This window comes from Gnatocerus cornutus, unplaced genomic scaffold (assembly GCF_029298725.1).
Source record: "Gnatocerus cornutus isolate USDA-ARS CGAHR unplaced genomic scaffold, icGnaCorn1.1 Chromosome12, whole genome shotgun sequence".
NCBI lineage: Eukaryota > Metazoa > Arthropoda > Insecta > Coleoptera > Tenebrionidae > Gnatocerus > Gnatocerus cornutus.
The window spans coordinates 1491380-1563468 of NW_028275360.1; the positions used below are offsets into that span (position 1 = coordinate 1491380).

The following is a 72089-nucleotide window of genomic DNA, read 5'->3' on the forward strand; positions in this document are numbered from 1 at the left end:
TTTTGAGTTATCTTAAACCGTTTAAGAACTAGAAGCTTTTATTTCTACTATTGACGACAACGAAATGTGTTCGGCAAAATTGTCTAGCGTAACTTTCTCTTTAAATCATAGGCGCACTTCTAATTGTCATTTATTTAACCATTGATGACAGTCGTTAGTTAAAATCGGCTAAACATTGAACTGTAGTCGAAAATCCAAGAGTTATTGCAAAATTTGATGAAAATCGGTCGCTAAGAGTAGTCGCTGCCGATTATTAAAAGTTGTATAGGTAATATAAAATGTTTAGAGAAAAATCAAAAAGAACGCCACTGGTCAAAGTCTGATTTACATTATGGATATTCAGAGAAAAATCCATGACAACGAAAAAGTCGTTTTAGGGTCGCCGATAGTAACCAATCAAAGATCAATTGGCAAAGAATCACCGAATTTTGAATCAAACTTATCCCAGGTAGTTTTTTGATTAATGTAAAACTGACACTTTATTATTTTATACCAGTACCGTAGTTGCTTCGTGAGTGTGAAAATAAACTCATTTGCCCCATCGTTATTACGGCAGTCACGATATGGCCACTTTGAACATTTATTAAAAATTTACATTCTCTTCTTTTTGCAAACATTGCACTACTATTTCTTCCTCTTATTGGCGCTAGTGATTTCAGTGACAAATTATTCATTTGGTCAAAAGACTACATACTTGGATTTTCGCCAATTTCGAAATTGGATTGAATGAATTTGGGCGACTTTAGAACCTTGTAACTTTTAAAATAAAGCGAAAAATATAATTACAGATTCCAAAATCATTTAGCTTCCATGATTAGCCATTAGGTTATGGCAGTAACGTTACCGAACATCTGTATAATCCATAAAAATTCCTAAAGACTGCACAAAAATGAGAGGTCAGCGTCCCTAGTCTGCTGCAGATAATGACTACATTCTACAAGAATTTTATAACTCAATGTTATAATGTTTTAACTTAAAATCAGTACTCTTTAATCAAGTCATAAATAACGTTTTTAATAATTTTGGGAAATCTAGAATAATCTGTTGCGATATTTCCTATCACTAAGTTTATTCACATTATGCAATTGCTATTTATCAATAATCGAAGCATCAAGAGAACTCAATTAGATGATTTTTCATAGCCGCCAGCAACTACTGTATTTCAGTTTCACATTATGCTTTATTAGATTTTTTAAGTCATTGATACATATATCTGTTAGTTGTTTGATTTTTTTTTGTTTAAATTATAAATTATAAAATTTTGTCTACAAAGAATGTGGGCTAATCTTGCCGAATACAACGACTAGGTACATAATTTGGATATTCTGATTTACTTCATATTTAATTATCCAACGCCATGTTGTAGAATAATAATACAGAGTGATTTTTTAAAAACGGCAGGCGTTGTAGAATTTTTATTTACGAACCGATTTCAAAAATTTTAAAAACAATTTAAATGGTTTTTAATTTACTATTATCTGATGGTTTTAGAATTTTTCTAAATCTTTTGAGCGATATTCAACTTTCTTATCTTAAAATGGCACCCATATTTTTTTTCATAATTTGGAAGATATTAATTTTCTTGATTTAGAAATGTGCAATATGTTCTACTTTACAAAAAAATATTTTTAAAAAAATTATCAAAATTGAAAAAAAAAATAGGCAATAAAAGTTAATAAAATCTAGGTACATGGTATCAAATAAAAGAATACCGTTATTGTAATGTCAAAAAGCAGCAAATAACAGAAAGAATTGACAATCTTTTTTGAAATTATTAATCAGCAATTCCATATGTCACGGGTGGGACAAAGTGACAACAATTTTTTAATTTATTTACGACCAAGAGCTTTTTCAAGCAGAAGTACACTGCTATCAGGTAGGTTAAAGTGCTGCAAATTATCTAAATAAAATTTGTTAAGTTACGATTGCAGATCATAGAGCAACAAATTAATTTGTGGTGTCACGGGTGTGACGTGTACAAATTAAATTTATTGTTTGTAATTACATTTTTCTGTATTTCTGCGAATAACAAAAGTCTGATTCCGTCTCCTTTAGTACACAAATATATGAACTATAGGCACACATTTTAAGCCTCTTTGCAATTAGAATAACCAATTCAGCTGTGCACTGTATTTTTTAGAAAACTGTAACGGGCGCGACAAAGCAAAACTTGTTAAATAAACTTTGCTAAAAAATAAAAAAAAAATGTAGCAGAAAGACTAATTTTATAAATGCTTGTAACATTTTGATCAAAGTAAGTTATATTTTACACAGGCGAAAGCGCCCACAGCCCCCAGTTTCGGTTTCACCAATTAGTCGAGTGTACTTACAGGGTGTCCGGAAAGTCGCGCACCACCGTGAAACTGTATCATCGGACAATGCCATAGATCACCGGAAAAATGTTAAAAACAATCCATGTCTTCAATTTTTCGAGATATGATTGATTAAAAAAACAAAGTTTTATGCGAAAATTAACGATTTCTGTGCAATAATTTTACGTTCAAATGAATTTGTAACCTAAAGGACATTTTGCGCAAAGGCATGGTGCAAAGAAAATCGCAAAAATCTTGCAAGAAATGCCTGAAAACTGTTAACAAGGTTTTTGAATCAACAATCTCCATCAGTCTGGCATCGTTCACTTGAAACCAACCATAGTTACATTACTCGTTCATGAGTCGACCTGACTAACGCCAACAATACAACAGCAACGTTACTATGGCTTTGAATACTAGAAATTTAAATTATTCGAGGAAAAGTTCAGCAATGTTGCCATTTTCCTAATTTTCTGGAATTTTTTTTAACATTTTTTTGGTATTCTGGAGGACCACCCAATTACCCCCTTTCAAGATGGTGCGAGACTTTCCGGACACTTTGTATATCTGCTAGACATACGTAGGTACATCCACCCTAAACTAACTTCTTTATTTGGACAAAATATGAGATATTGTTGGATATTTGGTATTGATTGCTTGAATATTTTTTCTTAGTTGATTCAGATATTTTGACTTTGAATTCACCAGTATACAAAATATTTATACTATTAATTGATTTCTTGCTTTCAAGAAGAAATCCTTTGCAGAATTGTTGATTACCTTTCTGTGAACGATACGTTTATTTGTGCCTCCCATACCATCCAGAGTTTCTTTAACGTGTGAGCATTTTAATAGGAGTTGTTAAAACCAACTGTCTGTACATGTTTAAAAGCCTTAAATCATCAAATTTGGAAAGTCCGATCTAACAATTGTCACACCCGTGACATTTATTTTTAATATTTCACTGATATATCTTTTAACTTTAATTAGTGCAAAAACTACATTATCAATTTGTTACTTTGTATACAAATTATCAATTTTAAACTCCACAGATTTCAACCAGTTTTGCCAAGTTTTGTTAAAATGTTGTCACGGGTGTCACAAATTTTCTTAACAAAGTTTTAATCCAAAAACAAATTATGAAATTACTTTTTTATGTATTCAGTATCTAATGTGTTAAGTAAATAGTTCAAACTGATTTGTCCACTAATTTTAAATTCTTGGAATTTATATTTTGAGTGAAGTGAAGTGAAAAATTTAATTAAAGTAGATAAACGAAAGAGTAGTTAAAAGAAGCTGGTTATTTAAAGTATCAAGTAGCAAACAATTCAACCATTCATGGTTTTGGTTAATTTAAGATTTATATATTCGATTTTTAACAAAATTATGTTTCTGCAAGATGTTTTAGTGTTTAATCTACCTAATTTAATTAAAATACTGTTCAAACGCCATCCCGATTTTTAAAAATCACCCTGTATAATAATAATTATTAGTGTTGTTGAAACTTTCGACTCGAGAGCTGAAAGACGACTGGCGGTCCGACATGTGCATTTCCATGTGACCTTCAGAGCGAGAAAGCTGGAATAAGTGGTAATTATGCGAAGGTCAACCTAGTGGATAAGAAAGGCGCGCGCGCTGCACCGACTTAGTTGCGTTGTTGTTATTATTAACCTTCGATAAGATTTAGTGAGTGAAAAGCGAAACATAATTACAATTTGTGCCGTTCAGAAGAAGAGGTTACTATTTGCAAATTTGTGTTTAGCCATGAGTTCGTTCAAAATGAAGTTGGATCTCTCTGAAGGAGTTATTTTGGTATGTACATAAATTTAATTCAAAGTAGTCTTGAATCACTGTAATTATTATTACGTTGTTGAGTTTACAAAATATCAGTGCGTAGGTTGAATTATTAGATTTAACTGGTTTTATTTATTTTAAAATTTGAGGGATTCTGAACAAAATAGATTTATATTTTATCTGAGCCAGCATAATTTTGACCTGCGTTGCAACAACTGGTGACAGGTTAATAACACAATAATAGTGGGAGAGTGAGGCCACATTTGTCTAAAGCGGGCTAGTCGTGTTTGACTCAAAACAAAACAATTTTTACTGTTTTTACAAGTTCCAATCGTTAAAACTCTTAGCAAAGGGCAAAATATGCACTCAAACTTGAATACAATAGTAAAATAATTTGTTTTGTACATGTAGAGGAAACGAAGCGGTTAACGAACGCCAGTGTTAATCAGAATGTGTGGTTAAGTCGCGGGTAAACTTGACAAGTTCATAAAGGCAGGTCATAAAAAACATAAAAACCTGGGTTTCGTTCTTTTATCAGTTTCACTTCATCAGATAGAATTAGCTGAAACATATTAGGAAATTGAATACGACCAATTTTAGTAAACAAAACATCAGTACTATTAGCTATTAAAAATGTTAAATTTGAAAAAAAGGTTGTGTGCCTAGAATTGTCAAAAGCCTAGAATTGGCTTGCAAACGATTACTGTGACATCGACATGTATTAAATCTGGGACTTTTACATCGATTTTTTATTAATATCAATTTTGCCAAAAAAACATCGATTTTTAATACAAATATTTTTATTTTCGATGTATCATTATCATTACAACTCGATTGATTGCGGTTTCGATGTATGTATTTTATTTTACACTCTTGATTTTGGTGAGATTTCGTTTGGTTGCTTGTCAACGTATACTTTAGAATTTTGTTTATTCGTATTAATCTCGAATTTGTTATTTTTTTTATAATTTATTTACTTGTTATTTTGCTTATTATTTAAGGTTTTTATTTATTTTTGTTTTTCACAATAAACTATGCTACATTGAGTTTTTTATTTACTATTTTTCAAAATCGATATATGTATTGAGATCGATGTAATTGTGCTCTTGTTAAAATTGAGTTTAATATCGATTTTTATTACTCGATGTTCCCTGATTTAACTAGTGCTTGAGTTCAGTGGAAATGCTTAGATGGCCAAGAGACTCAAACAGACTTAAAGTCAACTTTTATACATACTAGTCAGTGTTGCCAAATTCAGATCAGGAATACCACTCAATATCTCAAGAAATATGCTATTTTATATGCTTTTTTTTTAAATCAAAAATGAGAAAATAGTGGCAAACTTTACCTATGCTGCTTCTTTTATAACCAAATGCATAATTAATAATTGGAATATTGTACACTGCGCCGCAAAATTTAATTTTTTTTTTAAATGAGCTTTTTTTCCTAAACTGCTCCCTTATACATGTTTACTAAACCATTTTGACAATTTAAAATCAATTTTTTTTTGAATTAACACAAAAGTCAAATTTGCATTTTCGGATTATCCTATAAGTACTCTATCAAATTAAAGTCCCGTTAGGTTGATTTTAATTATTTGAAAGTTTTTTCAACGTTTTGGTTTTGTATCTTTTAAACGATAAGAGAGTTTTTAGAAATTACTTCACTTCTCCACCACAATTTTTTTCCGAAATCATGTTTAGATTTCCCCTGGCTAGTCTATAGTCTATAATTTCTTTTAAAATTTATTTCTTATGCTGAATTTTAGAATTTCCAATTTGTTTAGATGTAGATCTTTTGGATTATCTTAAATTTGGTCTAGTGCTCCTTAGATGATCTAGATTTTTGTTCCAATTCTATAAAAATGTTATCGATTCTTCTTTGGTTTATATCTAAATTTTCTCTAGATTGTGCATATAAATTTTCTTTGAATAATTCTTAAACCTGTTTGAGCCCGTTTAGGTTTTTTCTTTAAAGTTTTCTACAGTTTTTGTAGATTTTTTGAGTTTTTGACACTTTTTTTATTTGTAGATTACGTTTGCTTTTTTTACAGGGCTCGGCAATATTTTTGTGTTCACCCCCAAAATCGTCTTAAATTTCAAAGATAAAATTTTGAAAATTTGTTTACGCTCATACTTGTCAAAACACTAGAAACTGACGCAAAAATTAGTGTTTTTTTTTATCACCGATAGTTTTGACGTCGCGACGATTCAAAAATTTAATTTTTAGTTAATTGTGAGGGTTTGTAAAATCAACTGCTAATTTAATATTTTTTCAATATAAATGTGTTAAAAATATCTCAGTTGTCATTTTAGATTTAATGCAAATGGTATTCAAAATTTGAGGAAAAAATGCTGTTTTATTAAGATAGTCTCCAATTTCAAGAGTAAAATTTCTCTATTTTCTTAGATCATCTTGAGCCTGTTTAGGTTTTTCTTTAAAGTTTTTTAGAGTTTTTGTAGATTCTGTTTAGAGTCTCTAAATTTTGATTTTGATTAATCAATCAAAGTCAAAATTGAAATTTAATCAAATATGTTTGCTTTTTTGCTAAAGATTTTTTTAGAACCTCTTGAATTTTTCCTCAAATTGTATTTAGTTTTTATAAATCCTGAGAAGTCTTTAAATTTTCTTTAACTTTACAGATTCCCGTTACATTGTCCAGAGTTTTATTTCAAGTTTTTGTTACTTACATTTTCTAAATTCTTAAATCCTTTAGCTTTTTTATTTTTGGATTCCTATTCACTGATTACTCTATTTTTTGCCATCTTCTGAATATGAAAGAGAAAACAGTATTACAGAATTAAACAAATTATTCGTTCTTCAATCGTTCTTTAATAAACATTTATCTATTTCGCGTTCATAGTGAAGATATTTCGATACGCGTTCGAGCGTATTTCGGTATCGTAATGGACCAATCCCGTGCCAATATTTCCAGGAACATATATTTTTCTTAGGCTTGCAGCAGACAAACCGTTAACGTTGACAATTTAGATTTTGGTTTTGATAAACCATGATAAATCGATCAATACACTATTATTTCTTGTTGTACTTGGCTTAATAATTCATCAGAGAAAAACTCTTTGGATGCAAGAGAACCATCATGGTCATGATCAACATCTTCGCTCTCTTGGCTCCCTTGCGCTCCGGTAACCTCAAAACGTCACACCTGTCAAACTGACTGAAATTGGGTTTGGCTACTTGGAATTTTTTTCCCGAACATTTTACAAATGCCAACTACCCTAAAATTCCCTAGATTTCGAAATAAAGTTTTTTCGTTTAAAATAAGGCGAAATAGAAAAAATAGCGTATGATACTTGTTCATAATGCATTTTGGCGCACTTAATACTTTTTGACACTCCTCGCTGCGCTCGTCGTGCCTTAAAAACGTACGTGCGGCAAAATGGTCATTATGAAACGCGATTCATAATATACTATTTTAATTTTGGCCGGATCTACTTTGTAAATTTTATAAATTGTTCCAGCCCATCATGAAGAACGAAGAAATCCTCGACCCAATTCTACAAATTATCGGCTTCAAACTTATACAAGAGAATTCCGACAAACATCGCTACAGGCTTGTGCTTTCAGATGGAAAGTTCTCCTCAGGTACAGTGGTCTTTATTGCTGACCCCACTGTACAAATTGAAGAGTTCTCGGTGGTCAAACTAAAAGAGTACAGAATGACCAGTATACCATCAGGCACAAAAATGCTTGTGGTTTTAAACCTCGAAACTTTGCTATCTGGTTCTCTAGTTGGAGGTAGAATTGGGAATCCTGAAGTATTTAACGAAGAAATGTTAAAAGAGAACGCACAGGTGACCCCTTCAGCGGAATCAAAAAGTAAAAAAATAACCCCGATAGAAGGACTTAACCCTTATGGAAAAAAATGGATGATTAAAGCTAGAGTAACGAATAAATCCGAGATGAAGAATTCTCGTCGGCCAGGAAGTAACATAAAAGTTTTTAACTTTGACCTCATTGATAGCAGTGGAGAAATAAGATGTGTGGCATTCAATAACGTGGCGGAAAAGTTTTTCAATGCCGTGGAGGTGGACAAAGTTTACTATTTGAGTAACTGTGACGTGATTTCAGCGAAAAAAAACTTCAATTCTCTAAAACATGAGTATGAAATTAAGATGTGTGAAAGAAGTGTTGTTCAACAAACCAACGACATTGAGGACATCCCTCAAGTGAAATACAACTTCACAAACCTTTCCGATGTCATCAAAATGGATGTAAACACCATCATCGACGTCATAGCCGTTTGTCTAAACTCATCGGAGCTACAAAACGTGACGTCAAGACGAACCAATGAGGATATTCACAAACGTGACGTCGTATTAGTGGACCAATCAGAAACCACCGTACGTAAGACTCGCTATTTTTATAAAGTGACTTGATTTTTCAGATCAATTTAACATTGTGGGGAGCCCAAGCTGAAAACTTCAACGGTTCCGAACATCCGGTTCTTCTTCTCAGAGGAGTAAGAATTGGAGAGTTTGGTGGCGCGAAACAATTGTCCATTGAAATGAACAGTCATCTGAAAGTTGACCCCGACAATGAAGGCAGTAAAGAACTTAAAGAGTGGTTTAGCACTAGAGGACAGTACTGCAGTTTCACACAACAGAAAAGAGTGCCAGCGCGATGGATCAACTTGCAAGAAATCCAGAATTTGGATGGCTTGCAGTATTTTCGAACTTCGGCGACAATCCTTATTGTTATTTCCGAGAACGCGGTTTATAAAGCCTGTCCTTTTAATGACTGCAACAAAAAGGTCATCGAACTGGATAATAGAATGTACAGATGTGACAGATGTGAGAAAGAATATCCAAACTTCAAGTACAGTCTACTTCTCCGAGTGAGACAATTTCTTTTATAATTATTAATCATTTGCAGGACTAACTTAATTAAAATCTGTGTATTAAATTTCGTAACTTTGACAGTTTTAAAGTTCGAACAACCAAATTTGGTACATTTACTACTTTCAGAATGCTTATTTAGTGTATTAAATGATAGAATTTGAGAACAAGAACTAAGAATTTTAGAATTTTTCTTATGGAGGACTAACTCAAAATCAAAATTTGTCTATAAAATGTCGAAACTTCGACAGTTTTAAAGTTTGAACAACCAAATTTGGTACTTTTACTACTTTTAGAATGCTTATTTAGTGTATTAAATTATAGAATTTTAGAAGAAGAAGTAAGAATTTTAGAACTTTTCATAATGGAGGATTAACTCAAAATCAAAATGTGTCTATAAAATTTCGAAACTTCAACAGTTTTAAAGATAGAACAACCAAATGTGGTACTTTTACTACTTTCAGAATGCTTATTTAGTGTATTAAATTATAGAATTTTAGAACAAGAAGTAAGAATTTTAGAATTTTTTTATGTTGAAAAACAAACACAAATTTCCTTAAATTCCGAAACTTTGACAGTTTTAAAGTTAGAATAGTTTAATTTGGTATATTTACTGGTTTGGAGATGCTTATTAAGTATATTAAATTATAGCATTTTAGAACGAGAAGTAAGAATTTTAGAATTTTTTAAATGGAGGACTAACTCAAAGTCAAAATTTGTCTATAAAATTTCGTAACTTCGACAGTTTTAAATTTCGAACAACCAAATTTGGTACATCTCTACTTTAATTACATGCACTACTTATATTCCTTAATTATTGATTTCAGATGCTCATTGCCGATTTTAGTGGATCTCATTGGGTGACGGTGTTTTCTGCAACTGCTGAGAAGATTCTCAACAAAACTGCGCAAGAAGTTGGTCTAGCAATGGAAAATGAACACCACTCGGACGCTACCATTTCCCTATTCCAAGAAGCCGCTTTCAAGACGTTTATTTTCACTTGCAGAGCTAAAATGGATACGTATAATGTAATGATTTGTGTGTTCGACTCTTGATTGAATATATTTATTGCAGGATGAGCAACGTTTGAAGGTCATAGTGTGGGACGTGGAACACATTCGCAACGGAGCTTCTGCTTTGTGCAATAACATAGCAGAACTAATCAGCTAAGCTGGTTTTATAAGTACTGTTGTAATTCTCAATAGCTTTGGTACGTCAAGGCAGAATTATGTTGATCCAACGAATGGAAGAATTACTATTTTTGCTCGTCAAGGATTTCATTCTATTCTGTCTTTTCGTTAGGTTAAATATGGATATTTTTTAGTTTTATTATTAAGAGAAATTTTTTTTGTTGGTAGTAATTTTTGTAATCTTAAACTTATCGTTTTTTTATGTTTTTTTTTTTAAATTGATTACGAAATCGCTTTGAAAGTTTGATGTTCGATAAAGATCGCAAATTCTTTGAGTCAACAAGTTAGCTTTTTGGAAATCAAGAATTAATTCATTTCAGTTAACAAATTCTAATAGCTTAAACTCTAAAAGTTTCATTTAAAAGATAAAAATTTGCAAATTTACATACGTTTACGGTTGATCAAGCTTCAGAATCGAATGCAAAAATGTGTTTTTATTAGTGTTAGTTTGGCCTCGCAACACCTAAGAATTGGAATACATATTTAGCGATTTTTGAGTTTTTGAGAAAGCAGTCGCTAATTCAAATTCTTTATGACATAACTGGACAAAATATCTTTGTTTTCATTTTAAACCTTATGCAAATCATGCAGTCATTTGAGGAAAAAAAAGCTATTTTATCAATTAGTTTTCAAAATCATGTCGGTGCAGTAATTTTTTTGTAGTTTGGGCATATAAGTGGTGCCAAGTGAGATCAGGATTTTGGAATTTTCACTTTTACCTTAAAATAATAAAAACCACTGAAAACGTCTTCTACGTATTTCCGTAAAACCGTGATATTTTTCCCGCTTCTCTTTCAAAATCACACAAATTGACAATTGACATTTATGCAGCGATGTCAACTTGCAAAATAAAACCAACTATTCGAAATGTCACGATTACCTAGACTTTCAAAAGGTGATTTTCTTGATGCAAATCAGTATAAAACCAATTTATACGGTTATGGTTGACCCACTGGTTGATTGGTTTGTTTCGAAACTACACAATTGATGGCATAACTTTGTGTAGTGTGGTAAAACTTTTAATCACTTTTTAACTGCCACTGACTTTATTTTTCTCGAACAGTGCCTTGCAGAATGTCGCTCAAACTGAACCTTTTTCTTTCGTTGTCATGCATTTATAATATTTTGTTTGTTTTGAACACCAAGTCAACAGTTTTGTACTACAAAATAACATACTTGGATTGGCATAAGAAAAAGAGAGAATTGCATGGTTCACAAATTATTTCTCTTCCACTCACTAATCATAGCTACACAACATTCTCAAACAAAATGTTCCCAAACATCTCTGCAGTGTTTTAAATTTTACTCGCGATTTTGAAGTTGTGTTTCTGTCAAACTGTGGAATTTCCATGAAAAAAATCAACATAAGCTAGGCATCAGTTCAAACATAAAAAATTTTTATGGACTGATTTTAAAAATTTTAAATACAAATTAAATCCTTATTTTATTTATAATTTACTATAAACTGATGATTTTAGAATTTTTGTAAATTTGTTAGGCGATATTCAACTTTCTTATTTTAAATTGGCATCCATATTTTTTTTTTTTCATAATTTGAAAGATAATAATTTTCTTGATTCAGAAATGCGTAATATGTTCTACTTTTTCGAAAAATATATTAAAATTGAAGAAAAAATTGGCAATAAAAGTAAGTTAATAAAATCTAGAGGCGTGGTGTCAAATAAGACAATGTCGTTATTGTAATGTCAAAAAGCAGTACAAAAATAACACAAAATATTACATGTAGTGTAATACGACCACAATTAAATATTCTGGGTTAGTCAATAAATCTCTTAACCATAAACAGATGTTTTATTTACGATGGGTAAGAGGGAGAGAGAAAAGAGCCCTGAAGGAAAAGGGACAGTGACAGGCCTCCCGTGGTGCGACGTGGTCGGGGCTCGCTTGGTAATCTCTCGATATAAAGAGATCGGGACGAAGAGAGGCGGAGATGAGCGTGTGTGTGTGTATGTGTGGGGTGTGATGCCTGGATGGCTGATTTCCAGGAAGTGTTCTGGATGGTAGATTTCCAGAATGCGCTGAGTGAGGGACATGTGGTGTCTGGATGGTTGACTTCCAGGCGGCCTGGATGGCTGATTTCCAGGAAGTGTTCTGGATGGTAGATTTCCAGAAGGCGAGGGGCTACATGTCGGGCTGGATGGCTTACTTTCAGAGAGCTGGATGGTTTACTTCCAGAGGGCCTGGATGGTTTACTTCCAGAAGGCCTGGATGGCTGACTTCCAGGTAGCGTGCTGGATGGTTAATTTCCAGTACGCGGGTGGGTACGGTAATGGTTGACTTTGCCGTACTCGAAGAAAGATAAAGATGTCAAGATGTCACCAGGGTCGGAGTGAGAACATGGGTGTCCTTCAGTTGCAGAAAAAGGGGTCAATGCCAGTAATCCGAGCCGCTATCCAGCGATGGGGCAGGGGGCGGAGCTCCCCCGGTAAGTTATTTCATTAATAAATGATTAAGGCCGATAAGGCAGGTGGCAGTATGTTTTGTTGCGAGAATTCCGTGACTTCCCAGTCGAGCTAAGCCCGGACCTATCTAAATAAGGGTGTTCCGGAAGGGGTGAGTCAAGTAGCATTGTGTTGGTAGTTAGAAGTACCCTTTCAAGGAAAGAAAATGAGTACAACCCTGTAATGTGGGTTGGTTTCGTAAATTCATTTTTTAAGTGTAAAAAATCGAATTACAGTAGGTAAAAAATATGTTCTAGAGCTTTTTATAAAATTGAAAAAACACTCGATCACGATTTTTTTTCGATAAATTGCTTATGCCATAGGTGTATTTTTCGATGGCAACATTGAAGGTGGTGTGCGCTTAGGTCTTAATAATCGAAAAATTAGATGTAGAAGTTGTTTTTAATCGCGAAAATTGCCGATTTCGAGAGGTTGCCGCGCGACTTTAGACTTTTTGTCTCTTTCAATTGGCAATGTGAATTTTTGCGCTCTTAATACACAAATAGCTGTTAAAATTTGTGTAGTTGTACTTTTGCCATCAGCTACTTATATTAACGTGAGTTTCAAAATTTTAAAAGATATTCATCAATCTAGAAGGATTCTAAGTGTTACTGGGTATTAAACTTTAACACTAATTTGTTTTTACTTTTTATACGGGACATCAAAAAAAACTATACATTTTATACGCATCACGAAAATTTAAAAAATTACAAATCTTGACATAACTAAATATTTCAAAAATTAAGAACAAATGTCCACCTCAATGAATGTTTTCATCATTTTGGAAAAGTTTTAAAAAATGCTGCAGTAGCGCAATTTGAAATATGTATAAAGGAATCATTAAAAATGTTAAATCATGTTATGGGTAATTATTTTAAAAAAAGTTGGGGAAATTGCCAAAACACAGAAGTAATAATATGGAGCTATACTGGTATCTAAAAATTTCAACCTGACAGTCATGTATGGACCAAATGGTCAAAGATGCAATAAAATGTATAAGAATCAATGTATGAAATGCAATTAATCCGTTGCCCTATATAGAATAGACTGTTTAAATGCAATGTTGTAATGCAAGTTATTAATTGAGGTCTACTTCAAGAGTCAAAAGCGAATTTTTTGTCAACAAAGATGAGTTTGATTGCACTAAATCTAACCTCAAAATACCACACTCAACTGAAAAAAAAAAGATTTTGAACAGTGACTTTTAATTAGATTAACGATTAAGAATTTTTTGCAACGGTTAAATCTATTTTTTGACAAAATGTATTAAAATTTATTTTTAGAAATCTTGCATGAGGGTTAAAATGTTATTATATTCAGATGAGGCAGTCTTCAATTCTTCATAGGAAGTAGGTATAAAGTTGGGTTGCCGACTTTTAGAAAATTGGGAATCATTTTTATATTACATTTTATTTTTTTCTAAAGAAACTATTCATGTGGGGAAAAAACAAGAAGTTTCCCGGATGTAAAATAAAATTCCTCATCTATCGAGTCGTAGTTCAAGCAAAAACTCCTAAAACCGTGTCCGTAAAACGACATGGCGTTTTTTTAGTTTTTATTTTTTTTAAATAAATTAGAAGGACATTGTGAAAATCAAAACTCCAACTCTTAATTCGTGGCCGTAAAAAGTAATGGCGTTTTGCGCTATTTCCTATGCATTTTGACCGGTGTAGGACAGAGCCTTAAATACGTTTGAAACCACATTATTGACTTTGTCAAGTACTACTTGCTACTTCTAATAATATAGAAATTTAAATAGGTTATCCAAAACACCCTTCGTTCCGACCATTTCGAATAATCGAGGGCATTGAGTATAAAAATAACAGAGAAACCACCCAATGCTAATTTTTGTAACCAAACGAACGACTTGAACACCAGTGGGCGCCAGAAAAAACGCTAGCGCCACCTATCGTTCAAGATGGTCGTCACACACCATCTAGTGGTCAAGATTTTATAATGAGAAGCTAAACTTATTTTGTGATAACGTGATTTCTTTGAAGGAGAATTGTTTATTGTTTTATACTTTTTTGTGATTGTGTTCTACCAAAACATAGGATTTAGCGTTATAACAACAAAACAGATTTAACAACACGGTTTTAAATTTTTTCTTAATTTTTGAAACGGACGATTTTTTAAAAAATGATTTGAATTTATATTTTTATTTGGTACAGATTTTTTTAAAATAAGATAAGACATTTTATTTATGAGTCACTTTTAATACTCAAGGTCGAGGGTCCACTGTCTAGCAAAAATGCAACACCTAGAAAGAGCGGATTTTGCTTCAACTTTTTATGCATATATATGTAAATCGATTTTTTACACTTAAATGCTGAATTTACGAAACCAACCCTCATTACAGGGTTGTACTCATTTTCTTTCTTTGAAAGGATACTTCTAACTACCAACACAATGCTACTTGACTCACCCCTTCCGGAACACCCTTATTTAGTCAGGTCCGGGCTGAGCTCGACTGGGAAGTCACGGAATTCTCGCAACAAAACATATTGCCACCTGCCTTATCGGCCTTAATCATTTATTAATGAAATAACTTACCGGGGGAGCTCCGCCCCCTGCCCCATCGCTGGATAGCGGCTCGGATTACTGGCATTGACCCCTTTTCCTGCAACTGAAGGACACCCATGTTTTCACTCCGACCCTGGTGACATCTTGACATCTTTTCTTTCTTCGAGCACGGCAAAGTCAACCATTACCGTACCCACCCGCGTACTGGAAATTGTGCCCATCCAGACGCTACTTGGAAATTGTACCCATCCAAGCAATAATACCCGCGTTCTGGAAATTATCCCCATCCAAAACGCAACTTGGAAATTATCCCCATCCAAGTCACCATACCAGCGTCCTAGAAATTGTACCCATCTAGAACGCTACTTGGAAATTGTGCCCATCCAAGTCAATACACCAACGCTCTGGAAATTGTGCCCATCCAGAGCGCCACTTGGAAATTGTGCCCATTCAAGTTATTACACCAGCGTTCTGAAAATTGTACCCATCCAGAACGCTACCTGGAAATCACGCCCAGGTAAACACACCGGTGTTCTGGAAATTGTTCCCATCCAGAACACCTTCACGCACGACACTCATTCTACCCTTCACGTTCACCGCCCAATTCCTTACTGCCTGAAGCTACACATTCTGGCGTCATTCACCCCAACCAGGAGTGCGCACAAGTTACTGAGCCAGTCCAAGGGCTCTTAATTACGACATTAATGACTCCCAGTTACGTCATCACCATTATTACAATTACCACATTTTTATCGTCTTACATATATATTTATATTTTTGAAAATTTATTGAGAATTTTTAAATTTTAGACAAACAGGTATCTATGGCTTCTGTCAAAAAGTTCATTTTGACTTGATAACGACTTCCTGTGAAACCAGCTTCGGTAAATTCAGAGATTTGGATTTCGTGGCTTCAAATTTATAGATAAAGACTAGGTGGCCCTCGGAATTCTGTAGATCTCACTTTTTCCGTGAACCTCGCTTTTCCATGGCGTTGGATTTTAATTTGAGATTGTTTATTTGTTATACTATGATACAAAGATGGCCTCGGAAAAATTAGGTTCCCAAAAAAACCGATACAGAATTCTGAGGGCCACCTAGTTAATTGCATTTTGTCATTTAACATTTAGCAAAGAAAGTGTTAAGTTAACTTCATATTTTGTGGTTTTCGTTTTTTAGAACTCTGATACAAATGAATTACGCATGGCAAAATGTAATTTTCCTAAAAATTTTAGAATCAAAAAAAGAATAAAAGGTTTTAAGAACCTACGGGCTTCGCTATTAAAAATTTAACAGTACTACGCAGAAAATTCATAAATCAGACAGGCTTCGTCTTTCGTGGTTTCTGAGCCTATTGCAAATTTTAATACTCATACAATATGAGAAGAAAAAATATAAGACACAGGGTGTAGTCTCCCATTTGGGCACCACGTCATAGCAAGAAAAAAAATATACTACACAATCTCGCGAATTTATATAAATTGGTGAGTTTCTATGAATACAGGCGATTTCTGAGTTGGTGTCCTCTAAGCCATAAAATGAGCCTGTTGTAAATCAGTAATAATCATCTCCTAATTACCCAATTTACGATTTTCTTTTGTGAATGTGATGCGGTACGACTCTCGGCTAAGTGTGGTCGATCTTTGTTCACAACATCTGATGACAGGGGTGGAAAAGAAAAACAACAAACCATCGATTATAGAGCAGCAGTTACAAAACTGGTCCAAAAAAAATTATAAAGAATAACAGAGTTCGCTCTCTTACAAAATTTCTATTTAATCAAAGAAATAAAAAAAATTATAAATAAATAGAATATTGACGTAGCCATGATGTTAACCGGGATGATTGAAGTTACAAAATTTGTCCAATCTTTTACGGTCCGTTTTGCGTTTGAGAAGTTTTGGTACCTGTCATAGATCCCAACCATTTTATGACTTAACAGAAATCGCCTGTAAATTCGTTAAATCGCAAATAAACATTGCATTTCAATATTCTCAATAATAAGAATTATTATACACTTTCGAGATTTTCGCTGTCATATTTAAAGTGGATATACAGAAAAATGGTCGAGTCAAAAAACTTTAGAACATTTTGAGATTTCAGCAATAATTATAAATGGGCTACAATAATTTATATTTTGGGACCCATTGTTTGGAAACGACCTGTTTGTTTAAGTTTATTTATTCATAAATTGGTATTGACTCGAGGCTGAGTTCACCTGATTTTGTTGCTGATTTTCTTGTGATTTTGTCTAACTTCCCCTGATTTTCGTGTGATTTCGTCTAACATCCCCTGATTTTTTTTTTGATGTCGCGTCTAACTCCTGATTTTCAAGTCATATATCTGATTTCCTATTGATATCTTAATGTTTTTGATGGTCAAAGAGATCCTGAATTAATTAATTAAGCCGAACTCAATTAATAAATCAATCTCCGCTTTCGTTTATCGGACGGATTTTAATAAGTGCCGAGACAAAAAAAAACCGCTACCGTACATGTTGTGTGTACAAAAAATCAGACCCTTTTGAGATGTTTATGACTGAGTCTCTCGACTTTATGGTCATGGTTTTGTCCCCACACGGCGATGATCCAGAAAACACCGGACTCTTACCCAGAGTTTTAAAAATTTATTTCGCGAAAACCGAAACATTGTTCCTCGCTAATTTTCCCTGATTTCTTTTAGATTTCGTCTAACACTCCCTGATTTTCTTCTGATTTTGTCTGACTTTCCCTGGCTTCCTATTGATTGTCCCTGATATACTAATGATTTTCAAATGATTTCGTCTAATATTTTTTGATTTTTTTTATTTCGTCTAAGTTTCCTTGATTTCGTAACGAATTCCGATTCATAGTAATTTATTAAGACTGATACATTGATTTCCCAGGAACATTAATCTCAGAAGTTAAAATTTTCAAAAATGGCGTACGCCAAACTTTCTTTTATTTCTTTGTATTTTCTTGTAATTTCGTCCAAATTCCCCTGATTTTTTTATGACTTCGTCTAACTTCCCCTGATATCCTTATGATTTCCTCTGATTTCCCTTTGATTGGCCTCTGATGTTCTAATATTTTTCCCTGATTTTTTAGTGATTTCGTCTAACTTCCCCTGATCTAGTGATTTCCTCTGATCTTCTATTGATTGACCCTAATTTTCAAGTGATTTCTCATTAATTTTCCTGATTTTCTCGTGATTTTTCTGGGAGGTTAACCTCTCGGGTATCGTTGTTTGCAAAAAAGGTTTATTTGCGCTCTTTATTAAACTCATGCAATTACACAATAGATTCTTAGTTTTTAAAGAAAGACTGCTGTTGATAATTTTTGTTTATGACGTCAGTTCAATTCATGGAATTCCACGATAATTAAGGCGATTTCTGAGTTAGTGTCCGCTAAGTCATAAAATGGTTGGGACCCATGACAGGTCCCATAGCTTCTCAAACGCAAAACCGACAGCAAAAAATTGAACAAATTTTGTAACTTCTACTTCTACTTCAATATTCTATTTATTTTGTATTATTTTATTTTTATGTTTAAATGAAAATGTACGCAGAAGGCGAATTCTGTTATTCTTGACAACCTTTTTTGGATAAGTTATGTTACTGCTGTTCTATTATCGATGCCGTTTTGGTGGTTTGTTGTTTTCCTTTTCCAACCCCTGTTATCATAAGTTATGAACGAAGATGAAGAACACTTAGTCGAGAGTCGTACCCGTACCATATTCACAAAAGAAAATCGTAAGTCGGGTAAATAGGATGTGATTATTATTGATTTACAGCAGCCCCATTTTATGGCTTAGAAGACACCAACTCAGAAATTGCCTGTACCTTCCAAAATATTCTTTTTTTACCGAAATAAGGACCCAAAGAACTCATTTAGCCCATCCAAAGCAAATACTTGTACCCGAAACATGCGTAAAAAATCTATTTTCTTGTAAATCGAGAGTAAACTTTCGTAATTAATTAATGTCAAATTATGTTTTTTTCAGAGCTCGGACTAATTTTAATAAGTGGAGTTTCTTTCGAAGAAAAGAAGCCGCTACCGTAAACTATATTTTATGTATTTAAACATTTTGTATAAACATCGTATAATTGTAGATGTGCGGTTTGGGGTTTGTTCAAGGGTTCTGTTTTTTTTTGTTGAACTACAATAAAACGACCATCAAGATGGTCAGTTTTTTCTGGTGAGAAAGGGTGTGGAGTGATGTCGATACTTGTCGTAAATAACAAAACTAATCAAGAACTATGTAGTGTGATAGATTACTCTTTTTGTATAATGAGTACCCCAATTAAGCCATACATACCTACTTGCATTTTTACTCTCCCTAATATCTACCGCTTTAGAACGATTAAAAATCGGCCGAATCGTAAATAGTACTTACGTTTTGGGGTATTTTATGTCAACGATTTTTTTTAAACTACAATAAAACGGCTATCAGGACGTCCGGTCGCATTCTTAATTTATTTATGATGAACAATTCGGTTTTTTTTGTTAAACTACAATAAAACGACCATCAAGACATCTTAATCACTTGTTAGTTTATTGTTTTAGTCAAATTCATATTTGTTTATCGCGACTATCGCTGTGTGATGGTCGTTTTTTTAATTGTGTGAAGGGGAATGGGGTGACGTCGATTTAGAATTAAGAATTAAATATATTTTGTGCGCCTCCGTCATTTTTCACAGCATTTGTCATACTCATTTGCGGCAAGAAAATCACCTTTTGAATGTCTAGGCAGTCAAAAGTGACATTTCGAATAGTTGGTTTTATTTTGCAGGTTGGCATCGCTGCATAAATGTCAATTGTGTCAATTTGTGTGCCGATTTGGAGGCCAATGACCTTCGAAAATAATAAAGGTAGACTAATTAAGCAAAGATACCACAAAAATTTGCTGAAACACATTTGAATTTAAATTAATCTGCAATCGTTTGATTTGAGTGGCATGCTACCAACCTATTTCCCAGCTGATAAAATTCCCCTAAATGAGGGAATGACGTTTCAAATTCAAATCAAAAGTCAAAATAAATAACTATTAATAATTGTCGGCGCACAAAATTTCGTGTTTGACACGGCTAGAAAATGTTTTGGAAATGCTCGGAAATTGAAATCCTCGCATTTCCAAAAGACCATTTTCTAGCCTAGTGAAACAAATAACTATTTTTTAGAATATTTTATTTATATCATCATAACAGAATAAGTTAGGATTTATTTGTAGATATGTTTTTTTTTTGTAACTTCTCCCTGTACCAAAATCACACGCTTGCAATAAAAATTTCCATCGGTAACTGTTTCGAGAAATATCCCAATATGCAACAAATTAATGAAAAATCGTATTGTTTCGAAACGCTATTGTTGTAGTAGGTCGGGAATGAATTAAAATTTAGAAAGTCGAAATTGATTACACGTTCGTTTCTTTGATTATGCTTTAAGTAATCACCCGGAAGGGGCAGTTTGTTTAGATACCACTTCAGATCCCAAGAAGAGACGTAAAAAATACTGGTCATAACACTCGGGCAGTATTTGAAGCTCCGTTGTCAAGTTACAGTTGCAGCAGGTACCAAATAGTGATTTTATGGCTTAATTGCAGTACTCACTATACAAAAGCATTAAACGGGTAAATTAGCAGATTCTTAAATTTTCTTATCTTTTACATCTTTTGTGTAATGAGTTACCGCAATTACGCCTAACACACTTGCATTTTTTGTCTCTCTAATATCTACTGCCGCCGAACGATTAAAAATCGACCGAGTCGTAATAAAATTCGATACTCGTCGCGTTCATTTCATTTATCTGTTGTACTTTTGCATAAGTACCCCTAAAAAGGGCCTGTTAGATACTTGGAATTTATGCAAATTTTTTATGCAGAGTGTCAACAAATGTTTGTCCATCAAATGATGATCTGTGATTAAACAATTAATTCGCGCTTGTAAAGAGGAGTTCCGAAACATGCTTCCAGATTTTCAAGTGTAAGTTTCGCGCATACATACCGAAAATATACCTTGATGGTCAAAGAGATCCTGTATTAAAAATAAGCCGAACTCGATTAAAGAAATCAATCTCTGCTAATGTTTTCTTGGTTGCTCGGATCGATTTAAATAAATGCCGAGACAAAAAAAACCGCTACCGTATATGTTGTGTATCCAAAAAATCAGACCCTTTTCTGAAATGTTTACTGCATCTTTATAGCCTCTCTCGACTTAATGGTTATGGTTTTGTCCCCACGAACATTAAAGCATTTTAAAACATCTACAACGTCAGCAAAGCCGGACGAACGAAAACGACTTTTAAAAATTTATTTCTCGAAAACCAAACGGCCGAAAAGGACGAAAACCGGCCACTTTGTTGGTTTGGAAACTCGTCGATTTTTCTAGCGGGGCAAAAAGAGCGAGAATGGTACGGTTCGGGAGGAGATAATTTTGAAAGTACGTACACGCTCGAACTCGAACATCTCAACTTTTAGAGTGAGGGTTACCCTACACGTTTTAGTATAGTTAATAAGTTCCATACCTGAAACAAATAAACTAAGAACAAAAAAACAATTAGGAATGCTCACAACATAATTATTTTCCACTCATTTATAAAGAAAACAAATTAATTTCCGTTTAGCTGCATGATAAACAGGATTAATGAAACTGGTTTACCTGTATTGTTCAAACATGCCCCCACAAACGTACTCTTTTTCCCAGTTCTTTAAAAACGTGTTTCATATTTTCAGTATATTTGGTTTAGCACCATTCACACTTTATCCTTCGTGTGCAAGAAGCGTACCACGTCTAATATGGAGTATCGTTCTCCTAGGAATCTTCACCGCATGGCTTTGCACCCAGAATTGGCACAGTTTCTCAAAAGTCTCGCAAGTTATGAGTGGTCTCTTCAACAGTGCTGTTTTTCTGTTTTTCTTTAAAGTTGTAACAGTGTTGTTTTTCGGAATCTTCAAACGCCGCTCTGTAACAAAGTACGGAATGAGAAAAACAACAATTTTTAATACTGACATTGTAGATGATTGCGCTCATGAAGAACTTTACCAATTTTGACGCTTTTTTGCACAATCAATCTAACGTCTCCGGTCCAGACAAAGTCGATCACAGACACGTAAAAATCCTCCTGTTGTTTTTCTTTGGACATCTTCTTCGGCAATTTGGAGCACAGTTTTATCAATCATGGAAAGAACGTTTTGAAGTTAAGTTTACAGACACTACTATTACAGTCCTCGGTATTATAATTAACGATTTATTTTTTCTCCAGTATTTCATACTTATACTCTTTATTAAAAATCGTTTCTTCGTATTAGAAACCATCATTCATAAAACGCATGACGTTTATTTACGCTGTTTGAAACTCGAGCAGACGACTCCTGACATAATTAAGACCCTAGAAATTATGCGAGTAGCGAGCCACAAGTTGCGACTGCTTTCTGAACAACTAAACTCAATATTTTCGGGACCTCTGCTTATAACAACACTGAATTCTATCATTCGGTTGATTATAGTGGCCTACACTGTCTTAAAGACGCAAGGAATTGGAGACCAAGTAGTTATGATGTCAACATTTGTCAAAGAGTTGTTGGAGATCATCATGCTGGTCTTTGTGTGTTCTTCTGCGAAACAAGGCGCTCACAAAATCTGTCAAGCGCTATTCGAATTCCATATTTCGGCGGAAGCTGTAATGCTAAAAGTATTTCGCAAGATGCTTTCTTAGGTACCTACTAATATTAAGGTTTCAGATTCTCCATGTTTCTTCTCAGTTTACTCATGAACCGATTCAGTTTACGGTTTTTAATTTACTAACAATGGACGGTAAACTGTTACTTTCCGTAATTAATAATAGTTTATTTATGTTTTTTTCTAAATAAGAATTTTTAGATAACTGCAGCAGTCTGCACTTACTTATCAGTAGTTATTCAGTTTGAGTCCATGACTGGAAATAAATAAGCATTTTGACAACTTTTTTTTAAGTATGGAAATAAACTGTCCGGCACGCAATTGGAAATCAACTATGATTTGCGGACAATTCGTCCCCAAACCTTTTAGTCCCCGGTCAATTTGTCTCCCGGTTAATTGCAAATTTGTCCCTAATAATTTGATTACACAATAAGAGCATCAACTACAATAAAAATGTAATCCGTTTTTCATAATATCTGCATAGGGTCTGGCAATAATTGTAGCCACCCCTAAAATTGTCGTTAATAATAATAATTAATTTTTTTCATCGTGAGAGTTTAAACAACCAGTATTTATTTTATTAATATTGAAGGAAACTAATGCGGTCGTTCAAAGTTAGTTTTTAGACGTTCTCTGCATCTGATCAATAAAATGTTCTTCTTAATATATTACAGATGTAATAATTTTATGTAATTTTTTACTTTGGCAGACACGGACAGAGTTAAAAGTTGAAAATTCATTTGCAGATGTTTGCTCTTAAAAAGACATTTTTTTCGATCATAGAAAATTATTTAGAATTTTTTTCAAACAGTAATACTACTTATTTAATTCTTGGTCGGACTCTTATTTTAGTGTATTAAAGAACGTGTTTTATAGTGGCCAATTTGGTAGCCGTAGGCGAGTTTTGTATAGAACGAGTGCACCAATGCCCTTATAAAACAAGTCCTTTATACTATTTTTTCGAATTTGCACCCTTTTTTTAATAAAAAAGTTAAATTTTCCAATTCTAAGAGTTTTCGTGTTACACGATTGGTAATAGTGCATTTCCAATAAATCTGTGACAGTGCTAAAGAATTCGTGAATACTAATTGCACCTAATAGCGAACCATTCTGCAATCATTTTTCTGGTGACGACCAACTTTTAGCAAGTTTTTCGCTCACATTTCCTTGTGCCTATGAAATTTTGCACCAAAACGCTGTCTGATGCATTGTGATTAGTTTTCAATTTCAAAAGATCGGGATAAATCGTTCTGCGCAAGTTTAAATGAATGATATTCATCATCATGCTTAAAAGTAAACATAACCTCAAACGAGAAATATCACAAATGTCGAGAAACGATGCTCGGTTCAATGCATTGTGATTAGTTACTAAAAGATCGAGATAAAAAATCGTGAATGTGCAAGTTTAAATCAATAGTCCTCATCATAATGCTCAAAAATAAACATAACCTCAAATGAATATCACAAATGTCATGAACGTCACGGATTCATCAACAAGTCAGGGTTGTCCAAAATCTAAACTCGCTGTAGAAGTCGATTGTTTCATAGACTATCAGTTTGTATCTTTTGGAAATGTTGAGGTCCTTTTTTGTCTTTTTCTCGGCAACTTGACTTGCTAGACGGTTGATTTTTGGCACACGCGTATAATTATTGCTGTTTTATAAAATGACATAACTTTTAACTAATTAAAATTTAAAATAAGACAAGTAAAATTAACATTTTTGAGACAAGGATGATGCTAGTAATGTCACATCATCCTTACCTATTCAAGAAATTATATTTTAAATTTTGGAAAAATCCGTTCATAAATAACAAAGATATTGAGCTCGAAAGTCTTAGATGGGCCACCCTGTATAGCATTCAACATAGTGCACGTTGAAGAGATTCATATGCAAAAAACAAAAAGCAATTTACTCAAATAGTTTTCGAGTAATCTAAAATACATTGATTTTGCCCTATACTGAAATTTGTTCAATATCCCCTTAATTAGAATCGATAATTTTGGATTTTTTTATTTAATTAATTTCCTTAAATTTCTTATTAGGTAAAATTTCAATTTTGTCAAACAGCTGTTATGCTCAATAGTATAGTTCGGGGTCTAAAATCATCTCTGGCCCAACATGAACTTATTGTTCCAACCGCTGGCGCTGGGTTTCTTGGTAAATGTGCAGGTCAAGCGACCGTGTCTACAAAGTTTATGATCCCCTCATTACCGAGGGATTACCAAGGATTTGGTATTGAGGGGGTCATAAACTTTATGAAAACAGTCGCTTGAACTGCAGATTTATAGTGGGCAGATTTTACCATGGCGTACCTGACTTTCAGAGTTGAATATTATCTTATTGGGCTCATAATGTGGAGGGTGTAAACAGGCTATTGTGTCCGAAAATTAAAATTTACGACATCTCCAAGTAGGTAGAAAAATGTGGACCCGTGCCTCTTCCAGATATTAGCTCAAGATGATTATTATTGCTCCCTTCAATATGTTTTCTTTTAAAAACGTTATTAAATTTTTAATTTTTGTTTATTAATTTGAAAAAACCGAGAGACATCAAGTTTTTACGATAAGAACAAAAAAATTAAAAAAAATAATATTGGAACATGTGTATTTACATAATTATATAAAAAATTATAAAGAACATACTAATCCTATCTATCTAATTAAAAATTAAACAAAAATTATGAAATTTATATAAAGTTATAAAAAAACTACAAACTAATCATTTCTCATCAGAACCATCACTGTCATCATTAGTGTTTATGATGAGTTCTGGAAAGTCATTTCGACTTAGGAAATTGTTTTCCACGTGAACTGTGTGGTCAATACAATTGGACCAAAGAATACCGTCAATTTTTTGAGCCTCTCCGCGAATCAAATTGACGACAAAATTAGTCAAATTTGGCGTTAAATTACCCTTCCTAACTCTGTGTTTGAGTTGGCTCCACACCAACTCGATGGGATTTAGCACACAGTGGTATGGTGAAAGTCGCAAAAACCTGGTGTCCACAGTTTTCAGCAAAGTTGTCAATTGCATATGATTTGGACTTATCCACGTCACTTTGTGTAATTAATGCAAATAAATTCTTTTTTGTCTGCTTTAGACCTTCGGGAATGGGAATGTTCTCTTCCTGGACGAATTTCAATAAGGCATCCTTTTTTGAAGATTTAATTGGGATTTTTCGGTATTGTCTGGAGTGGTACGAAGCGTTATCCAGAACAATTACAGAGTTCAGTGTTAATTCTGGAGGAAGCCGATTCTTGAACCAATCCTCGAAAATTTGATTGTTCATATCATCGTGGTAATCGGCGCTGCTGTCCTTTATGTTATTGGTCGCTAAAATAAATGAATTAGGAATAAATCCATTTTTATTACCTGCTGCCAAGAGGACGATCCTCTTTCCTCTATTTGGTGGCGTTTCAAAATCGTCTTTATACATATTATCACTCCAAATAGATTGTTTACAAAAACCTTTTAGTTTAACAACATTTTAATGTTCCACTTAAAGTCCCCACTTTTTCTAAGAATTAAAGAATTAAGAACAAATAGGTAAACAGAGTTCTTACAAAAGATTCTGGAAAGTACCTATTTGTGGATTAATTAAACAGCAAAATTGGATTGCGATAGAAAACTAATTTTGCGTATGAGAAAACAATGAGAAGGAAACGAATGTTTATAATTCATTTCACAAATTCAGAAGTATTATGTTGATATTACATTTTGAATTACTTACATGTATTTGTGTTAGGATTCGAAAATTCTTTATAATTGTGTGAAATACACGTTCCAACATTAAAATGATGAAATTTTTTCGTTCTCATTGTAAAATTTTAAAAACTTGATAGCAGTCGATTTTTTTAACTTCTTTAAAATTTAAATTAATAAACAAAAATTAAAAGCTTATCAACCTCATTAAAAAAAACACGGTGAAGGGATCAACAATCACCTTGAGCCTCCACGCTAATACCTGGAAGAGGCACGGGTCCACATTTTTCTACCTACTTGGAGATGTCGTAAATTTTAATTTTCGGACACAATAGCCTGTTTACACCCTCCACATTATGAGCGCAATAAGATAATATTCGACTCTAAAAGTCAGGTACGCCATGGTAAAATCTGCCCACTATACATACCAAAAGGACATCCTTACCTAATAACCTTCACGTTCTTTTTGTTACGTCAATTTTTAACATAAGTAGTTAAAAAAAAACATAGAAAAGAGATTGTTTTTCTATTTTACTTATGATTTTAATGTTATGGAATGGTTATCAATATTTAAAACACATATAAAATACTAAAATTTCAAAAAATTATATGCAAATCATAACTTATTTAGCCGCCAACTTTAATACGATTTTTTTACTTTTCATTACAAAATTCGATTTTATTACAGTAATTTGAAATTGATTCTATTTGATAATGTAAACACATTTAAATATTTTGGAAACAAAAATGTTTAAAACTTACAAAGTCATAAAATTTTACTTTTAAAATTAAATATAAAATTTGGTGGTGACTTGCTGTTAACGGCATATGTTTTTTCAAAAGGTGGGTTACCTATAGAACATAACAGTTTTTTTGCTACTAAAATTTTGTCACGCAGTGTTTTAATTGATAATAAATTTAAATAAATTAGATTTAGATATTAGTTCATCTTGTCATTTCTTGTGTTTCAACGCATCCGCGGATATTTAATAAAATCAATTCTATCAAATTTTACAACGGATATTTGGATACTTCCGAATAACACAAAATATTACAGGTAGGTAAAGAATACATATGTTCTAGAGCTACAATTTTTTTTATAAAATTGAAAAAACACTCGATCACAATTTTTTTTTCGATAAATCGCTTTTGCCATAGGTATTTTTATCCATGGCAACATAGAAGGTGGTGTGCGGTTGGGTGTTTATAATCTAAAAATTAGATGTAGAAGTTGTTTTTAATAAAAAAAGATCCAAGATTGTAGAAAAAATATTGTGTGTATTTCGAGCGCAAATTCAAATTGCCGTTTTCGAGAGGTTGCCGCGCAACTTTAGTCTTTTTGTCTCTTTCAATCGGCAATGTAATTTTTACGCTCTTAATACACAAATAGCTAGTAAAATTTGTGTAGTTGTACTTTTGCCATCAGCTACTTGTATTAACGTGTCTTTAACAATAATTTGTTTTTACTTTTTATACGTGGACGTCAAAAAACTATACATTTTATAAGCATCACGAAAAATTAAAAAATAATATATCTTGACATAACTAAATATTTCAAAAACTGAAAACAAATGTCCACCTCAATGAATGTTTTCATCATTTTGGAAAAGTTTAAAAAGTTGCTAAAGTAGCACAATTTGAGATATGTATACAGAAATCATTGAAAATGTAAAATCATGTTTTGGGTAATTATTGTAACAAAGTTGGGAAAATTGCTAAAACACAGAAGTAACAATATAGAGCTATGTTGGTATCTAAAAATCAAATAGTTACGGGAGCGCTAAAAAGCTTTCAATCGTCTAACTTTTTTATTTTAACCTGACGGTCATGTATGGGAGACAACTCGGTGCTGACCTTTTTGGTCTTATGGCTACTTGAGAAAACATTCCACCCTGCTTGCGGCAAAGGACCAAATGGTCAAAGTTGCAATAAAATGCATAACAATCAATGTATGAAATGCAATTAATCCGTTGTCCTGTATACAATAGACTGTTTAAATGCAATGTTGTAATGCAAGTTGTTAATTGAGGTTTGCTTCAAGAGTCAAAAGCGAATTTTTTGTCAATAAAGATGAGTTTGATTGCACTAAATCTAAACTCAAAATTCCACACTCAACTGAGAAAAAAAAAGGTTTTGAACAGTGACTTTTTAGTTAGATTAACGATTAAAAATCTCTTGCAATCGTTAATCTAATTATTAAAATGTCGACAAAATGTATTAAAATTTATTTTTAGAAATCTTGCATGAGGGTTAAAATGTTTTTATATTCAGATGCGGCAGTCTGCAATTCTTGGTAGGAAATAGGTATAAATTCGGGGTCCCAATGGTCAATCGCCGGTCGGTCGAGCTGTAGTCGTCGCACCGTGATTAGGATTAGAGACCCCCTGTTGTGAGGGGCTGTAAATCATGGGAACAGTGAAGTGTTGGTTGTCGACTTTTAGAAAATTGAGAATCATTTTTACATTACATTTTATTTTTTTCGAAACAAACTATTCATGTGGGGAAAATATCAAGGAGTTTCCCGGATGTAGAATCAAATTCCTCATCTATCGAGTCGTAGTTCAAGCAAAAATTCCTAAAACTGCGCCCGTAAAACGACATGGCGTTTTTTCAGTTTTTATTTTTTTTAAATAAATTTATAAGAAATATTTGAAAATCAAAGAGTTTCCCGGGTACATTTCGGTGTTATTTCCACGTACAAAAAAAATCAAAACTCCAACTCTTAATTTGTGGCCGTAAAAAGTAATGGCGTTTTCCGCTATTTCCTATGCACTTCGGCCGGGGTAGGACAGAGCCTTAAGCCAAAAAATTATAATTATGCAAAAACTTTTTTTCTAAATAGGATACCTTTATCCACTTGTGTCTTCAATCCTACGAATTGTACATGAAAATTCCCTCTCAAACAAGCTAATCATTACCTGCAACCGGTGGATTTGACACGATTCCAAAAAAGACTTTTTGCTTTCAAAAATGCCGAAGCGAACAATATATAATTCCAATTTCAAGAAAATATTGTAAATCCCTAAACTTCAAATCATTCAAAAGCAATTAAAAAAGGATTTCGCTTTCTTAGTATACCTACTTTAAAAAAGACTTTTAGATGGTAATAGCTCCACTACTTTATCCCATTACTGGTTATGAAAAATGTTAGGACGACTTCCAAAAGAGTTTTGAGTCAGAGTAATCAGATGAAGTTTTTGAAATAGAAAATTTACCCAAAAATGGTCTAGTGCGGTTACGGCTTTGACTTTTTAAATCGTTTACAGCCACCTTAACGCAAACCCCCATAAACATAATAACCCTGAAGTAGTTGGGTTTTATCTTGAAATGAACAGTAATAAATATTTTTACCTAGCTGGTCAGTCTTACAAATCGAAACAATGAAGTTCCTCAAAATATCTAGCGTTTATCATTCTGATAGAGCAGTTATTAGAAATTCTACAATTACAATTATTATTAGTCGTACGAATACAGCGGGAGAAATTCTTAACATAATTCTTTTTTGAGTAAATCATTATCGACAATGGAATGGATTTTTTATTATCGTTAACTTTTGAAACTACATATCTGATTTTGGACGTCTAGTTTATTACTATACTGAATTTAATTGACCTATAATAATCAAGACACTACATTCAAAACACGTCTAGGATGACGGGGAGTTTCTATGTTTTTTTTGGCATTTTTGATCTTTGGCCCTCATAACCTGCAGGCAAGGGCTAATGAGAGTATAAAATTTTTCTTGGAAGGTGGATGAAAATGGATGGCATAATCTGATTATCCCAGGTATATAAACTCACCAAGGCGCCAAGTTTCTGGAACTTTTCAGTGTCTTTTATCATGTCGGTTTAAAGTTAAAGTAAAAGGGCAAATGGTGGGGGTGAGCATTCACTTTACTGCATCCACTTTTGAAAATAATCAGTCTCTAGTAGAATTCAGCTTCGCCAACGTGTGTCTTTCTGTTTTTTCTGTGTATTCTTTGGTTCCTGAGTTTCGAGTTCGAGTTTCAAACAGTTTTTCTCAAGACTAACAATAGAAGATCCTTATTTTCATAAAGGTATGTTATATATATTTTACGAGGTGGGCCAACGAAAACGAAAGGCCTCTGTTGCGTTTTCGTTACCCCACCCTGGATATATTATATAAAATCTGGGGTGTGATTTTGTTTCTCGATCGAAACAATAAATGTCATTGCGTGGCTTTTAAACTTTTGTTTGCATTTATTCTTTGTTTATAAGCTTATCAAATGCTCAAAAGTTTACAATTACCTTAATTTTAAGAATTTTAACTCAGAATTACGATTTTGAATTTCTATTTTGACATAAATTTCGAGGTTATGTCTCCAAAATTTATCACTTCATTCAGAGCTATCGAGAAAATATCACTTTTTACCACTGGAATTTTACTCTGAATTTGAACAAAATACAGTTCAAACAGTGCACGTTCAGATCAATGCATCTTTTTGGGCAAGATTGCAAAATGGTTGCCTAAAAGTTCAATTCAGAAAAATAGACGATTTGTTTACAAACATGTTTACTAGTCAACAAAACACCCACATGAGGTATAGAAATCTTTTATTATTCACCTTTTATCAAATAAGACTTAAATTTGCGTGCGCAGCCGTTTTTATAATTGACCAAAACTAACAAAATTCTTACAACTGAAAATAATAAAATATTTTGTGCGCCTCCGTCATTTTTCATGCGATTTGTGATACTCATTTGCGGCAAGAAAATCACCTTTTGAATGTCTAGGCAGTCAAACGTGACATTTCGAATAGTTGGTTTTATTTTGCAAGTTGGCATCGCTATATAAATATCAATTGTGTCAATTTGTGTGCCGATTTGGAGGCCAATGACCTTCGAAAATAATAAAGGTAGATAAATTAAGCAAAGATACCACAAAAATTTGCTGAAACATATTTGAATTTAAATCAATCTGCAATCGTTTGATTTAAATGGGGTGCTACCAACCTATTTTCCAACTAATGAAATTCACCTAAATGACGGAATGACGTTAGTGGTCACACTACCATAAGACCATTTTCTAGCGTAATGAAACAAATAACTATTCTCTTCCAGGTTCCAAAAATGCGTATTAGCGACCTGCCCTACGACGAAAGACGCACAATTTGCACCATTTTGGAATCCGAGAACTGTTTTCACGAATTGGGTTCCAAATACATGCAGTTTGAAGTCCCAACACTACAGGTAAAGCCCTCAAAACACTCTCCATCTACAATTGTTTCCCTTAGGCTATTCTTTTAGAATGTAACAAGTCCAGGCGCACCCCCATAGACACCCTTTTGAGCGAATGGAATACTTTCGGACACACAGTCCTAGAGCTGTTTATTCTCCTTTATAAAATAAAACAGTTTGAAGCCATGAAGGTACTAAAACCATTCGTTGATCGAAAGTTTCATCAGTACATTAAGGATGTTACGCAACCCCCTCAATCGGTAAAAATTTTAAATGGGGCTCCACATGACACTATCCAAACTCGTGATGAAAATGTCACCACTGACCAGAACGATTTGGTTAATACGAGGTCGGCTTTCCGGGGACTTGTGGGAGCTTCCGATACTTCCATAATGATGGAGTCTGCAGGGCTGATTCCACAGATCCCTTATGAGGAGTTGCAAAGATCTACGAATAATTGGGACAACGCGAATATCCTGGGGAAAGGAGGATTCGGGATTGTCTTCAGGGGGACGTGGAAGTTCACGCAGGTGGCCATAAAGAGGCTTGAGAAGAAGGAAGACACTCCCAAGTCGACTTGCGAGCAGATTGTGCAGTCCAACACTGAGCTGCACTGTTTGAATGCTTATCGGCATGATAACATTTTACCACTATATGGGTGAGTGGATACTTACAGTTTATCCAACGCTCTAGTGCGGTTATGGCTTTGACTTTTTAAGCCGTTTGTAGCCACCTAACCGCAAACCCCCATAATAATAATAGCCCTCGAGTGGTTGGGTTTTATATCTGGCTTGAAATGAACCGCAATAAATATTCTCAGTCCCTTTTCAAATATGCAATTTAAAAGCGAATTGCGAGTTATTGATGACTATTTATTTCAAATCGTGCGTAATAGTCGTAATTTTTTATCCAAAAATATTTTTTGGGCATATTGTTACGCTTGGTTCCTTATGCTTCTAAGAAAAATTAGATTATCTGAACCTAAGTCCCACTTAGTAAGAGAAATTTTCAAAAAAAAACAACGTTTTTATAAAAAAAAACTTAATACGTTATTAGAAATAATGGCTAATGAAGATATATTAATTAACCCAAATTTAGCAACTTCTAATAATTAATTCAACCTTAAATAAAACTCCCACAAATTTCGTTCTTGTGACACCAAAAATGTCGAAATTAAAGCGCACTCAAGTTTTTTTTGTAATTTTTTTAGCTGCTCGAAATAAAAATTTCTACAAATTCTCTTTTTCGGTCTAAATTTTTCTAAATCGACACTCTTAGTAAGACATCGAAAGTGATAATCTCCACAAATGTCGTTAAAATCGTATAAAAAATAAAGAAATTACAAAATCTTAAAAAAAAAAATGGTGGATTTTTTTTGGTCTTACAACAAAAATTTCTAAAATATCGACTTTTTGATCTAAATTTTTGCAAATTAGTGATATTACTAAAACAAACAAAAGAAACAATATGCATAAATTTCGTCCTTGTCGCAGTAAAAGTAACGAAATTACAGTGTTGAAGAAAATTGACATTTTTACAGTTGTCCAAATAAAAATTTCTAAATATTCTCCGTTTTGCTCCAAATTTTTCTAAATTGGTTCACTTAATAAGACAGTCAAGACCTATAAAGTCCACAAATTTGGTTATAGTAGCATTAAAAATGAAGAACTTACAGATCGTTAAAAATTTTTGGTCAGAAAACAAAAATTTTTCTTGGCTCCTCGAAATCAAAATTTCTAAAAATTCTGTTTTTCGGTCTAAATTTTTCTAATTCGACACTCTTAATAGGACAACCGAGAGTGATAATCTCCACAAATTTCGTTAAAATCACATAAAAAACTAAGAAATTTTAGGATTAAAAAAAATTGGTGCCATCTTTTTTGATCTAAATTTTTGCAAATTAGTGATATTACTAAAACAAACAAAAGAAACAACATGCATAAATTTCGTCCTTGTCGCACTAAAAGTAACGAAATTACAGTGTTGAAAAAAATTGACATTTTCACTGTTTTCGCTCTTAATAAGGCAGTCGAGAGTGATAATCGACACAAATTCCGTTAAAATCGCATAAAAAATAAAGAAATTATAGGATTAAAAAAATTGGTGGCATTTTTTTGAAAATTTGTAAAAATTAGACTTTTTGATCTAAATTTTTGCAAATTAGTGATATTACTAAAACAAACGAAAGAAACGACATGCATAAATTTCGTTCCTCTCGCACTAGAAATAACGAAATTACAGTGTTTAAAATATTGACATTTTCAGTTGTCCAAATAAAAATTTCTAAATATACTCCTTTTTGGTTTACATTTTTCTAAATTGGTATTATTAATAAGACAGTCAAGACTTATAAACTCCACAAATTTCCAAATGTTCCAATACAAGTATTTGTTTCTTTAATATCCCCAATTAATATAATTGCGTTTATCATCAATTTGAGTAAGTTTGGGTCAGTTGAGTAACAAAATCACCTCGAAATGTAGGCCTGTAAGTAATTGGTTTGTAAGACTGACCAGTTGGGAAAAATTATTTATTAGATGAGACCCAACCGTTTGAGCGTTATTTTGTTTATGGGGGTTTGCGGTAAGGTGGCTACAAACGATTTAAAAAGTCACAGCCATTACCGCACTAGAGCGTTTGTTAAACTGTAAAAGCGTTATTTTTGAAGTTTTCCGCTACCTTCGATAAGCCACTTTGTCTTGCGATTCAAAATCTGTCTTAACTTTCGCGATTTAGTATTTGTTCCTACATAAATCTCTCAATTTCTAGAGTTTCCGCCATGTTCAATCCATCATTTTGTCGTGGACTCTCTTCCTGTTTGTTCCGCGTATTAGTCAATTAGTCCTACACGAAGTGTTTCCACCATTTTAAATGAAACAATTTTTTCAGGTTTAGCGTCGGCGGCCCTCAGCCGTGCCTCGTCTACCAATACATGTCAGGGGGCTCCCTGGAGTCCCGCCTCCACATCCGAAACCCCTCCTCCGTCCTGCCATGGCCCACCCGTCTCAAAATCGCCACCGGAACGGCCCGTGGCCTCCAATTCCTCCACACAATTCGCGGAAAGCCTTTGGTCCACGGTGATATCAAATCAGCCAACATTCTTTTGGACTCCAATGACTCTCCTCGGATCGGCGATTTCGGGTTAGCTCGAGAGGGTCCTTCCCAGGACTACGTGAAGATTACGACAGTTCACGGGACTAGACCGTATCTTCCCGATGAATTCATGCGGTACAAAAAATTTTCCGCTAAAGTTGATACTTATAGTTTTGGGGTTGTTCTGCTTGAATTGGCTACGGGGGCGAGTGCTTTTTCAAGGACACGGAAAAGGGAGGATCGGTTTTTAAGAGATTATGTTGTAAATTATGGAGAAGGACAAATTCTGGAGTTGAAGGATCCGAGGGCTCCAGGAGGTGAGGAGTATTTTAACAAAATTATTAATATAGGGAAGGGGTGTGTGCATTCGTTGGCGAAGAACCGGCCGGATATGGTCAATGTGTTAATAATGTTGGAACAAATTTATTAAAAAACAGATTGTGTGATCAAATTTTTCGATGTTTTTGTATTCAGAGTTTATATTTTTATATTTTAAATAAAATATTATTTGAATTTTTGTGTATCTTGTCCCCCTAATTTAACCAATTCAAACCCGAAATTAACAACTTCTAGTCATAACTCTTCGCCGCCTCGTTTTCATTTTTCAAAACTGAAGTAAAATCTAAATTGTCAATCTAGAAGTCCGTGATAAGTAACTAAAAACAAAATCCTGTAATAACCTAAGGCAAAACCGTCATTAGTAGCTCATATAATAAGTCAAATTTGATATGGGATTCCCATGAAACGTCACAGTTTTCAACATCTTTTTTTTCAACTTCAGAATCTGTCAATCATGTATGCCGCGCGTCGGAATACGCGAGTCAGAAATCGTCGCGAGCTTGCCGGGCTCTGCGCGGTAGCGTCTGCGCATCCTCTCTAATATTGGCTACGGGTGGCTACGGCGCATCACATGGTCAACTTATGACATTTCGTGGACAAATTAAAAATGACGCGTGTTTGTTGTATTATAAATTGCAATAGCAAAGCTGCTAATGGAAATTTTCAAAGCTTTTTTGAATTTACTGTGGTACGTATTTTTCTTCACACACACATTGCAATTGCCTTATTAGTAGTTCTATTTTCCCGCACTTCTCGCCATCAACTTAACAAGATTTTCCAATTAAAATTTATTTTATTGAAACTAAAATTTTCGTTTCATGTTATAGGAATGTGAACATTTTCGCCTAATTACAGAAAATGAGGGAAATATGTTTAGAATGAACATGAAAAAACGTTCGATAAAATTTGATGACAAGGAAAAATTTCAAGTTTCTATTTATCAAGACTGCAACTGTGTTGTGCCAAATTTTTGGCTACGCCTATGTGACAAAATAAGTACCTTACGGCTATCGAATTATTAAAAAAAATGTTATCAATGTTTTACCCGTTTTTAGGAGTTAGTTACCTAGAATTTTGAATATTTCTTCAATGACCTATTTGTGATGATAATTCATTTTCAAATAATTTATATTAATGTTGACGCCAGTTTTTTGAACAACATATGGAAGAAGATATTCCTCAACATTCGCGGGTTTCATTTGCGAATTCAACGTTCGAGACCCCCCTGAAACGGTAAATAACATCTTGGGACGCAAATGCTTCTAAGACTTAACTAAGAATCTAAACTTCACTTCCTCGATACCATAAAAGTTTAATAAAACATTAAATTGAAATTCATTAAAATCTTATTATTATGAGCATGTCATACGGCTTTTATGTGTTTTTGGAACAATTCTATGAAATGTTGACCAAAGTCAAGTTCGTAATAAAGGGAAAAAATAGTCCTTTTCCTTAGGAAAAAAAATAAAATTTTAGACAGAGTAAAAGTGGGTGTAGGTTTTCAAAAAATATTATTAAGTATATTTATATAATCAATTACGTTTTTTATCTAATAGAATTTAATTTTTAGTTTACATAGCGTTTTTTTTTAATTTAACCCTAAATCTAATTACACAAGTTAATAATAGTCTAAAAGTTGGAACAGAACCCCCGAAAATGTTGAGGGTTTACTGTATATTTAAAATTTGTGGTTTATACAATTTCATTTCTTGGTCTTTACGGACTTTTCTTTTTTATTATTATGTGTTTTTAAGTTATTTTAAATTGAAAAAAACAGATAGAACATGTTAGGCAAACAAAAATAATAACAGGGTAAAAACTAAAGTTTTTTACGAAATTTAAAAAACTAGAATTAACATTTTTGTTAAATTATAACTAAGAAATGGTTAAAAAATGCATTTCACTGAAGTGAAAGAAATGGCTATGTAATTTTCTAATATGTTAATAAAAGTTTAAACATTATTTTTGCGAATTTTGTTTCAAGTCATGTCTGAGAGTTACTTTACCAAATTGGACATAACCTCAAATTTACAAATCATGGTAAAAATTTTCTGCCGAAACGTTAAGCCTGTACTAAACTGCTGCTCAAAGTGTTTTAATGTCCGACAGGATGTTACAATGGTTATTTCATGACGATTTATTAGAGTACCACCACTTTCAAAGGTAAAAATCTAAAACTGTTAAAATTGTTAGCAGGAGACCTACGTTAATTTGGGTCAAAGTCGCTTGGATCACAAATTAAAATGATCACTCCGTATTGTGGAGTCAAAAACTTGTCAAAAAGCGCTTGATTTGAAAACTGGAGTACGGATTCATTATTCAAAGTAATTTTTATGAATTAGGCAGGGACAAAAAATCTTGGACGTCAATGTCATCTAATTGTCACATGGTGTAAAACCCCACTTAGAATTTGAAACCTTACTTTTTTAAATTGTCAATTTTCCCAGTTTTAATTTTTTAATTTCAAAATGGATAAAATTGTCGGTATTTCCAAGGACCTGACATTATTAAGCAGAGAGATTATACCACTCTGTATTAAAAAGATTGATTTTATCGGCTTTAAATACTTCAGTCATGACAATTCTGAATTGACAACTTCTCAATACTTTGATATTTTAAACGTCAGGTCAGGTCAAGTCAATACGTCAGGAAACTGTCAGAGATAACGTTTAGTATGGTCCAGAAATGAAAACTTACGGAACCACAAAGGGAAGAAATAGAAGCAAAAGCGTGACAGAAACGTGGATATAATAAAAAGCATGAAACAAAAAGTCGCCACGGGAGAAGTCATTGTAGATAGCCTGACAAAGAACGAAAGCGGCGAAGTGCTTCTAAAGATTAAGGCGGACAGCCGGGAAAAAAAAGAAGCATTTAAAGCAACATTAACAGGAGAAATGAAGGAAGTGGCCGAAGTAAAGGTCAAAATGAGGAAAGAAACAGTGTTGCTGCTAGACCTAGACCCGATAGTTGAAGGTAAAGAAATAAAGGAAGTTTTGAAACAAGAACTAAGGAGTGAATATGAAGAGACTGGTATGGAGATAAGGATTATGGACAAATTGAAAAGTTAGGATTGGCTTGGCTTGTCTATGTGTAAAATACAAGAAAAGGTCAACATTCTGAAAGGCTATAAATGCTGGAAATATGGACATAAGGAATACAATGGACAACAACAAAAATTGTGAAAAATGTGGTGAGAAAGGGCACAAAAGAGAAGAATGTACTAAACTAGCATTCTGCCCTATCTGCAATGTAGCTACAAAAGTAGCACGTTAAAAGAAGCAAAGCCGCGCCAAGAAAAGAAAAGGAAAACATAAAACCCCAGGAAAGAAAAAAACAAGTTGGCTGGATCAATTAACGCGACACCCCAAGCATGGGGTGACGTGCAGCTATGACAAATTTGTAACCAAATAGGGAAGAGCCTGCATAACAAAAAAGACAACTGGAATAGTAAAAAAAGGGGGAAAATTATGGCACATGACATTCTAGAATAAGATAAAAAAATAAGCCGTGTTAAAATAGTGCAAACGAATTGGCTGTTATATCAGTCCAAACATCAAACATGAAAAGGTTTCAAAACTAGTAGAGGAACTGGAAAAAAGATAGATAAGAATCGTCATAGAAATCACAGAATTTTTGTTAATTAAGGTCATCCCTATTCCCTATAAAATTCAAAAATCGTTTTATTGGACACTAGATATTGACAAAGATCTGATTGCGATTGATTACAATACGCAGAGTTATTTTGAAGTCAACGAAAATGAGCTAAATTTTGCTACCAAAATTAAAAATGGATCGTTCATCGGTTCTTTATCTAATGTGCTTAACATTGAGAATAGTCCACAGTGCATCATTGATTAGCCATTAGTCGTAAAAAATTGTCGCCGAACATCTGGAAACAACTATACCCGAGCAACTCCTGGTTGTTTATCTTGCCTGGAGTGGCTAGAATTGCAATTACTTGTAATGGCAATCGCAGGGCCGTGTATTTAAACCAAACTGGGTTCCTGACAATCTCACAAAACTGCATCGTGGCCACGAAGAAGATGACATTAACACCTCGATGAATGGAAGGCATATCAGTAGTTGCCGCATTTATTGTTAAATGGCCTTGTGGCCATTCCGGTAGATTGGGCGAATATTGAAAGATCATCAAGGCCAGCGTCGATCACTCCAATCCAAGATAAGGTCATCAGACCGTCCGACGATCTTCAGTCCTTAGAGTCAGCGGACAATTGACGAGGATCTCAGGAACGTTCATTGGACCAAGATTACTCATCACGCCGTTTTGACAAGCCTACTTATAGTAGTAGTCCTTGTCATTTTAATAATTGTTCTGTTCTTTAGTTGTACGATACTGCTTCGTTACAGAGGAGAGCGACTCCGCCGCAACCAGCCAGCGGAGTGTGCTCAGTCATCGACGAAGTCGAAATGCAACCACAAGAGCTCAACAACACTGCGGCAGATCTATTTTTTCTCGTCCCGGAAAGATGTTAAGGCATCATTGCCACCTTAACAATAGTTTCATTTGTCGACTCAGCAAAAGGTAGTTTAATGTGTAGAATTAATTGTAAATAAGTAGGCCAATAGTATGTAAATTATTGTTGAATAGTCAGAGTAGACAGTCTTAAAATAACATTCATCGAGAGTGGTTGATTATCTCATTTCATCTACCCTCTACCCTTATACTTCCTCAAACAACAGTAATATGCGGGGATTTTAATGCCAAGTCAGAAGCATGAGGCAGCAGGAAAGAGGACACAAGAGGAAAATTTCTAACTGACTGGTTTGCAGCTAAAAGACGAGTGATCCAACTTTCATTCGAAACAACTCTTCCTTCGTGATTGATATTACACTAACAACTAAAAAGTTTGCAAAAAACGTTAGTGGATGGACAACACTTTTAGATGAAAACCTGACTGACCATCTACATATTATGTTTGATGTTATACTAGAGGAATAAAAAGTGAATAATAAATGGATTTTTGAAGAAAAGAGAGTTGGTAAATTTGTAGAACAATTTCAATGGCACATAGGGCGGGAAGACAAAAAAGATAAGATGCTTAATTTTAGTAAAGCTCTAAAAAATGCATATTAAGGATAGTTTCCAAAATATAACAGCGGGATGTGGACATAAAAGAAGTGTATACTGGTGAAACAATGATATTAAAGTAGCACGGACGAGCTGCCAAAGAGCACGGCGCAAATGGACCGGGGCTAAATCAAAAAATATCTTAGAACAAGACGTAATTAAGAACAAGGTGTTTGATAAGCAAAGAGAGAGCGCAAAAATTGTTCCTGAAAAGCCAGGTGATACATACAGGTGATACATATAAGGAAAAGATAATAAAAATGAAAACTAATAATATGTTTGACGAAACAGAACTTATGCAGGCAGCTAGGAGTTTGAAATTGAAGAAAGCTGTAGCCACGGACGGTATTCCTGTGGAAATAATAGTTAGTTTGGTAAAGAATTAGACCACGACCGTACTAGATCTTATAAACCACTTGGTTAAAAGAGGCAGTTTTCCGAAAGAGTGGAAAGTTACTTAAAGTTAAATCCTTTAAGTACCCAACAGTATCGGCCCATATGCATCCTAAATGAAGTGGGTAAGCTATTTGAAATTTTAATTAAAACCACACTGGTGAAAGAAATTGAAAACTACGGTGGTCTAGCAACAAATCAATGTGGTTTTACGACAGGAAGATCAACAATAGACGCTCTAAGAGAACTCACCAAAATTGTTGATAAAGTGAAAGAAAAAACATGGAAACATAGAAAACTTTGTATGCTAGTCACTTTAGATGTAAAAAATGCATTCAACTCAGCAGGTTGAGGGCTTATAATCCAGGCCCTTAAAAAAATAATATAAACTCTTACCTGATACAACTGGTTAAAGCACTACATGGAAAATATGGACTGGAAATGAAAAAAAAGGCCAGGTCAGGTCAGAACAGATATAAGATCGTATCCAAACAACTGAGCATTTGATCAGAAAGCCGGCAAAGCACCTGGCCCGGTCGGTCTACCACCAGAGGTAATCAAAATTATAGTTGAAACAAATCCGCAACTCATGCAAGACATGATGAATAAACTACTGGTTTCCCAAACATTTCCGGATGGGTGGAAAACAAGCGATCCCGAAAAGTAGAAAGAGCCCAGGTATTCCCTCATCCTAAACACCAATATGTCTGTTAAACACCGTGAGCAAACTGCTGGAACAACTTTATAGCAGCTATAGTCGTTCAAGAAGTAAAAGAAGAACGGATTCTTTAGGAAAATTAATTTGGACAACTGACGCAGCGAGCCAAAGCCAATTCAAAGAAACGAAATGTAAAATGATGCGCCCTCGTCACACTAGATGTTAAAAATGCTTTTAACACAGCCACGTGGGAAAAAATTATCGCCTGCTTGCAAATGAAAAACATCTCTATGTACTTAATTAACTTTATTCTAAGCTAAACAAGGTGATTCTTGAAAGCACTCAACTCAAAGCACTACTGAGAATAGTTAGCGCATATCGCACTGCGCCGACAGTCGTCCTTCAGGTGCTGGCCGCAGAACTTCCGATTAACCTCCTTGTGGAGGAAAGAACAAGGACTTAATTTACAATTGTCAAAAATTTTGACTTGCAAACATTCACTCATGTAATTTTCTGCAAATGAGTATTGTGAGATGTACCTAGTTCTTGGGGAATGCGGTGGAAATGCTTCGATACCTCTTCTCAGAATATCATGCGAGGAGATGGCAACCTAGCATGAACGCCATAAGAAGCTTAGATCAAAGGCTAAGGGACAATAGAAGCGCAGTTCCAAAAGAGGAAAATCCACATGTGACATTTGAACATGGCCATCAGCATCGAATTAGTATACATATTTGATTGGACCACATGTTTTACCTAATTGTTTGGAAGGTGTAGAATTTTTTCATTTCCTTCAAAATAATTTGGAAAACCACTTATTGGATAATCTTCCTTTAGCTGTGAGACGGGACATATGGTTGCAGATGGATGGCGCTCCACCTCATTTTGAGCTGCTTGTAAGGCAATGACTGAACAAGAATTATGAAAATAGATGGAGAGGACGTGGTTCTCCAAATGCCTGGCCTCCACGTTCGCCGGATCTAAATCCTATGGATTTTTTCTTCTGGAGATACATGAAAGACATGGTTTACGAATTGCAACAAAGAATTTTTGATGCATAACTTGTTTTGCGTTTTTTGTTATTTGAGAAATAAACTAACATGTTATGAAATAACTAAGTTTCAATTAATTAATTATGACCTAGTACATACATTATTAATTCTGAATTCAAAAATGCACGTTACTAAGTAATTTACTTTACGTTACTTTATTAAAATCAATCTTAATAAGTACATATTAGTCAAGTGTTGCTAAATTAGCTCAAGAATACCACTCAACATCTCAAGGAGTGTGCTATTATCAAAAATAATTTTTTCAGCAATAGATTATATTTAACTTTCCAAACATGGTGACTTACGACACATCCTCTGTATAGTTAGTTGAATTCTCAAAATAATTCACAATATAGCAGGAACTAAGACAAGTTGACCCACTGTCAACAGGTCTAACAGTAGTTTTCATTGATTACCAAGATAAATTGTTAAAACATTGAATTATAACAATAACTAAATGATTTTAGCCAATCACAGCCCGCGATGAATTTCACATCTACACGAGTTCTAGTTTTAAATAAACTACGTTATGAGCAAATAACTAAATGGTCATAAATAGGTAAGGTATTTTATTTATTTGCACAATTCTGAGATACACGTGCACCAACACCTAAAAAAATTATAAAAAAATGTTAAAAGAGTTAACAAGTAAAACTAAATGTATAATAAAGCTATGTTCTAATATGGCTCCTTGACCATTTTGTCTCTTTGGACAAATACTTTTACGAGCCCGTTTTACAAAAAAAACATTTTCATTTTGACCAACATTATTTTGCAACATTGCAGTGGTGCAATTGCAATCGTGAACCACACGTTCCACAAAACAGTTGTGATTACAAACAGGAATCCGTTTCAATGGATTGTAAGTTAAAACAACATGGGAAAAATTGTAGTTATCAAAAATTTGCTCTGGTAATTCCTCGATGTTGTTACCTTGTAATTGTAGACGAATGAGACCATTAACTTTAAAATCATCAAAGACATATTCATCAACTTCAGAAATGTTGTTACACATTAATCCAAGTTGCGGAGATCGAAATTGCAGATGACCAAAGAAACCTTTGGATAAAGTAGAGATATAGTTATTTTGCAAAGACAAAACGCTGAGTTGGACAATGTTGATGAAACCTGCCGAATTAAAAGTAGTCAGTCGGTTAAAAGCAAAGTTTATCAAACTTAGATTGGTTAAATTGACAAAAGCAGCATCTTCGATCGTCGAAATGAAATTTCTATCGAGGTCTAGTTCTATTAATTTTAGATTTGTAAATGTTCCCCTTTTAATCACCTTCAATTTATTGGAACTCATGTCAAGTTTTCGGGAAACCTTTCGTAGTTTTTCAGACAAGCAATTTTCTTCTAACATGGAAATTCCACAGTTTGACAGAAACAAAATTTGAAAATCGCGAGTAAAATTTAAAACGTTGCAAAGATGTTTCGGAATATTCCGATTTAAAACTTTTAATGTTGTGTGGCTATGATTAGTAGGTGGAAGAGAAATAATTTGTGAACTATAGAATTCTTTCTTAATCGAATCCGAGTATGTAATTTTGTAGTTTAAAACTGTTGATTTGGTGTTCAAAACACACAAAATTTTACAAATGTACGACAACGAAACAATGAGGTTTAATTTGAGCGACATTCTGCTCTGGAATGGCAATGTTCGAGAAAAATAAAAATTCTGTGGCAGTTAGAAAGTGTTTAAAATTTTTACCCCATTATAGCTTAAAGACTTCTAGTTAAATCATCAGTTGTGTAATTTTGAAACGACTCATTCAATGAGTGACTCAATCGTGTCGTATAAATTGGTTTTAAATTACCCTTCTAAACTCACACGCGAGGTTTAAAAGTCTTTATTTAAAATATACAGGGTGTCCCAGAACTCGCGGCTAGCCGAAAAAGAGCGAATGCCGACAGCAATCAGGACGCCAAAAATGCAATTTGTTTTGTCATTATTTTGGACACACATATGAGGTCTTCTAACCACACATTAACATGCATTTTAAATCACGTCATGCGTGATCTCATCCGCAGCTCCCTGAATGCGTTATCTGAGCTCTGCTTCAGTATTTAGCGGCACAACATAAATAACATTTTGACCCCAGAGGAAGAAGTCTAGCAGCTTGCGCCGATCTGTTAATAACTAACCACTCTGTCTAGCCCGATAAATAACACAAGGAATCGTTTAGTTGTCCGTTTAGTTGCTGCTAACGCTGAATTTCGATCGCACTCTCCAAAAATAAGACACATTTTGAGGCGTATGAGCCGTATTAAGATATTTGTTAACACCAGACACCAATTAGGAAACCAGCAAGCGAGGGAAACCAAAAGAAACGCCGTTGGATTTCCACTGTGTCAGTTGTCCTACCGCTGTGTCACTTGTCATTCAACGCTCGTCAACCAGTAAGTGCAATATGAGTTAGATTTATTGAAGCCTGTCATTCTAACGTCAATCTTTACAGTGGACCAGATTGTTTATACATTTTTTTTATGTAAACTTTTACACAATAGCAGACTTTTATGATAACCATATAACGTTAGCTCCGTTGGAAAAGTATATGACGATTTCACATTTCTCCACCACTATTAATGTTAAACTGACTGGAATTTCGATAAAGACACTTTTGCCACTTGTTTATTAGCGTTTTTATTCCCAACTTATTTTGATGGCCTGGACTGAACTTGACAACGAACTGACCTGAACTAATAGACCTCAGTGGCGCACATCATGATCTTTTTTTTTCTCGAAAACGTTGACGTTTCGGAATCCGAAATTTGGCTATTATGTCAAACTGCGTTGTGTGATATTGGGGTTAAAATCTTTGCACTTTATTCGGGTACACCCTGTATTTCTGATCACAATCTTTACAATTAATTTCATAAACCCCCACTTTTTTGTTGTTTCTACTTGTTCTTTAGGATCGCCTAAAAGACTGGAGGCTAGGACCCGATGTTTGAGATCTAAACCCTGGAAAATTCTTTCCTTTTGTCACTGAAGGTGAGCAAGAAATTGTTACAAAAAAAGTCTTCTCAGGTGTTTTCTGAAAAGTAGAACATTCATTGACCAAATTTTAAAATCTAAATTTTCTAACTATTTTATCAACAATGTTGGAATCGAAACCTTTACACCTGGCAGCATCTTTAATTAATTTTTATTCTTTTTTTAATCTAAATTAGTTTAATGGGACATTCAAAAACCGGTAAACAAGAAAATTCAGACTCACCATCTTATGTTGAGGACAATGATGGGAGCCTGCAAAGAGTACTGGTTTCTTTCCTATAAACATTTAATAAAAAAGCCAAAAGAAAATGTGAAAAAGTGAAAAAAATTTGTTACTAGAAGAACAAAACGCAAGTTTAGAAGAAACTGCTACCTTAATCGGAAATATGAAATGTAGCAATAAAAATGCAATGCAAGTTTTTCAGAAAGAAATTCTAAGAAAACATATAACATCACATATTTAATTACACATTGCTTAAATCAAGATACATTAGAGATTTTTTTTTCACAAAATAGACATAAAGGAGGTCTTCACGATCATCCGTCGCACCTAAATGCAATCCATAGAATCAAATTAATTATGTTAGGGAAAAATCCTGGTTTTATACAAGAGAAAACAAATACTCAACCAGAAGCAAATGGATAAGTATATAGTGGCAAACGTTATTATTCAAGCTGGAGTAACCATTTCTCTTCAGCCTCCAGAAAATAGCAAAGATATTGCTGATCTTAGCTCCTCTTTGTCAACCACGTCCGTTTCAGAGATAGATGAAAAAGCAAATGAAAAAGATGGTTTCGAATACACGAATAAATAAAGATAATTTAATTACAAAACGCATTGTGCATTCAATAAAAAATAGAACTGATTTACCCGAGGAAGTGATTAAGCTTTCGTGCTTCAGAAGACCTACATAAAAATCAAATGGTTGAATGGTAAAAGCCATGAACGTAAAACTCTAAAGCGAAAATCAAATGACACAACAGCAGAAGAAAAAAAACCAGCAAGAAAAATGCGAAAAATTGTGAATTAATTTTATGTATTTCCTGTAACCATAGTTAAAGTCAACTGTATTAAGTTTCATTTTTGTTTCATCAACACACATCCATGCATTCTAATCTTCACTGCTTATACTAATTAATTTAATAGTTAATGTTAATGTTGGTACATACAGGGTGTCCGGAAAGTGGCGCACCACCTTGAAAGGGGGTAATTGGGTGATACCAAAGAGTACCAAAAAATGTTAAAAAAAATTCCAGTCTCTCTGTTTTCGCAGGATGACCAAAAGAAAATTAGGAAAATGGCAACACTGCTCAACTGTTCCCCCAATAATTTAAATTTCTAGTATTCAAAGCCATAGTAACGTTGCTGTTGTATTGTTGGCGTTAGTCAGGTTGGTTCATGAACGAGTCATGTAACTATGGTTTCATGTGAACGATGCCACACTGATCGAGATTGTTGATTCAAAAATCTTGTTAACAGTTTTCAGGCATTTCGTACAAGATTTTTCCGATTTTTTTGCAGCATGCCTTTGCGCAAAATATCCTTTAGGTAACAAATTCATTTGAACCTAAAATTATTGCTCGGAAATCGTTAATTTTGACATTAAACTTTTACTCTTCAATCCATCATATCTCGAAAAATTGAAGACATGGATTTTTTTTTAACATTTTTTTGGTGATCTATGGCATTGTCCGATGATACAGTTTCACCGTGGTGCGCGACTTTCCGGACATCCTGTATGTATGTATATTGAATCTGCCATATTTTTATTATAAAATATTCTTTTAGTGTTAAAAGTTTTGTTATTTCAGTAACTTGCCTAATCTTCCATTTAGGTAGTTACGTTTCTTTATGAAGTAGGTACGTAGTTTAAGAAAAACAGTGACTAATAAGTTAATAATAATAACACTGGTCAACAGTGATTTTGTTGCCCTTGATGTAAGAGTGGTTTAGAATACTTCTATGCCAACAATTCACGAAACTATAAATGGTTTTGGAAAATTGGCCACCTCCCCTAAGAAAACTTGTCAAATCTCCGATCCCAACCGCATCAAGGGGGAAAAATTTGGCCTTATTAAAGAATGACTTTGCTAAATACGAGGAGCCAACGTCTCAGAGCTCCCTAGAAGAAGAAGCTGTGGTGGAAGCAGAAGACTCCACCACGACAACTATGCGAAGCTGCAGGAAGCGCCTGATGGGAGAGAAACGAAAACATCTCTACCATCTGGAGAGCATAGAGAGGGCCCTGCAAGAGCTCAACAAAAAAGAAGAAAAGCTGCTTCAGGTGATTAACATGAAGCGAAAGAAACTAAACACTGAAGCAGCCAATCTTAATGTACAGGTGCAAAAATGCAACATTGTAATTGAGCAAATATCAAAACAATTGTAATAAACTATTTTTTTTTAATATTGCTTTTCATATTTTACTAAAAATCTGTAAAATTGAGAAAGAAATGGCAAGTATATTATTATTACAAATTGTTTCGTTTGAATGGTTAATTAATGTACATAGAAGTTGAAAAAGAAAAAAAATATAAAACTTATGTTAAACTTTAAAAATAGGCATTTTATAAGCACGTCTTTTAAATTTTGTATGCCCCTATTTACTGAAAATCTTGAAGCAATTCAACTTTTGTTGGTCACGTGGCGTGCATAAAAGCGAATTTTATCATAATAATAACACTTTATTATAATTCGTGTTCTGAAGAGCCAACTCAAAGTCAAAATTATTACAAATATAAAATACGCCAAAATCATAAAAACCAGAGCCAATTCAGTACTTTCAAGAATATATTCGAAAACTATGGTCTTAAAAACATAGAAATCCGCAGATATTAAGGGAAACAAAAAAAAATTTTTTTTTTGTTGAGCTGTGTAATAAATCATTATTAATTCTTTAATGGTAACTTTTGTATTCAAGTTTAAGTGCAATAATTTTTAATTTTTCTTCGCTATAAGAATTTTAACAATTAAAACATGTAAAAACAGTACAAATTCTGTTGAGACGTTGAGAGTTAAACACGGCTGGCGCGCTTTGGACTAATGTGACAGAAGAGATAGTGTTTATCGTTCTGAAGATTGTTTTTGCTATTTTCTTCTTAATTTTTTTTCATGTTCTTTCCTTTTTTTGTTTCATCTTACTGTTTGTTCTTGATCTTGAGAATTGATATTCTTCGTAGTTTCCTATATTTGTATTTGAAAGGTATTTCTTTAATATTTGTTTCTTGTCTTTTATTGTTAATTTTGTAATTAACTAATTTTGTGTAATTTATTGAAAATCAATTGAAAATAAATCAAATGGCATATTTTTCTCCCACTACATAAATAAAAATTTTGTGCATCACCGCTACAACCATCATATACAGAATGTTTTTGAAATTCATTGAAATTTTTGTGTAATTTTATCTCGAAAACCAAAAGACTTTTACTAAAACTCTTAATAGGCTCAATTTGTGACAAGGAATTACCACATTCTTCTTATACATGCCTCTAAAAAACACCCTGTATATAAAACGATGTTTAATGTTTAATAAACAAATGAAATAACTTTGACGTACAAAGAATTTTTTATACGATGAAATCAATAAATCATAAATAAAAATTAATTAACTTGTAAATTTAATGATGTCGCCTAAAAAATCTTGTGTGTATCACGGCCAAAAAGTGCCATTTTGCCCTCGCCTTCTTTCTGGCTAGCGCCTCGGCTATTAAAAAAAGGCTCGGCCAAAAAAGAATCAGTTTTTGGCCTCGGTACACAAATGGCTATTATTATTATGTAAAAATAGCTAAAAATATTCACTTCACCTATTGTATATCTTGGAAACTATTACAGATATTGAGCAATACTTTGCGCCATCGCTTTTCTCGGCTCATTTTCCTTTCCAAAAAGGTCTTAAATGCCCAAAATTCGGTGGGCGATTTTCGACTTAATCCATAAAAATTTTTCAATTTTTTGTTTTTGGGCCAAAACTAGTAAAATATTTGTCCGATCGATCTCAAATTTGTCCAGTTCAAAAATCAAAAAACAAAAGTCTCAAAAACCATAAATAAAAAAATTGAGTTAGGATTTTATTCTTGTGTAAAAAAACGCAAGAACGATGGTAAACGGTATTGACTCGGTTAATTGTTTTTTTTATTTTATACGTCGATTTTGAGCCCAGTTTTAGAATCTGCGCGAAATACCAAATAACGCAAGTTTGCTTCAAAAATAAGCGAGATTTCGACCGAACTAGATTTGGAAAATAAGTCCAGAGGGAAAAAAAATGACTTTTTTCAAATTCGAAATAAATAAATTTGGAAGTTCAATCATCCCCCATAACATCAGGAATACTTCAATATCTATTTCCTTATTATTAATTTAATTTATTCAATTAAATGATAATTTGAGTAGAGGGCAAACCCCGTTATTCTTCGCAACCATTTTTACTTATTAACTTTTATTGCAAGTTTTTTTTTATTTTTAATATTTTTTTTTTAATATTTTTTGTAAAAGTAGAACATATTATACACTTCTGTATCAAGAAAATTAATATCTTCCAAATTATGAAAAAAAAAGTATGGGTGCCAATTTAAAATAAGAAAGTTGAAGATATTTAGAAAAATTCTAAAATCATCAATTTATAATAAATTAAAAACTATTTAATTTATTTTTTAAATTTTTGAAATCGGTTCATAAATAAAAATTCTACAGCGCGTGCCGTTTTTTTAAAATCACCCTGTATAAACTATTTTTCAGCTTATTTTAAACAAACTTTCTAAGTTTATTGCGAAACAACAAGCCATTTAAATTACGGTTTTATACAATTTTCAAACGAACAAATTCGTGCGCTGCGCATTCAGATAATATATAATCGTTTATGCAGGACCGGTCTTGCCGAGACACAACATAAAAACTTGCGACCTCGATACAACACAAACCGACAGGAAGTCACTTTAGTAGTCTAGACCGGCTCCCAACCACTGCGTTTCTATCGTGGTAAGTAAAAATGAAAATTACTATTGCTTTATCATTCGAACGAGGTTAAATTCGATCTCAAATATAAGAAGATTTATCGATTTATCGGGTGGAAAACTCAACTTAAATAGAGATGAACGCTCGATCATTCTATTAACCTTCAAGCCGGCGTGCAGCGTCGAATCGACCGCACATGGCAAACATTACTGTCGATAAGATGGCGCTGCTTTTAGCAGTTTGTTTTTAACTTCTGTCTCATTGTAATATTTTGACATGTATATTAGATTTTGTTATACGGCAGAAAAGTGGTACTTTTTGTCCAGCAATTAAACTGCAGTGGCAAGGCGAAGCGTAGCGAAACAAAGCCACTTTTCGGTCAAATAACAAATGCCACTTTTTCTCCAAACCTTAGATTTATTTCCACGACCAACAATGAGTGAACGCAAATTGAATTTTTACAAATAAAAATAAAAATTTGAGATTTTTTTTTTCAAACTGATATTCAAGAATTAACAGACAAATTGTCACAAAATTAATGGAGAAAAATGTTTCCCTGCTAACCTCCAAAATCAGCGGTTTGTTTTTTTTTCTCTTCATTTGGCGCATTGTTACTAGAATAGTGAAATTATTTGTGAATTTTTAAAACATGTTTTAAAAATTTTGCAAAAATATTTTCTCCAATTTCGCTGTTTGCCACCAGAATATTTATAATATATAACAAAACTGCCTACTTTACTGTCTAAAAACGACTGAAAAATAGTGACTTTTGTGACGTTGGGAGAAAAGAAAAACTCAAATGCGGACGAAAAATGACCGAAATTACAAATGTAAATAAAGCAAATATGTATACTTTTCTGAAGGCTCCATTAATAATTGCAATTATTATTATTGTTATAAATGATTAAATAAATCATGAATAAACATTATATAACTTGTAAATCGCCTAAAAAATCTTGTGTTTATTACTCCCAAAAGTGCCATTTTGCTCTCGCCTTGTCTAAAATAAGGCTCAGCCAACAAAGAAACACTTTTAGCTTTGGTACGAAAATAACAATTTTTGGCACCCTTATTTTAGCGTCGTGACTCATAAAAATATAATTATTAGCGATTTTTGAGTTTTTTGTGGAAATTCAAATTGTTTTCAACATAGCTGTAATACGAAAGCAAATTCACTGATGAATATTATTGAAAAATCGATTTCTTGAAATCAGACGTAAATACATACAAACGTTTCTGAAAAACTTTCAGCCGTTGAATCTAGATAAAAATTGGTGGTTTTGTAGATTTCAAGCTCCTCTTTGCGAACTCAAGCCAGAAAACAACGAAAATCAGCGAGAAATCGTCGTTTTGCTTCGAAATATGCGGTTTTCTATAAGAATTTGGATGATCTCGTACAGATTTCAGCTATTTTCTCGCGATTCAGCTGTTGAATCTAAATAAAAACTGGCGGTTTTGTAGATTTCGAGCTCTTAGCGAATTCAAGCCAGAAAACAACGAGAATCAGCGAGAAATCGTCGTTTAGCATCGAAATAAGCGGATTTCTCTAAGAATTTTGATGATTTCGTGCAGATGTCTGCTGTTTTCTCGCTATTCAGCCGTTGAATCTTGATAAAAACTGGTGGTTTTGTAAATTTCGAGCTCTTCTTTGCGAAAACAGCGAGAATCAGCGAGTAACCGTCGTTTAGCATGTTTTAGCAATTTTTATGATTTCGTGTAGATTCGTGCCATAAGTAGTCAGTCTAATGGCCAAACGTCAAACTACCAAGCAATTAAATTCACCAAAGCCATTATAACACAAATACGACGCTCACGAACGGGGAGAAAATGCAGACAGAACCTTAAACCCAATGTAAGACGGGAAGTAAGCAAGACCATTCAGCACTTCCAAATCAACTCTAGCCAAATTATTGGATAAGATAATAGATCTTTGGGTGTTGAACCACGAATTTGCAGAAAAGTTGAAAACTTTCTATGACACAATAAAAGAATGTTTAGAATCGATCAAGTTACTTGGTTATCGACACTGACTCTTAGGATCCAATTATAAAAATTCATGTAACAACCAAAAATGGGATATCAGAACCAACGAATTATATGAAAATTCAATGGAACGTCAAACGTTAACGGACATGCCAACATTTCTACGAATAAGATTTCAGAGTCCAGAAGCCACACAAACATTGGAGAAAAAAAACGCATTTTTTCCCCTATCTGAAAAAAAAAATCTGTTTTTATTTGCTCTATTCTTATGCAAATTGTGTTTGAAACAATGTGAAAAATAGAAAATTATATCATTAAGAGTAGAAGTAAGTCTTTTTGTGGAAAGCCCTGTAAGCCAACGAATCAGAATAAAATAGAAATTTTTACATGAACTCATTTATAAAAACAAAAGTAAAAAAAAACATCTAAACTGTCAATAAATTTACTTTCATTCGTTAGTTTCAAACTTATTAAAGTCGGTGGTTACGAACGCTAGACGTGCGTTTAATAATTTTTGATTTTGACAACTGACATCGCCGACAACGACATTTATCGTGCACATGAGCGACTCTTGTTACACCGCTGTTAAACAGGATAATAAGTTTATCATTCCGGTTTTTTGAGACTTTTCTTTATGGTACACATTCACTTGTAAATAAGTCGTGCTTCTATTGATAATAAAGCGAAATTTCAGCATGAGAATTGCCTCAAGAAACCTCATATTTTAATTCTGTCGCGCCGCCTATGGAACTTTCTACTCTTTCGCTGTCGAAAAAAAGGCGAAAACCGGTCACTTCAACTGTTTCTATAGAGTTACAGAGGGGCGCACTTTTTGACCGTTGAAGATCAAATCTGTTTTATCAAGTTAGTTTTCAAAATCATTACGAATTGTTGTGTTATAAATTTAAACACTAACTTGATAAAACAGCATCTTTTCCTCATATACTGAACAGAATTTTCTTAAAATCTAAAATGACGACTTAGCATAACCGATACCAGATAAGAACTGATAGTTTTTAATCAAATGTGAATGTGAATGTGAAAAACCTTAATTTTTGTGGTTTTTATTCCGTAATTTATCATACAGCGATCATAACGTTGAAACGTAGAGGCGTCTTTAATTTTTTTCATAAATTTTAAACTGAGTTTATTTTGTGAAACTAAATCCATTGTTTTGTGCAGGCGCATGTCAATATTTATCCAACAAACGAGCCTATTTCATTAAATTTTAGAATAACACATTATTTTCAATTCTATGTCCATATATTCGTTGCATAGAGTTTTACCCAACGGGCTCCAATTAAGAGAATGTAATTGGGCTGTAATTGGAGTGGAATCACTGCTCTCGTCCTCAACCTTGTGTGGCCCATTTTTCCAAAAAAAAATTCTATCAATAACATTATTTTTCTAGGTTTTATTTTAAGATTCTAGTTTAAGTTGTAAAACACGAGTGCACTTCTCATGCTGTTAGAACAACACGACAAAAACGGCGTTCAGTTTGGCAATACTGTTGCTGACAGGTGTTATGGTCAGATTAAAAATTCGATCCATTTTATATTTTGTAAATAGATTTACAACAAAGAAAATTGAAAAAAAAGTTAACATTTTTGCACCATGTCATCGTCAACATAAAGGTGATTCAGTCTGTGAAATTATTATTCCCTATTAGTGCTTGCCTCTTTTTCAATGACAAAACCAGAAAAACCAAAAATTTTTATGTTAAATCAAACAAGTTTTATGGATTTTAAGAAGTGCAGGATCTTAGAATTTTCGCAACGAAAACATTAACATGCACACAAAACATATACAGGGTGATTTTTTTAAAACGGCAGGCGTTGTAGAATTTTTATTTATGAACCGATTTCAAAAATTTAAAAAACAAATTAAATGGTTTTTAATTTACTATAAACTGATGATTTTAAAAATTTTCTAAATGTCTTAGTATCTTTTGGGCGATACTCAACTTTCTTATTTTAAATTGGAACCCATATTTTTTTTTCATAATTTGGAAGATATTAATTTTCTTGATTCAGAAATGTGCAATATGTTCTACTTCTACCAAAAATATTTTTTAAAAAATTATCAAAATTGAAAAAAAATAAGCAATAAAAGTTAATAAAATCTATTGCATGGTGTCAAATAAAAGAATGCCGTATTGTAATGTCAAAAAGCAGCAAATAACAGAAAGGATCGGCATTTTTTTTTTGAAACTATTAATAACAAAAGACAATAATAATTAAAAATCAGAAAAAACAACTACCTAATTTAATTAAAATACTGTTGAAACGCCATCCCGTTTTTTTCATTGCACAATTGACACCTACGAGAAATGCATTGTGCATTGTAAGGTGTAGCCCCATCTTGTTGAAAGAAAACTTGTTCTTTTTGTTATTTGGATATTGTGTTATTTGACACCACGCACCTAGATTTTATTAACTTTTATTGCCTAAATTTTTTCATTTTTGATTTTTTTTTTTAAATATTTTTTGTAAAAGTAGAACATATTACACATTTCTGAATCAAGAAAATTAATATCTTCTAAATTATGAAAAAAAAAATATGGGTGTCAATTTAAAATAAGAAAGTTGAGTATCGCCCAAAAGATACTAAGACATTTAAAAAAATTTTAAAATCATCAGTTTATAGTAAATTAAAAACCATTTAATTTGTTTTTTAAATTTTTGAAATCGGTTCATAAATAAAAATTCTACAACGCCTGTCGTTTTAAAAAAATCACCCTGTATTTGAAAATGGTGCTAAAAGACCGCGAAATTTAAAATCCAAAGTTTGGCTGTGATTGTCAAAAATGGTTAGGACCTACGTTGTGTTTGAGAAAAACAAAATTACTAAAGAAAATTTAGAAAACGGACCTCGGTTCTTTAGTGCAACGGGCAAAAGCGACACAAACGGAAGAGAGAAATAAAACAACAAATGGGTTGGAGAGCTGTATTAGTGAACTTTGATTATTGACGTTATTTGCTTTGGGAAATTAGTGTAGTTAGTGACTTAGAACATGGAAAATGAAAAACTAGCAATGCAACGGACCGTTAGACCTGTAGTGAGTGTGTTTAGTCTAGTTTAGCCTAGTTTAGTTTAGTTTTGATATTACAATAACGGCATTCTCTTATTTGACACCACGCACCAAGATTTTATTAACTTTTACTGCCTATTTTTTTTTCAATTTTGATATTTTTTTGTAAAAGTAAAACATTTTACACATTTCTGAATCAAGAAAATTAATATCTTCCAAATTATGAAAAAAAAATATGGGTCCCAATTTAAAATAAGAAAGTTGAATATTGCCCAAAATATACTAAGACATTTAGAAACATTCTAAAATCATCAGCTTATAGTAAATTAAAAGCCATTTAATTTGTTTTTTAAATTTTTAAAATCGGTTCATAAATAAATAAATAATAAATAAATGAAAATATAGTTGTACTCTTTTTTAAAATTAATTTTTTTTTTAGCATTTAGAAGTTGAGCATCCGTACAGAAAAGTAAACTGTTGTTAACTCTATACTAAAACGTGTAGGGTAACCCTCACTCTAAAAGTTGAGATGTTCGAGTTCGACCGTGTACGTACTTTCAAAATTATCTCCTCCCGAACCGTACCATTCTCGCTCCTTTTGCCCCGCTAGAAAAATCGACGAGTTTCCAAACTAACAAAGTGGCCGGTTTTCGTCCTTTTCGGCCGTTTGGTTTTCGAGAAATAAATTTTTAAAAATCGTTTTCGTTCGTCCGGCTTTGCTGACGTGGTAGATGTTTCAAAATGCTGTTCGTGGGGACAAAACCATAACCATTAAGTCGAGAGAGACTATAAAGATGCAATAAACATTTCAGAAAAGGGTCTGATTTTTTGTATACACAACATATACGGTAGCGGTTTTTTTGTCTCGGCACTTATTTAAATCGGTCCGAGCAACGAAGGAAACATTCGCGGAGATTGATTTCTTTAATCGAGTTCGGCTTATTTTTAATACAGGATCTCTTTGACCATCAAGGTGTGTTTTCGGTATGTATGCGCGAAACTTACACTTGAAAATCTGGAAGCATGTTTCGGAACTCCTCTTTACAAGCGCGAATTAATTGTTTAATCACAGATCATCATTTGATGGACAAACATTTGTTGACACTCTGCATAAAAAATTTGCATAAATACCAAGTATCTAACAGGCTCTTTTTAGGGGTACTTATGCAAAAGTACAACAGATAAATCAAATGAACGCGACGAGTATCGAATTTTATTACGACTCGGTCGATTTTTAATCGTTCGGCGGCAGTAGATATTAGAGAGACAAAAAATGCAAGTGTGTTAGGCGTAATTGCGGGAACTCATTACACAAAAGATGTAAAAGATAAGAAAATTTAAGAATCTGCTAATTTACCCGTTTAATGCTTTTGTATAGTGAGTACTGCAATTAAGCCATAAAATCACTATTTGGTACCTGCTGCAACTGTAACTTGACAACGGAGCTTCAAATACTGCCCGAATGTTATGACCAGTATTTTTTACGTCTCTTCTTGGGATCTGAAGTGGTATCTAAACAAACTGCCCCTTCCGGGTGACGAAGACTTTATTACTTAAAGCATAATCAAAGAAACGAACGTGTAATCAATTTCGACTTTCTAAATTTTAATCCATTCCCAACCTACTACAACAATAGCGTTTCGAAATAATACGATTTTTCATTAATTTTTCGCATATTGGGATATTTCTCGAAAAGCTACCGATGGAAATTTTATTGCAAGCGTGTGATTTTGGTACGAGGAGAAGTTACAAAAAAAATCATATCTACAACGAAATCCTAACTTATTCTGTTCTGATGATATAAATTAAATATTCTTCATAATTTAATTATTAGTTCTAAATCGGCGTCACCCCATTCCCCTTCACACAATTAAAAAAACGACCATCACACAGCGATAGTCGCGATAAACAAATATGAATTTGACTAAAACAATAAATTAACAAGGGATTAAGAAGTCCTGATGGTCGTTTTATTGTAGTTTAACAAAAAAAGAAAAACGAACCGTTCATCATAAATACCCCGAAACGTAAGTACCATTTACGACTCGGCCGACATTTAATTGTTCTAAAGCAGTACATAATAGATATTAGAGAGACTAAAAATGCAAATGTGTATGATTTAATTAACGTACTTATTACACAAAAGGAGTACACCATCACAGCACTTGAGTTTTGTTATTTATGAGTATTTATAAGTACCGACATCCACTTCACACCCTTTCTCACCAGAAAAAAACCGACCATCAGACAGGGATAGTCGGGTGGCTCATTTTACCGATATTTTTCATCAATAACAAAATCTGCTATTTGGTAGTTTGGTACTATTGTGTAGTGAGTACTCCAATTAAGACTTAAAGTCACTGTTCAAGCAGAGATAAGGAGGAGGTATATAAGGATTTGTTAAAATAATGTTCACTATAAATGAACCAAATTATCAAAATTACAATTTATTCCCCAAACACCAAATTTGACAAAAAATGCTGACGCGCGTTTCGATAGCAATGCTATCATCATCAGAGCGATGATTAAAACTGTGTTAAATAAAACTGTTTTAATCATCGCTCTGATGATGATAGAATTGCTATCGAAACGCGCGTCAGCATTTTTTGTCAAATTTGGTGTTTGGGGAATAAATTGTAATTTTGATAATTTGTCAACATCACCAAGAATTGATCCAATAAATTTTCGTTGTATAAATGAACCGATAAATAAATATGAATTCGAAGAAAACAATAAATTCACAAGGAATGAAGAATGCGAAATCTCTGAAGAATGGGACCGGACATCCTGATAATCGTTTTATTTTAATCTAACAAAAAAAAACAGAACCTTAAATACCCCAAAAAGTACGTCTTTAATTAAACAATGTTTAAATACATAAAATATTGTTTTCCTCGAGAGAAACGGCACTTATTAAAATCAGTCCGAGCTGTGAAGAAAACAAAATCTGACATTAATTAATTACGGATCCGTACTCTCAATTTACAAAAAAATACGATTTTTCACGCATGTTTCGGATACAAATATTCGCTTTGAGTGAGCTATATGAGTTTTTTAGGTCCCTATTTCGGTAAAAAAAGAATGTTTTGAAAGGTAACTGGAGAATTCCATAAAAAATTATCAACAGCATTTTTTCTTCTTAAATTGAGAATCTATTGTGTGATTGCATGAGTTCAAAAAAAACCGCAAATAACCTTTTTTGCAAGCAGCGGGTCTGCTTATCAATACTCGAGAATCACTCGAAAATCAGGGGCAGTTAGAGGAAATCACTAAAAATCAGGAGAAAATATTAGAACATCGGGGGCCAATCATTAGAAAATCAGAGGAAATCACTAGGAAGTCAGGGAAAATTAGACGAAATCCCAAGAAAATCAGGAGAATTTGGACGAAATTACAAGAAAATCCGAGAATGTTAATCGAAAACACAAGGAAATCAAGGGAAGTTTGTCGTATGCCATTTTTGAAAAATATTAACTTCTAGGATTAATCTTCCTGAAAAATCAGTGTGTTAGTCTTAGGAAATCACTATGAATCAGAGGAATTCATTACGAAATCAGGGAAGCTTTGACGAAATACAAAAAAACAAAGACAGTTAGACGAAATCGATGGAAAATTATTAGAACATCAGGGGCATTCAATAGGAAACCAGGGATTGTCAGACGAAATCACAAGGAAATCAGGGAAGTTAGGCGAAATCAAAAGGAAATCAGGGGAAATTAGCGAGAAAATAAAAGGCAGTTAAGTGTGTGCCATTTTTGACAAGTCATCTTATCAATAAGAAATCACCAGACAGACAATATGGGAAAATCATTAAGAAATCAATAGAAAATCAGGAGTTAGACGCGACATCAAAAAAAAATCAGGGAAAGTTAGACGAAATCACACGGAAATCAGGGGAAGTTAGACAAAATCACAAGACAATCAGCGACAAAATCAGGTGAACTCAGCCCCTGGTCAATACCAATTTATAAATGAATAAACTTAAACAAACAGGTCGTTTCCAAACAATGGATCCCAAAATATAAATTACTGTAACCCATTTATAATTATTGCTCACATCTCAAAATGTTCTAAAGTTTTTTGACTCGACCATTTTTCTGTATGTCCATTTTAAATATGACAGCGAAAATCTCGAAAGTGTATAATAATTTTTATTATCGAGAATATTGAAATGCAATATTTATTTGCGATTTAACGAATTTACAGGCGATTTCTGTTAAGTCATAACATGGTTGGGACCTATGACAGGTACCAGAGCTTCTCAAACGCAAAAGCGACCGTAAAAGATTAGACAAATTTTCTAACTTCAATCATCTATCTCCGTTAACATCACGGGCTACGTCAATATTCTATTTATTTATATTTTTTTTTATTTCTTTGATTAAATAGAAATTTAGTAAGAGAGCGAACTATGTTATTCTTTATAATCTTTTTTGGACCAGTTATGTAACTGCTGCTCTATTGTCGATGGTTTGTTGTTTTCCTTTTCCACCCCTGTCATCAGATGTTTTGAACAAAGATCGAGAGTCGTACCGCATCACATTCACAAAAGAAAATCGTAAATTGGGTAATTAGGAGATGATTATTACTGATTTACAACAGCCTCATTTTATGGCTTAGAGGACACCAACTCAGAAATCGCCTGTATTCATAGAAACTCACCAATTTATATAAATTTGCGAGATTCTGTTGTATATTTTTTTCTTGCTATGACGTGGTGCCCAAATGAGGGACGTGTCTAATATTTTTTCTTCTTTTATTGTATGAGTAATAGAATTTGCAATAGACTCAGAAACCACGAAAGACGAAGCCTGTCTGATTTATGAATTTTCTGCGTAGTACGGTTAAATTTTTAATAGCGAAGCGCGTTGGTTTAAAAACCTTAAAACCTTTTATTCTTTTTTTGATTCTAAAATTTTCAGGAAAATCTACATTTTGCCATGCGTACTTATTTCTATCAGAGTTTCAAAAAACGAAAACCACAAAATATGAAGTTATCTTAACACTTTCTTTGTTAAATGTTAAATGACAAAATGCAATTAACTAGGTGGCCATCGGAATTCTTTAGAACTCGGTTTTTTGTAAACCTAATTTTTCCGAGGCCATCTTTGTTTCATAGTACATATGTCAAATAAACAATCTCAAATTAAAATCCAACGCCACGGAAAAGCGAGGTTCACGAAAAAAGAGATCTACAGAATTCCGAGGGCCACCTAGTTCTCTAATAAAATGTGTAAAAGTGCTTATTTTATTACTTGACATTGAATCCTGAATCTATCTCAAATTACGCTCATTAATTTCACTTCTTATTTTTCAGATATGGATAACAACCGTTGTTGTGAATATCGGACTCTGAAGACGAGATATGCCCTAGCACCATCTCATAGAAAACGATCAATCGTTTAGCTCAAGATCACTCCATGCAGCGTCTGTCTCAAATCTCTCTACCAAACCTGCAGGACGAGAGCCCATAAATGTTTCTAGATATCCGAAGGAAACGTGTTGACCACTGTGTCATTCTCCCAACATGATATTTCTGTCTAAAGAGGCGGCTTTCCACAATATTGTAGTCCCCGCCAATAGAAATGCAGTGATTTTTTCGCTACGTCGCGACAACTGAACTACGAGTTAATGTTGCATTCTGTTGATCTTTATGTTTGTTATTTTATTTTTTGATTTTATATTTGTATTTTCGGTTCATTTTGAATTAAAGTGTCACGAAAACTTACTATTGAGTGTTTTTATAGTGTACAGCTGTGTTACTTGGCAAGCAGAAACACTTACCTATGTAAATAACCAATTTGCCTAAGGTTTAAGTGGAAATTTCTAGGTGAAGATTGCTAATAAATTGAGTGATCGTCTTGTTTCCACAATTATTTATTAATTTTTGGTAGATATTGAGATGTTGCCGGATTACTCGGTGGTTTACATTTTAGAAACCGCGATTCTAGAACATTCAAAAAACGCCGTCTTTATTTGTATAAAATAGCTCCAATTGTTTGATTTCAAAATTTCATTAAGAGCCGTTTTTTCAATTACTGATTAATTAGCTGATCACGTAACTGACAATTTTTGATTAACCAAAAGTTAACGTTTGGATATCGAAAATGGCATTTTTCAATGATTTTTTAATTCTTAATTAGCCGATTCTCAATTAATCAAAAAGTCGTTAAGTTGGTACAACCGTGTATAGCTGTGAAGTTGCATCAAACATTTGACATTGTCAAACAAAAGTTGCTTCAACATTTTATTAAAAGTGAAACGGAAAAGTGTTCCTGTGCGATGGAAAAGCCTAGCAAACGATCCACCAACTTTACTGTAGAAGAGGAAACACTGCTAGCTGCATTAGTAGACCAAAATAAAAATATTATTGAGTGTAAAAAGTCTGGAAAGAAAAAGGACACGTATGGAAGAAAATTGAAAGAGAATTTAACTGCCGCAGTGGCAAAAGTTATTTTCATAATGTGAAGGGCTAAAAGAAAAATATGCGAACCTAAAGCGAACGACGAAACAAAAATGCGCCCATAACAAACAAAATTTTTTTAAAAACAGGTGGTGGAAATTCTGAAGAAGTTACACTAACTGTGGTAGTTAAGGCAATCAAAGAAATGTTGGGCGAACAGATTGAAGGTTTATGTAATAATTACGACAGCGACTCAAATAACACCAATGGTAAATAATTTAAATTTGTTTGTCTGCTATTTTAACGCACACTTTTTAGAAGTTGCTTTAAGAAGAGAGTCTCTGATCGATCTGATCACAAAACCAGCAGTTATAGACACGGTTTCTGGTGCTGTTGACGTTGAAGATTACAATTCTCGACTCAAACGATAAAAAAGTAAATACATTTACTTTATAATGATTATAATTAATTTAATCAATCAGGTGGAGAACCCAGTACATCAAATGATGAGCCATCTTCTGAAACAAACTGGAGTTCATATGCAACAAGAAATTTGAGAGAACCTGTGACCAAAAAACTCCAAAGTAAAAGTTACTCCAACACAAATTCTTAAATCTTTAATTAACATGATTACATGTAGAAAAATTGTTAAAACAAGTGGTACCAAAAAATATATTGGCCTTGGGCATATACTTGTAGAAGAAAAATTAAATTTTGTGAAGTTACAGCGAGAAAAATTCTTAGAAGAACACGAACTTAGGATAAAAATTTTAGAACAAAAGCTGCTAATAAATGAAAAGAAATTTTTTACAGTTTTAGGTCTACGAACCTCTTCGTCACTGCTGTATGCGTTTATATCTTAATACCACATAATGAAGATTCAGATTGATGTTTTCAACTTTTTTTTAACATTAGAAAATTGGAAGTTAATTATTAGATATTTCAATGATTAAGTAATCTGCACGTTAACATAAACTTTTTGATTAAATGACACTTTAAAAACTGACAAATTTCGTTAATTACAAATTATAGACTAATTAACAATTAATCAGCGATTGAAAAACCGGCCATATGAGTAAATAATGTCTCGACGCATTTTGAAATATCGAGAATACAATAAATATAGCACAAACGCAATTGGTTATTCAGAAACGCAAACATCTTTCACGTCTACTCAAATTAAATAACTGATTTACTAATCTTTACTAATCATTACTTGGAACAAAAATTAAACAGCTCCAAAGGTTATTAAAATGTTTTAAATGTTGGCCAAAATAAAACGAAACAAACAAGAAAATCGTACATTAGACGAACGATAAATCATAAGAAAACACCATTCACTATCAGAACCTCGCCATTTTGAAAATTGATAGGTTCAATTGCGAGGTATACAGGTGTCCTAGACGGCTGGATCGCTGGGGGAATAAAACTGACTCAACCTTTGCTTAATTTTGGTATTTGTTGTTTAAATTCTTTCCCAATTGGCGATTTTAACGTTTGATAAGAGACACCATTGACAAAAATCCAAAGTGAAAGAACTAGAACAAGGTGTTTATAAATGTTTCTAGCATCAAGGGTGGCCATGAAATGTCAGAGAAATCTGCCGCTCATTTTAAATGCGGGTTTAGATTTTTCAATGACATTTGTAGTTAACCTCAATCGTAGAGCGAGTTTTGAGAAGGCAACTACATAGATGAAAATCATTTTGAAACACGGTTTATGTTGATTAGTACTGATATACAATCCTCTGCGAGTCGTAAGACTAGGCATGAATTAAATAACGAATAACTTGATAAAAAAAAGTTTCCCTGCAACAAAAAGAAAAAGAGAAACAAAACCACCTACGAGCAATTTTTATTATAATTCCAATCAAAACACGAAATGAAAATATGTCTAATAATAAAACCCACCTGTATGTATGAATTTTGTTCGGTCTGATTGTATGTATGGGTCTCGTCAAATCATTTGCAGAATATTGAAGTAATGATGAAGTTTTCAGTAATAATTTTGCCAAAAATGTAATGTCGAGAAATCGCTTTGAGTTATTACTGAGAATTGTTCAGATTGCGTTCAAATCTGTGGAAAATATAATCGACAAATTGTACTCCCATAAAATAATGCCGCTTCTAAAGTCCGTTTTTTTTTAAACATTGCATTACAACCGGTAACGTTGCCTAGGGAGATTTTTGGTGAGAAAATAGTTGTCAAATTTTTGACATTTCTAAAAATTAGGCAGTGTTTCTGTTAAAAACGTGTTTCTTTTACAGCCTGTTGGATTGCAAATCAAAGGATTTAATAGTGAAAAGACTCGGCACAGCCTGAAATGCCGTTTTGTGTAATCAAATTGTCAATTAGGCAGCTAACCTAATTGATTTTATGACCAAAAAGTCATCATCGACGATGTTGCCGGTTGTAAAGTGCTGGGAGAGTGCGGTGTTGGCGGTTTTTTAATAAAAAAACGGACTTTAGAGGTCTCGAAAGTTCTAACTGCCAACTTCAAATCGTCTGTTCTTCAGATGCGTTTATAAATTAAAATCTCTTTGGTATAATGAAGATTGGTCAACAAAGTGGCATCTACTCAAATTATTTTAGTAATTAAGATGTTATTTTGAATTTTTTTTTAACAGCGCCATCTTGTGAACTTTTTGTGAAGCATCGACAGAATTGACAGATCACGAAATGTCAGATGTGACAGTTCCCACGAATTTTGAAAAACTCAATTATTTTAATTAAAAGTTCTTCGGTGAAAAAACTTTTAATTTAAATTTACGCAGTAACAAGACTTATTATTAAATCTGGTTTGGTAACAACATCGACAACTGCAAACGTTTTTTTAGAACGTACCTATATCAGTCCCACTGGAATAATCAGAAATGAAGCACCAGAGCCTGCCAGAATCACAACTGTTAGCCTTCCCTATGAAATCTCAAGAGATAACATCTAGTACGACTCTCACTCGAAAAGTCGAAGAAATGTCGGGTACTAGTCTAGCAGCTATTACTCAAAAGGTTGAACTGTCGCATTCAGATCATGACACAATCAGGCAATTTTTATTCAACATGAGTGATAATCTCCATCTGTGAATCTGTTGAAGAGGACTCTGATGATGAGCTGGTAATTGACTCTGACCATGATGATCGAAGTGATCAGACCTCAGAGGAAGAGGAGAAGAGTTCCTTCTCTGATTTTGTGAAAAGACTTCCTCAAGATCAAAAATTAGACCAGTTAAAGTTAAAGGTCGTGACTTTCTGACTTCTATATTCGATGATTGAATAATAAAAAATTCGTGTTTACTGTGGATTTATAGGGAGTGCTTATGGTCCCAAAATCCAACGTCACTACCCTGTATTACAAAACGAACTTGCAGGTTCACACTTGTGTTTTTATAACCTCGTAGCAGAAGGAAGTCTTCATGCCGAAGAATTTTTTAGAATTTATTTAGTCTTTAAGACTTTTAAAAGCAATGCCGCTGGTGCAGACGGAATATCTAAAATTATGTTCGAGTTAATTGTAGAATATATTATAGAACCACTAACAGATGTTATTAAAACTTCTATCTTAAGCAATGTCTTTCCCAGTCAGTGGAAACTTGGTGAATTAGTACCTCTAGCAAAAGTAAATCCACCAAGTTGTCTTAATGATCTGAGACCTAATTGTATCTTACAATGTTGTCAAAAATTTTGGAGAAATTAATAGCAAGATTTTTTGACGAAATATAAAATATTTTGATTTGATTTTGCTCGATTTTTCCAAGGCTTTTGACACAGTAGATCATCAATTATTGCTATCGAAACTGCACTATTTTGGTTTTTCTAAGGGCGCTACTGGTTTGATAGCTACTCAAATAACAGGTTACAGCGAGTGAGTGGTGAGCGAGCATAACTATGACATACCTGGCTGCTTGCCTGTGGTTCATGAGGTGCCACAAGGGTCAATTCTGGGCCCACTGTTATTTATCCTGTATATAGCAGAACTTCATTCTGATTTGCACTCACTATTATACCCAGCTATATATGTTATTTAACAACGACACTGATACACTTAGTCTTAGTACAATAAATAGAAACCTCAGCAATTTGAGTGATCATTGTATGAGACGTAATCTTAAAATAAACTCCGATAAATCTCATGTAATAATTTTTGGACCTAAAAAATTCGCGATGTTGTATTTAATGTTGTAAACATATGTGTTAATAATTGTAATATTTCTATTGATTCAGAGGTTAGGTGTAATTGTAAATAAGAATCTTAGCACGTCTAGTCATGTTACATATGTCTATAGAAAGTGTTTCACCTCACGGTGGAATGTTGTAACACGGAATAGTTATTCGACTCAAATGGTTTTTGGATGTTTATTGAATTATCGGTACAACGACTTACTCTTTCGAGTTTAGAATTTTGAATGCTTAAAAACTAATTTGTTATGTCTCACCCCACCCTGCCACCCTCAGTTGGTACAGAGGGGGTGGATTTATGAATTGGTGGTGACCTAAACATACTGCCCCCCTTGAAGTTACTTACTTAGTACTTCAATAATCGTATTTACATATATCATATTTACAAGATTATTATGCCTAACTAACAATTAAAAAATAACTAATTCATTAATAACAACGAATAAACATCTGTACATACAAACTTAAATGACTAAGAAAAGCAAGGCAATAAAGGGAAGAAAAAAATAATAATAATAAAATGCGAATTGTCCTTCACACGTAAACTGAAGTCCGCACTACACTTGGTCACTACTCTTGGTCCTGAATGGGTAGGAGACACAACCTTTTCAATGACCTCTTCATGACGCCTTGGTTGGTACGAACGCTGACTACCCGACAATGACCGTCGTTGCCTGGATGTACCTCTGCGATACGGCCCATCTTCCAACACAATGGAGGTGAATTGTCGACGAGTAGCACCAATGCCCCTACGAGGTTCTCGGGGACCTCGTCTTGCTTCCACTTGGTTCGCTGTTGGAGACTGCTTAGGTATTCGCGGGACCACCGATTCCAATAATGCTGTCGAAGACGTTCTACCAGCTGCCATCTGGACAATCGGTTGATCCGTACTTCTTGGAGGTCGGGCTCTGGAAGTGCTGTTAATGGCTCTCCAATCAGGAAATGGGAAGGGGTTAAGGCTTGCAAATCATTTGGATCGGGACTTAGTGGTAACAATGGTCGGGAGTTTAAACACGCTTCAATTCTAACCAACAGTGTTTGAAACTCGATTAATGTTAAATGGGCGTTACCCATTACTGTTTTCAGATGTCTTTTCATTGATTTGATATTGGCTTCCCATAGACCACCCATATGTGGGGATCTTGCTGGAATGAAATGCCATTTCGTATTTAAAATAGCCAATTTGCGCGTAATTTCCGGTTCTGACTGCCTTAACGTATTAAAGAATTCAGCTAATTCGTTTTTAGCCCCGACAAAATTCGAACCATTGTCACTATATAAATCACGTGGTTGTCCACGTCTGCTTGCAAATCTTTTAAGTGCGCCAAGAAACTCCTCCGTGGTCAGATTCGTAGCACACTCAATGTGAATCGCTTTTGTCGAGAAGCAAATGAACAACGCGACATAGACCTTGATTAATCGTCTTCCACGACCAACAGATTCTCGAATCATGAAAGGGCCCGCGTAATCTACTCCTGACACAAAAAACGGACGAGTAGGTGTAACTCGTTCAGCCGGGAGATTGCCCATTTTGATTTTTGGTGTTTTAGGATGAATATAAAAACATGGTAAACAGCGGTGTAATACTTGACGAATCGCACTGCGAGCTGAAACTATCCAGAAACGTTGACGTAAAGCTGCCAGAGTGGCCTGAGGGCCTGCGTGGAGTTGTCGTATATGCTCGTGCTTGATAATTAAATTGGTGACAAAGTGATTTTTTGGTATTAAAATGGGATGCTTTACGTCGAAATTTAAGTTTGAGTTTTTGAGTCGGCCACCAACACGAATCACCTTCGAATTGTCCATGTATGGATCTAACGATAGAATTTTCGATTCTTTCGGTACTGGCTTATTCGCGCTTAAATGTGCCCAAACCGTGGGAAATCCATCTCTTTGAACAATGCGAATTATGACCTCAAGGGATTCATTAAGTTCATCGTTGCTTATGCTTTCGGTCTTGAATTTGGTTTTAGTTTTGCAGTTTTTTATGAAACGTAGTATCCAGGCTGTGACTCTTTGAAGCCGCTCAAGACTTGAATATTTTGTCAACAGCGTGGCAGACAGAGTGCCTACATTACAAAGCACTACTGGGTTTTTTGTTTCCGGAATATTATCTGGGTTCGGGTTAAATTGTGACTTTGGCCAGGTTTCTTCGGGACCTAGAAGAAACTCCGGGCCATTGAACCAAAGCTTGTTTTTTAATAGGTCCAACGGCGAACTACCACGACTGATGATATCAATTTATTAATTAATTTCGGAAACGCGATTCGCCACAAAAACCTTCAACGTATTTACAGGAGTTTTTAACCAACTCAACACGATCGTTGAGTCGGTCCAATAAAGTTCTCGCGCGATTTTTTGTGGGACATTATGTTTTACCCTTGTCATCAAATTGGCCAACAAAAGCGCGCCGCATAATTCCAACCGTGGGATTGTGACTGTTTTGAGCGGGGCGACACGTGATTTTGCGCATATTAGTCTTAGTTCGTATTCATTGTCGCTTATTGGAACCCTCAAATACACGGCTGCCCCATATCCCTGCTTGGACGCATCTGAGAATCCGTGCATTTCCATGAGTTCAGATGAATATGACATAATTTTGCGTGGAATGCTTATGTTTTTCAACTGTTTAAACTCATTTATTAACGAAGTCCACGCGGTGTGAATTGATAATGGTACTGACTCGTCCCAACCCAGTTTCAAAGACCAAAGTTGTTGCAATAGAATTTTCGCTCGCATTATGATGGGACCGATTAGACCTAATGGATCAAAGATTTGCGCTGTTACGGACAATATTACGCGTTTTGTGACCTTTTTTGGTATGCCACTGTAATTGAAATCGTAATTAAATGTGTCATTTTTCGAGTCCCAAGAGAGACCCAAAATCTTTGTAGTTTCGATTTTGGTCAAATCAACAATCTGAGACGACGCGTCAGAAGTTTCGGGTAAAACCGCGGAACTGTTGGAATTGAATTTTCTTAATTCGAATTTTCCCTGTTCGAGAATGTTTACTACCTGCTTTCGAATTGTGATTAATTCGTTTACAGAATCAGCTCCAACTAATAAGTCGTCCATGTAGAAATTGTTTAGAACAACTTTACTCGCGATGGGAAATTCGCGCGCGTTTGTATCCGCGAGTTCCTTCAAACACCGCGTCGCTATGAAGCTGGCAGGTTTTGTGCCATACGTAAGAGTTGATAATTTAAATGTTTTTAATTGTTCATTGGGATTGTCACGCCATACTATCAATTGGTAGTAAGCATCGTTATTATCGACAAGAATTTGCCTGTACATCTTCGCGATGTCGGCATTTAGAACGAATTGATGACTTCTGAATTCTACTATAATCGAGAACAAATCGCGTTGAATTACTGGGCCACGCAATAGATGGTCGTTGAGACTTGTACCATCAGAAGTTTTCGCGGATGCGTCAAAAACAACCCTGAGCTTTGTGGTTGTACTGGATTCCTTACGTACCGCATGATGTGGGAGAAATACACAAGTTGTGCCGGGATTTTGGATAAGTTCCATATGACCTAGAGCGAGGTACTCCGAAATGAATTTAGAATAATCTAGCTTGAGTTGCGGTTCTCTTGCAAATTTAGTTTCAAGGTGGTTAAACCGTTTAATTGCAAGGCCTTTGGATTCCCCGATTTTTAGCGGGTTACGTTTGATCGGCAGCTTTACTACAAAACGTCCCGAAATGTCACGTTTCGTATTTTCCCTGAAATGGGTCTCGCAATCCGTTTCTTCTGCCGACAAAGGTTTATGACAGGTAGTACCAGATGCTTCAAGTTCAAAGAATTTTACTACTGTGTTTTCTAGGGACTTGTTAGTTATTGCCAGATTACAAACCGATTTCGGCATGATTTGTTTATGATGGGGTCCAGCGGCAACAAATCCAAAGTGCGTTTTCTGTAGAATTAGACCCCCAGGTAGTGCAATTTGACCAACGCATAATAAAGACCAAAACAAGCCGCTACCAATTAACATATCTACTGCAGCTGGTTTATGGAATTCCGGATCGGCCAAAAATACATTCTTTGGAATTTCCAGGTTGTCCAATTGTGTTAATGGTAAAGTTTCCGTGATTTGATTTAAAACAATACATTTGATATTGTCTGCTTGATACGCGTTGTATCGTGACTTTAGTGATATCGCTACCGTTTCATTAGAATTAGTGGTGGTGCCACTGATTCCCTTGATTTCGAAACTTTCTTTCTTACGTTCTAGACCCAATTTTGCACACATGTGAGCCGTTATGTAATTGGACATGGATCCCGCGTCTAGGAAAGCTCGACAGCGTTTGAATTTGTTATTCGCGGACTTGATTAAAATAACAGCAGTGGCTAATAAAGTGGAATTATGAACTAAATTACCATTTATCGCATGATTATTGATTGTTTTTGATGTACTTGGCGTCTCATTGTCTACGTGAAGTAATGAGTGGTGACGTTGACCACAAGTTTTGCATCCGTTTGCAATGCGACAGTTGCTCACCGAATGATTATTTCTCAAACAATTTACGCAAAGTTTTAATTTGGACACTTTTTCGAGGCGGCTTGATACAGTCAGGTGAACGAATTCTGGGCAGACAAAAACATTGTGTTCTGGAGACTTACAATATATACAAGATTGCGATTTAACATTAGGTTTAGTAATAAGTGTCGGGTTCGATGAAGTTCGTTTTATGAATTTCGCGTTAACTGTGTTGGGTATATTATTGATTTGATTAGATTTTTGGGTTACTTGGAGCGCTTCTAAAACCGTGGCTCTTTTTTCTAAAAAGGAAATTAGGTCTTCGTATTTGGGAACTTCCGTGCTCAGTGACGTTTCCCAATCCCTTTTCGTGTTAAAATCTAATTTCTCGATTATGATGGGAACTAATATCGCATCCCATGACTCAATTGGAATTTTCAGCGATTTAAGTGCCGTTATGTTTGTTACAATTACGTCTAGCAATTCGCGTAGAGAGACACCGGATGCTTTCGAAATATGCTGTGCATTTATTATCGTTTTCACGTGGTCGTTTACGATTAAACGCATGTTTTTGAATCTTTTTATCAGAATATCCCATGCCTCTGTGTAGTTTTCGTTTGAAATGGCTAAGGATTGAATAGCGCGTAAAGCTTCGCCGCGTAATGCGTAAAGTCTTTTGTGATCACCGATCAACGAATTAAAACAATTTTCAAAACTAGTCCACTCCTTGTAATCTCCTGAAAACGGGACTAAGTTTAAGGCTGGAAGGTCAGGTAAGATCTCGTTTCTATCGGTTGATGTGGTTGCTTGTGGACCTTTATTATTGATTTGAGATTCTGAGTTTGTTTCGCACCTTTCGATTAAGTCTAGAATGTCGCCTAACAAATCGCAATACTGATCTTCGAACGCAATTCGCGAATCGCGGTTACTTCGTTTTGCTGCTTCTGTTTTACTATCGTGCGCTTCTAGCTCGTATTGCGTTTCTTCAAATTCCTTACGTAACCCTTCAAGAATCTGTTTGCGCGCTACTAGCCGATTAATGCTATTGTTCGCGAGATCAAAGGTTTTTACGTAATCTTGAATGCGTCGGAACTTTTCGGCAATCGTTACCAAAATAATTTTGAGTTCTTCGATTTTCGTCATTGTGCTAAACACGAATTAATGAATAAAAATGATTTTGAATTATTTGATTGAATCGAAACTATCCGGTGATCCGCTTTCGTCGTACACGTTGGTGGAATTGAAGCTTGTTTAACTTAGGAATAACGGCAAACAGGAATAATTAAAAATGGATTTGAGAGCCACTAACCTTTTGCTCCACGAAGCTGATTGGGATCCTCTGGTGGACGACGATGTTGGACGACTTGAATATTGAGTATCTGGGAATCCGGCTCGAAGGACCAATGTTTCACCTCACGGTGGAATGTTGTAACACGGAATAGTTATTCGACTCAAATGGTTTTTGGATGTTTATTGAATTATCGGTACAACGACTTACTCTTTCGAGTTTAGAATTTTGAATGCTTAAAAACTAATTTGTTATGTCTCACCCCACCCTGCCACCCTCAGTTGGTACAGAGGAGGTGGATTTATGAATTGGTGGTGGCCTAAACAGAAAGTGTTATGGTATACTTAAAACGTTACATACATTAAAAGCTCTGTTGCCATTAAAAGCTTGTCATTTTAAAACAAATGAATGTACAATTAATTTTCGTGATTTCTCATTTTCAAATTTCTAACCTAAAATCT

General features: G+C 34.0%; 3 protein-coding genes and 1 long non-coding RNA gene across 5 annotated transcripts; 3 read left to right on the plus strand and 1 right to left on the minus strand.

The window, feature by feature from the left end:
- Positions 1-3910: 3910 nt before the first annotated feature.
- Positions 3911-10355, plus strand: LOC148166857 (replication protein A 70 kDa DNA-binding subunit-like). Of its 2 annotated transcripts, none has more exons than XM_088048401.1 (5): positions 3911-4124; positions 7589-8470; positions 8515-8964; positions 9793-9993; positions 10040-10355. In XM_088048401.1, exons 1-5 carry the CDS (start codon positions 4077-4079, stop codon positions 10133-10135), a joined length of 1677 nt encoding a protein of 558 aa, XP_087904527.1. In that variant the 5' UTR covers positions 3911-4076; the 3' UTR covers positions 10136-10355. The 2 variants fall into 2 exon arrangements, with proteins under 2 accessions (XP_087904527.1, XP_087904528.1); XM_088048402.1 differs by having other exon boundaries at positions 9793-9986; positions 10040-10138.
- A 5113-nt stretch (positions 10356-15468) lies between these two features.
- On the plus strand, positions 15469-35218 carry LOC148166858 (serine/threonine-protein kinase pelle-like). The gene is made up of 4 exons (XM_088048393.1): positions 15469-15657; positions 31579-31707; positions 31752-32353; positions 34585-35218. Exons 2-4 carry the CDS (start codon positions 31588-31590, stop codon positions 35216-35218), a joined length of 1356 nt encoding a protein of 451 aa, XP_087904519.1. The 5' UTR covers positions 15469-15657; positions 31579-31587.
- A 14986-nt stretch (positions 35219-50204) lies between these two features.
- On the plus strand, positions 50205-61013 carry LOC148166859 (uncharacterized). Its single transcript, XR_015770923.1, has 2 exons — positions 50205-50293; positions 60601-61013. It is a non-coding gene; the product is annotated as an uncharacterized LOC148166859 (long non-coding RNA).
- Positions 61014-66107: 5094 nt separating this feature from the next.
- On the minus strand, positions 66108-71483 carry LOC148166860 (uncharacterized). Its single transcript, XM_088048394.1, has 6 exons — positions 68149-71483; positions 66466-68088; positions 66402-66418; positions 66322-66324; positions 66208-66264; positions 66108-66175 (listed from the first exon to the last, which is right to left on the minus strand). Exons 1-6 carry the CDS (start codon positions 71481-71483, stop codon positions 66108-66110), a joined length of 5103 nt encoding a protein of 1700 aa, XP_087904520.1.
- Positions 71484-72089: the final 606 nt, after the last annotated feature.

What these genes read in the sequence shown, in the direction of transcription:
- LOC148166860 (XM_088048394.1), bottom strand. Translation starts at nt 71,483, where the DNA reads ATGACGAAAATCGAAGAACTCAAAATTATTTTGGTAACGATTGCCGAA. An exon ending in TTAAAAACTCCTGTAAATAC is followed by an intron (nt 68,089 to 68,148) that starts GTTGAAGGTTTT and finishes TGATATCATCAG; the next exon opens with TCGTGGTAGTTCGCCGTTGG. An exon ending in TACGATTATTGAAGTACTAA is followed by an intron (nt 66,176 to 66,207) that starts GTAAGTAACTTC and finishes CAGTATGTTTAG; the next exon opens with GTCACCACCAATTCATAAAT.
- LOC148166857 (XM_088048401.1), top strand. Translation starts at nt 4,077, where the DNA reads ATGAGTTCGTTCAAAATGAAGTTGGATCTCTCTGAAGGAGTTATTTTG. An exon ending in TGGACCAATCAGAAACCACC is followed by an intron (nt 8,471 to 8,514) that starts GTACGTAAGACT and finishes TTGATTTTTCAG; the next exon opens with ATCAATTTAACATTGTGGGG. An exon ending in CTAAAATGGATACGTATAAT is followed by an intron (nt 9,994 to 10,039) that starts GTAATGATTTGT and finishes TATTTATTGCAG; the next exon opens with GATGAGCAACGTTTGAAGGT.
- LOC148166858 (XM_088048393.1), top strand. Translation starts at nt 31,588, where the DNA reads ATGCGTATTAGCGACCTGCCCTACGACGAAAGACGCACAATTTGCACC. An exon ending in TTGAAGTCCCAACACTACAG is followed by an intron (nt 31,708 to 31,751) that starts GTAAAGCCCTCA and finishes TGTTTCCCTTAG; the next exon opens with GCTATTCTTTTAGAATGTAA. An exon ending in AACATTTTACCACTATATGG is followed by an intron (nt 32,354 to 34,584) that starts GTGAGTGGATAC and finishes CAATTTTTTCAG; the next exon opens with GTTTAGCGTCGGCGGCCCTC.